This window comes from Myodes glareolus, chromosome 5 (assembly GCF_982192425.1).
Source record: "Myodes glareolus chromosome 5, mMyoGla1.1, whole genome shotgun sequence".
Lineage (NCBI taxonomy): Eukaryota > Metazoa > Chordata > Mammalia > Rodentia > Cricetidae > Myodes > Myodes glareolus.
In genome coordinates, this window is record NC_142030.1 from 87,363,751 (window position 1) to 87,435,673 (window position 71,923).

The 71,923-nt window shown below is 45.9% G+C and overlaps 3 long non-coding RNA genes and 1 pseudogene across 7 annotated transcripts; 1 reads left to right on the plus strand and 3 right to left on the minus strand.

The window, feature by feature from the left end:
- Nucleotides 1-3,293: 3,293 nt before the first annotated feature.
- Nucleotides 3,294-3,799, minus strand: LOC148122132 (acyl-CoA-binding protein pseudogene; annotated as a pseudogene).
- A 7,379-nt stretch (nt 3,800-11,178) lies between these two features.
- Nucleotides 11,179-15,477, plus strand: LOC125398324 (uncharacterized). Its single transcript, XR_007231354.3, has 2 exons — nt 11,179-11,445; nt 15,273-15,477. It is a non-coding gene; the product is annotated as an uncharacterized LOC125398324 (long non-coding RNA).
- A 17,004-nt stretch (nt 15,478-32,481) lies between these two features.
- Nucleotides 32,482-43,996, minus strand: LOC125398231 (uncharacterized). 3 transcript variants are annotated; one of them, XR_007231339.3, is made up of 6 exons: nt 43,833-43,996; nt 37,846-39,235; nt 36,972-37,361; nt 36,142-36,261; nt 33,656-33,711; nt 32,482-33,048 (listed from the first exon to the last, which is right to left on the minus strand). It is a non-coding gene; the product is annotated as an uncharacterized LOC125398231 (long non-coding RNA). The 3 variants fall into 3 exon arrangements; XR_007231337.3 differs by lacking the exon at nt 43,833-43,996 and adding an exon at nt 39,270-39,534 and having other exon boundaries at nt 37,846-37,977; XR_007231338.3 differs by lacking the exon at nt 43,833-43,996 and adding an exon at nt 39,270-39,529 and having other exon boundaries at nt 36,972-37,148; nt 37,846-37,977.
- A 1,872-nt stretch (nt 43,997-45,868) lies between these two features.
- Nucleotides 45,869-49,888, minus strand: LOC125398230 (uncharacterized). Of its 3 annotated transcripts, none has more exons than XR_015001412.2 (3): nt 49,655-49,888; nt 48,873-49,076; nt 45,869-48,002 (listed from the first exon to the last, which is right to left on the minus strand). It is a non-coding gene; the product is annotated as an uncharacterized LOC125398230 (long non-coding RNA). The 3 variants fall into 3 exon arrangements; XR_015737925.1 differs by having other exon boundaries at nt 48,873-49,073; nt 49,655-49,884; XR_015001413.2 differs by lacking the exon at nt 49,655-49,888 and adding an exon at nt 49,187-49,436 and having other exon boundaries at nt 48,873-49,073.
- Nucleotides 49,889-71,923: the final 22,035 nt, after the last annotated feature.

The window sequence follows — 71,923 nt, forward strand, 5'->3', positions numbered from 1 at the left end:
AAGGCGTTTTAGACACACACACACACACACACACACACACACACACACCACACCCGCTTCAGACCTCAGAAACCTTCTGAGGGCTGGGCTGGGGTTCATCTGGTGGAGTGCCTGCCTAGTACTGAGGAGCTCCACCCCACCCCAGCACCCTTGGGATCCCCAGCACTGCATAAATCCGGAGCAGTGGTCCAGGTCTATAATCCCTGCACTTGAGTGATGCTGGCCAGAGATCAGAAGTTCAAGGTCATCCTCCAAAAAACGGGTCAGCCTGAACTACGTGAGACCCTGTCTCAAAACAAGAGACACCTGTGAAAGTTGCCTTAGCCCAGGACACACTCATTTTCACGCGGAACCCTTTCTAAAACGTGTATTGACACGCTGTGGGGATGATAGCTAGGACTATACTTTGGGAAGCAGTGATCCGGCCATCTAACAGGTGGAGGAATTACAGTCATGCCTGGCAGATGGGACCACACATTGAGATGAGGAAGGGGGGGGGGCACTCCTGGGACCCGAGCACTCCGGAGGCAGAGGAGGGAAGATCAGGAGTTTGGGCAGCCTGGGCTCCATGGGATCATGCCTTAAACAATTAACCCCGTAATAACAAAATGCAGTATAAATGAAATTTTCAAGAAGTTGACGGGCAAGGCTGTCCTAGAATTGACTATGTACCCCAGTCTGGTCTCGGACCCAGGGACAATTGAGCTTCCTCAGCCTTCCCAGTGTTAGGATAGCAGGTCTGTCCCACACCTGACAAGGCAGGTCACCTGAATTGCTATTTGTGAATCTTATAAATTCTGTGGGGGATGGGGAGGGAGCTGAGTGGGAGGAGGGTTTCTTTGGCTTTTTTTTTTTTTTTTTTTTTTTTTGCATTAAGTAACCACACACAGGGCCAACCTGTAAGAACCCAAAAATAACCTTCTCCTTCATGGAAAAACTAAACCCAAATGCATTCCACTCTGACTGAGTCAGTTTCTCCTTTCCCCTCACACACCTGGAGCTTTTAGAATGGTCCTCCGAGGTGGTCAGGAGAAAAGGCCACCCACCCCGGTCCAGACCTATCAGGCCCTTCTGTGTCACACTGCGTGTGCGTACACACACACACACACACACCCTAGGGGCTCTCACACTGGAGCTGTTACCCACTAAACGCATTTTATAAAGGAGCCCAGTGCCGAGCACCAGGACTCATCGGAGGAGCCCTGGTGAAGGAACAGCATTGCACCTGAGCCACAGACTCACATTAAAACAGCTTCTATCCTGTGAGGCCTGATGGATGCTGAGAAAGGAGGATTGCCAAGTTTGAGGCCAGCCTGGGGATGAAGCCTCATCTCAGATTTTATAATCGGAATAAAAATGCACTGGGAGTATAGTTCAGTGGTAGGACACTTGTCTAGTATATCTGAGGCCCTAGGTTCAATCCTCAGTGCTTTGATTGATAAATAAATAATCATCATCAAACAATTGCCTTTGACTCTCTGCTGCCGCGCGGCTCCCTGTGGCTCACTTTCTCTCCTGCCCCCACCCTGCAAGGTCCGAGGCTCCGAAAACAACAGGAATAACAACCGGGGGATTAGGATTCTATTTGTCCCCTGTTGCTCACGACATTTCATGGAAGACTAGACAAAAACCACATTTCCATAAATACTAATTGATTGGCGGCAGATTGATCCACTGAGGTCCTTCTAACGGTACTTATTAATCCGCGAGAAGCTGAACTCAGATGCAAATTCCTGGCTCTGGGTTTTGCTGGGAGGTTATTTTACATTTGAAGGGAGCCTCACAGTTGAACCGGACTGTGAAAAATGAACCCAAACCGGCTGGCAAACAGTTTTCAAATTCTCTTCTACCCACGACATTTGCATCCTTTCTGCTGACATTTGTCAACTGTCACTGGGCCCCTCTATCCGTCATCTTCTCCCACGCAGGACAGCCTGCCGCGGTGAGGGTTCATCTATTTGCTCCTTGTTCCCTAAGAACAGAATTTTTATGGCGACTTTCCAAAGAAAAGGAAGCCACGGGCGGAACGAACCCCATCAAACCCCACAACTACTTGTCCTGTTGAGATTTGACCTTGGACTCGGTTAAACTTAAACAAAAACTTAATTCCATCTCTAAGAATTACGGGCACTGCAAAGCATATGCCCGTAAGCAAATAAGTTAATTCTGAGAAATGTCGTTGTCATCGGCCATATGAAGACCCAGAACCTTCTGCCTAAAATGCTGACATTTGAACTAGCTAGTTTGGCTTACAGAAAAAAAGAAATGCCCAATGTATAAACGCTTAAGAATTCATAGCAGACATCCACCTCCAGGGTTCTCGTGAGCTCACGGAAATGGAAAGTGATACTTAATTGTCAAAATTAAAAATTCTCAGAGGCACAAGTGCAAGACAGCTTCCTCTTTTTCTGTTCTGCTCAGTCTCTGGGGAGCAAAGGAGCTTTTGGGGCTGTTGGTTCCAAGAAACGGTTTGACTGTTGTGAATAAGAAAGTTGCTCAAATCATTCCCTACAGACACTGTTTAAGCTAGCTGCTCCGTAGTAAAGCGCTAAGCGCTGCTCTGGAGATTCCATTCGATTTTCCAGTCTGTGAGGACTTGGATTCAGCCAGCTGAGTGCTTTTTCTCTCGCTAACAAAAACATACTAAATACTGCCTCTCTGCTGTTTAATCTCACTTCACTCTTCCACAGAGATTTTGGGGGGCAGTTTGATTAGACACTTTGTCCACAGTCTATCCGCGACACAGCTAGGTTGCTAATGGGATCCTAACATGATACCTCAAATTTATCTGAGGTCAGGGAAAGCGGGGCGGGGTAGGAGTTGATGAGGGAGTTGAAGGCTGGTGTCTATGCTGCCACCTGTTGGCCATATGAGGAACTACACAGAGAGGGAAGAAAGCATTCTATCTGTATTCATAAACTATTTATATTCTGGCCCATAAATGCTTCTTAGACTAGGAAAGGGAGCTCACAGACCATTTAGAGGATACTGCAAAATCTTGAAACCCGTCTTCAGAAAAATAAAATAACGCGCACTCTATATATTTTTAATAAAGTCTTTTTAAAGATTTATTTAATTTAGTTTATGCCCATGAGTGTTTTGCTCACATGAATGTCTGCGCACCACATGCATCCCTAGTGCTCTCAGAGGTCAGAAGAGGGTGGTGGATCCCCTAGAACAGGAGTTAGGAACGGTGGTCAGGCGATATGTGGGTCCTGGAATTTCGACTCGGGGCTACTACGAGAACAAGGTATTCTTAACCACTGAGCTGCCTCTCTAACCCCCACAATATATTTTTTTTAAAGTAACAAATGTACTTTTAATTGATTTCAGGTAAAAACTACACAGGGAGGAGGATCAGCGATTAATTCTGGCCCTAATTTATCAGAGCCATATCATCTACATTAGAAAAAAACAAGGCATTATGTCCTCACAGGTCACACGTGTGGCTGGCCACCAAATCTGGTCTTCTATATTCCGTATTTCTTCTTTAGCTCTTCCACTTTTTCCACGTAGGCTTTCATGGCGCTTTCCTTGGAAGTTTCTTTCAGCTTATTCCAGGAATCCCACTTGGCCTTGCCTTTGAGGTCCAAAAGCCCGGGCCGATCTGTATTTACATCACCCACGGTGGCTTGTTTGAAGTGGCTGTAGATGAAGAGCATCTCTTCATCACTTGGCTGAGTCTTGAGGCGCTTCACCTCCTCGGCAGCTTTGTCGAATTCAGCCTGAGACATGCTGGCGAGGTGAACTGGATGGCGAAAGCGCGGGAGCAAGTGTAAGCAGGCAGCCTTCAAGTTCCCCCCACAATATATTTTTGTAGACAAATTTGAACAGCTCAAAGACCATCCATATACCTAAGCAAAGCAACCTCATTTTTGGTGCTGTGGCAAAAAAAAAAAAAAGAACAGAAAGTACAAATAGAAGAAATTGGACATTCTGGAACAACAATTTGAATGCAAGATTATTCTGGAAATTTTTTCCTTTTTTACCTTTATATATATATATATATATATATATATATATATATATATATATATATATATATATACATATATATATATATATATATATATATATAGTATTAGCTACAGACAGACAAACTTTTAACCTTGTCCCACGGCCACAAACAGTTTCTTTTCTGGGGTAACTGAGTGGGAATGCCTCTGTGGGCCTTCTGGGTGGTGTGCCATGGAAAACAAGATGCTTTGGACATTCCCCGCTGGAATCCGGACCACACAGGAGCAAGTGCATAAGGACCAGTCATGTGTACCTCCTGTGTTTCTGTGACTTTACCCAGGGAAGCTTCCACAGAGCCATTGCCTGCCTCTAGCATTGTTTTCCTGGATGCTGGGGATGGAACCCAGGGCCTTCCTTGTAAGTGCTAGGCAAGCATTGCACCGCCAGCCATACCTCCAGCCTCCAAGATGTTTCGAATGTACTCCGATGATCTCCAAATTTGGAGACTTCCCTACTCCATCCCCAAAATGAAGTTATTTCCCCCACGTCCTGTCTAGGAAGAAAGACCTACTCAGAGTCCTTAGAGCATCTGAAACTGCCCAAAATAACCCTCTGGGGTCCTCCTTCATGGAGAGAGTGACAGGCATGGAGGGAGGATCGCCTGGTCTGGTCCAACCCGCACACCTGTCCTTTCGGCTGTCAGCATGACCAAGATATTAAGCTAGCAACACCCGCGACCCTACACACATCTCACGTCTTCCTTTATGAAATTAGTACTCTGTAGGGCTGGAGAGACGGCTCCACAGTTAAGAGCTCCGCCTGTTCTTCCAGAGGACCCTGGCTCAGTTCCCAGCGGCCATGGTGGGTGGTTCACAACCACCTCTAATTCAGTTCCACAGGATCTAAGCCCTTTTCTGCCTCCATAGTCACCAAGCACACACACATGGTACACAGACACATATTTGCAAACCCTTACATACAGAAAAAGTAAGAGCAAATCTTTAATAAATCAGATAGCACTCTCCCTGGAGTCCCCTAAGATCCAATCATACTTCAGAAAGAAGATGCAGTAATAGTAGCCGGTCTCTCAGTCAAGATAAGTGCTTCTTTTTCTTTATTTAGTTGGGTTTTTATCTTTACTCTTGCTGTCATGACTCGCATTCATAATAGCATGGTATTCCATCACCATACAATAGTTCAACATGGAAAAGACGTCTCATTAAAAATAATAATGGGTCGGATGGTGGTGGTGGTGCACACCTTTAATACTCAGGAGGTAGATCTCTGTGAGTTCGAGGCCAGCATGGGCTACAGAGCTAGTACCAGGACAGGTTCCAAAGCTACACAGAGAAACCCTATCTCGAAAAAAAAGAAAAGAAAAGAAAAGAAAAGAAGAAAGAATGATAATGGACTTCCTGAATAGGATTTCCATCACCCAGGTAATAATAAAAAGAAATGGCAAAGGGGATTACATAAAATTAAAATGTTTATGCATCTCAATGGAAACAATTACCAGAGTAAGGAGACAAGCTATAAAATAGAAAAAAAAATATTGCCAGCTATTTACTGGCCAAGGGATTGATATCCAGAATATGTAAAGAAAAGTAAACCTACAAAAGTTTTCAGTCAATAAATGGGCAAATTGTGTAAAGTTAGTGGTACAGGTGTGTAGTCAACTACTCAGCCCACAAAGACTGAATGGTCTCATGGCCGAGGCCTACCGGGGCTGCAGAACCGGTTCCAACCAGCCAGGACTACAGAGCAAGACCCTATCTAAAAAGGAAAACAGAAAATTGAGATTCTACCTCAAGAAAGCAAATCACAACAAACAGCAGCCAGGAAAGAGGGGCACATACACAGTTGTGGTGGGTATATAACTCGGCAGGGCCGTTATGGACATCAATATGGGCATTCCGTGAAAAAGGAAGAAAAATGGAACACTCCACAATCCAGGGAACCTATACAAGTGTATGAGGACATCTAAGTCACACAGACAGAGGTGGCTGACACTGTGTTTTGGAAACAGTATTCATAATAGCTTAGCTACACAATTACCCAGGCGCCCATCCCAAAGGAACAGATAAAAGCGGCAAGGCACATACACAGTGGCACTTTAGTCAGCCACAGAGGGTGACATTGTATCATTTGCAGGAAAACGGATGGGACCAGAGATCACGATGATAGCTGAAAGAAAGCGAATTCCCAATATGTTCCACCTGTTTTCCTTCATAGGTAAAAATCTAGGAAGTCTATAAAAATCATGTAGCTTTTCAAGATTTTTTTAAAAATCCTGCATTGAAATTCTATCTCACTTCAGTATGTGTGTTTACATTCACACACATGCACATACATGAGAGTAGGGTTGGGGAAAGAGCAGAACCAGGAATAGATGGTAGGGTTAAGAATGTGAGATTAACCGGACGATGGTGGCGCACACACCTTTGATCCCAGAGCTTGACAGAGGCAGGCAGATCTCCATGAGTCTGAGGCCAGCCTGGTCTACAGAGTGAGTTCCAGGACAGTCAGATCTACACAGACAAAAGCTGTCTCGAAAAGCCAAAAACAATAAATAACAAATAAATTAATTAATTAAAATAATGGGTAATGGAGATGGAATATAATCAAAGAAGATGATACACATATAAAAATGTCACAATGCAGATCATTAATTTGTACAGTGAGCTATTTATACTAGTTTTAGAAAGAGGAATATGAATGCCATCCTTTTGAGAGGATCAGAGATTCCCTTGTACCCTGCGAGGGTCCCTACCAGCTAACGATACCTGCATACTCCTGACACATAGATGAAGCAGCGAACTCTGCAGCGTCCCCCCCCACACACACACACTTCTGGGTTGCTTCAGGAGGTTTTACGTTTTATTAATGTAATAAAATGTAGCTTTCACAGTTATCTACAGTATGTAATTACGAATGCATATTATTAATATTGTCAGCGTGATGCTTGAGTTTGCTTTTCCATTAATAGAAACTCTACGTTTTATGCATTAATTATACAAAGAATTAATGATGGCTTACACGAGTCCGTCTACGTGGCGACCATGTTGAAACAATTACACTGCCGGCCGAGCGCTCCTCTCTTTAGTAAAGGCGGTGTTCCGAACGATGGCTTTTAAGTGCGCCGCTCCTAGACAGAAAGGGATTGTGGACGAGGAGCAAAGGAGCGCCCTCCTGTGAAAGCCAGTTTCACGAGAGGACAGTGGGCACTGAGCAAGCCGACTTCTAACTCTTCTTACCCTTCAATTCTTGTAAAAAGTCCAGGTAAAGAGACTTGCATTTTGTCTTTATCCTTTGCAACATTAAAACTGCAATGCGCCAACTCCAAACTCAACGTGTCCAGGGCAGACCCACCCTGCTCTTACCCAGCCTCTCCATCACCGCAGACAGCACCTTCATTAGACTCCAAAAGCTCAAGGACTGTGGAGCAGCTGCCTGTCTTTAATTCATCCCTGCCTTGTCAATGTTGCCTCCCAATCATCTCTTGAATGTTTGCACACCGCCACCAGTCGAGTCACAGCCATACTCTGCCTTGAGCTTTACCATATATTTTACCTGAGCCCTGAAGTGGCCCCAAGGGGCGCTCCCCACATCCACCTCAGACCCATTTCAAATCCAGCCTCTCACTGTAGCAAGAGGGAACAAACAGTGGCCTCTCTCTGCTGCAAACTCTTCAGTCCTTTCTGCTGGTCTCAAGAGAAACCTGACTCCCCTTCCGCAGCCCACAAGGGTCTGCCTGTGTGGCTTGGCCTCCTCTGGCATTAGGCTTCGGCTGACCTCAGTGACCTCTGAATGCCCCAGCACCTAGTTCCCTGTCCCAGGAACTTGGAAGAACTGGGTCAGCTCAAATTTGGTGGGGAACTTGAACTTTCAGATCCGACTCAACATTTTCTCAAGGACCCTTGCTAGGTCAAATTCCTTATTATTCTTACAGCACCTGCTACCTCTGTCTTACACTGCAAGGTTATGCTTATGTTAGCATTTCACTAATACCTACTTCCCTCAACTATCTGTGAATTGGGTGAAGACACCATCTCTTTCTAATTCCTACTCTGGCAGAGTAATTGCAAATAAATACATTGCTTGACTGGTTGGGTGGGTAGGTGGCTTGGTGATAGGTGGTTTGCTGGTTGCCTCCTAAGTTAGTTAGTTGGTTTGCTGGATGGCTTATTGGTTAATTGGTTGTTGAGTGAGTGAATTAAGAAATGGATGACTCACAAACAGAACTTTGTGCCAGGTTTTATAAGAATCAGGGAGGCCAGGCTTGGAGACTCAAGCCTTTAATCCTAGCACTCTGGAGGCAGAGGCAGGTGGATTTCTGAGTTCAAGGCCAGCTTGATCTATAGAGCAAGTTCCAGAACAGTCAGGCCTATACAGAGAAACTCTGTATTGGAAAAAGAAAAAGCCACAAGGACTGGAGAGATGGCTCAGAGGTTAAGAGGTTAAGACTGCTCTTCTGGAGGTCCTGAGTTCAATTCCCAGCAACCACATGGTGGCTCACAACCATCTGTAATGAGATCTGGTGCCCTCTTCTGGCCTGTAAGCATGGAGGCTGAACACTGTGTACATAATAAATAAATAAATAAATTTTAAAAAATAGCCACACACACAAAAAAAAGAATCATAGATTCTGACACCAGACTGACTGAGTTTTTGGTTTTGATCTGTTGTTGTTGTTGTTGTTGTTGTTTAGGGGGGTGAGACAGGCACTCTGTCTTTATATAGCCCTAATTGTCCTAGAACTTGCTATATAGACCAAGCTGACCTCAAACTCAGAGAGCCACCTGCTAGAACCAAAGGCATGTGCCCCCACGCTAGGCTGAGACTTGCTGATTTTGAATCTGGTTCTCCTTGAACGACCACAGACACATTTTATAACGGTCTTGTACTTAAGTTTCTTTAGCTGTTCGATAAAGGTCATCATACTAGTATCTTACAGTGGCTCTTTAGTTACCTTTAAGTGAGCTGATGTGTATAAAGTCACACTGGACAGTGCCTGGAACATGCTAACCACATGTATGTGCCACTGTGATATCATTTCACAGGACAGTCCAACTACACCACTGCTCTGGTTAGCCATCATCATTGATGCCATCTGTACATATTTTTGCTTTTGCAGAACAAACAATAAGAGACTACTGAAAGACATTTTTTAAATATTTGTTTATTATTTTTTAGACTATGTGTGTTCCTGTCTGTCTGTCTGCCTGTGGCTGTGAATGCGGGTCCTCTGGAAGCCAGAGTGTCTGATCCCCTGGAGCCGAGTTTTTAAGTGGTGGTGAGCCACCCACCATAGATGCTGGGAACTGAACTCGGGTCTTTTGTAAGAGCCGGATACACTCTTAAATGCTGAGCTCTGGTTCAGCATGTGCCAGGTCCTGGGCTTGATCCCTAGTAAATGATAAATAAACAAATAAAATTGGCACTAAAGTTCTGGTTCTGGGTTCTTCAAGCCTATGACTAGAGCAACTCAAATGACAGTAAGGATCTTCTAGAAACTCCTTCCACCAGGGTGGACTGGTCCTCACCAGAGTCATCAGACCCGAACGGAAGTTGGCATTCTTGTTTCAGAATGGCGGGGAGAGAAAAGGAGGTCGCCAGGCCAGCTGGCAGCTGCCACACCCCAGCCACTCGGTCAAGCCTCTCCCGTGGGTTGTTTGGCTGAACAAGCGCACCCTCTGCCTTGGCCCATATTACAGATTGGACTTTGGCACTGAGGAGGGTCACGTCTGCTGAAGGTGCCACCGCCATAGCCAACAAGTCCCACACAGAAGCCCCAGGGTGACAGAGTGTCGTCTACCCCTCTCTGTTTCATTGAGAACTAGTTCCTAAATCTCTGTCCCTACTAGAATCCTTGCTCCTTTTCTGCCCACGTCTTTCCCTGTTATCTTCTAGAACAGTGGAATTTATCTCCCTTCTCAGTTTTATTGTCTTCTCCTACTCTTCCACAGTGACCTCCTTTCCCAGCTTGTCTTTGGGCCGCGGACATGTTTATTGGACACGCTGCCCCACTCTCTGACCCTCCCGCTACATGTGCTCAGGACCCTCTAGCGTCTGACATTTGACTAAAACATGCATGTAAATTTGGTCTGGATCACTGACAACTATATAGTGACCCGACAGCCTTCTGTATTCAGGAGCCAAGCTGCCATCAAGGGTGACAAATGACACCCACCTAATGACCACAGTAATTCACTGTCCTGTTTAAAGATACTATTTAGCAAAGTCAAGGTTAAAACCACATAGCGAACAGATGAAGGGCCCTTTTACAGGGCCCCACGCCTTGGCATACACGTCAACTACTGGGAAGTAGCTAGCGCTCATGTATAGATCTCCAGTTTTTAAATTTTCTTCCTTGAAACAGCTGCAAAATCTTTAAGTGGAGGTTGTTTGAAGCCTTACAAACTCTTTTCCTTAAAGCCTTCAGTTAAGGTCTGATGAGGTGGTATGTGCCTCTTTTTTGGGCACTTGGAAGGTAGAGGCAGAGAGATCAGGAGTTCAGTTGCCAACCCCAACTACAAAGCCAGGCTGGGCTGCACAGTGAGATTCTGCCTATAAATCAATAAAGGAGCTGAAGAGATGGCTGAGCAGCTGAGAGCACTTGCCGCTGTTACAGGGGACCTGAGTTCAGTTCCCAGCGCTCTCACTGGGCAGCTCACAACCCTGTGTAACTCAAGTTCCCTGGAACTCCACGCCTTCTGACCTCTGAGGGCATCTACACTCACGTGCACACACTCCCACACTGACACAGACACACGAATAAAAATAAGAACATTAATCTTTTAAAGTAAGTAAGGGGTGTAGTTCAGAGGTAAAGCAATTCTCTGGGCTCAAAACAAGTACCATAAAAATAATACCAAAAAAGAAAAAAAAAACAATAAAAATCAAAACACACACACAAGATTGCTGTTTTCATGACTAAAAACAGTAAGGGTCTGTCATGGAGCCTGGCCCATCTTAGTCTTAGGAAGGGAATGTCAGTAGAGACATCCATCTGAGGGGCTGTAGCTGATGGAGCCCATGTCCAGCCTCCCCTTGAGGGGACACAGTGAGGAAGGTAGGAGTCACCCTGCAATCTGTGGGAAAGAGGGTGAACCGAGAAGCACACAGCACGGTGCACAGCTGCTCAGACGGCCTCTGTGAACCCTCTGCATAGGAAACGAAGAGGAGGGAGGCGCAGAACCTTCAAGAAAGCCACAAGCTCGAATTCGGTGGCCCAGGATGTTTGCAGCTGCCTGAGGTGGGGTGGCGGTAGGGGAGTGGTACCTACTCAGTCAGCCAGCCAGCCAGCCACACCACTCAGCCCTCGTGATCTCATCTGATTAATATGTAACCAAAGAAGCGAAAGACCTTCCACAATCTGCATGTCTCGGCAATTCTGAAATTCCTTTTAGGTTGGAAGCGATCGCCAGCAAGGCTTCCTCCACTCTGACATATTTATTCTTCCTCTTCAGAGTCAAACCCTTCCAGAAGGTGAGTTAAAAAATACAGCAAAAGCAGCCTGCTTGTCTGCAGTATTTACATGGTTTACATAGCCTGGAAATATGTGGCTTATTAATGACTGATTTCCCAGCCTCTTCAATAAGCGCTTTTATTAGCATGACACTCCTTAACTTACAAGTGTCAAGCCATTGTGCCCCGTGCGTGTCTCCTTTATGATATTTAATATAAAGATAGAGCAGTATTTATGTCCCTCACAATCAGAGAACGGATTGTTTTAAGGTTATACAGCCTAGATGCGATAAAGAAAGAAGGAAGCTTACAAAATGATAAATATTTTCATTAAAAACTTTAAAACTAAAAGTTCAAAGATATGTTCTCCTCTCTTATTTCTTGTCAAAACATGACTTAAGACCCAAAACTAATCTACTTTCAATTTTATTCCATATTTCACTGCTGCCACAGAGCTCAGCAGAGAGCATTGCAATGCGATCATTTTTTATTTTGTTGATGTTACCGACAGCTTTATTTCACAAAGCAATCTTATACTATGTCTGGCAGTAGCGGGGCATAGAGGTCAAATAGTCTATCCTTACAGGTAGAGAGCTTATTAAATGGCGTGTCTATTAAACCCGATGGACAACATAAAGAAACATTTCAGCAAAATACTTTTAACATAGTTCAATGAAGATACGGCTCAAAGGGGCAGTAAATAATTTAAACGGAGACCAATGGGAAACTCGTTCCATTTTTTTTTTAACAGCATCTTCAAATTATGTTTCAGAGTGGGTAGAACAGAAAGAGAGAAAGAAACAAAAGCTACAGAGACCAGTACAAGTTCTAGCATTCTTGCAGGATGGATACTTTCCCTAGAGGGTGTTGAGGGCATGCAGTGCCTCAGCCCAAAGCTAAGCACAGCCTCATCAGCAATTCTCCACCACAATGTTCATTTAGAATAGTCCAGCCAGCAGGCATGGTAACACAGCCTCTGAGCCCAGGACGAAGCATCTGGAGCTCAAGGCCAGCCTGCACTACACTAGGCCCTGTCTCTATATAAGTAAATGAACACAATCTAATCATAAATAGTACATAATCGTGGATGAAGATAATTTGCTTGGGGGGGGGGGTCTCATGTCGCCCTGGATGGCCTGGAACTTGCCATGTAGACAAGGCTGGACTTGAACTCACAGACAACCCCTTGCCTCTGCAAGATTTAAAGGTATGCACTGCCACACATGGCAATAACATGTTTGTTTTGTTTTCTGTTTTTTTGAAACAGGGTTTCTCTGTGTAGCCCTAGCTGTCCTAGAACTTGCTTTGTACATCAGGCTGGCCTCAAATTCACAGAGATCTGCCTGCCTCTGCCTCCCAAGTACTGGAATCAGAGGCAGGCACCACCACTGCCTGAGAGGCGGTAACATTTTTTAAAGGCTCTTCCTGGTGCTTGTTTTTAGAGAATATTCAGTTTTAAATTACTTTGATAGATCATAACCCAGCACTTGGGATGCAAGGCAGAAGGAACTTCGTAAATTTGAGGCTAGCCTGGTCTACATATCAAGCTCCAGAACAACCAGAACTACATAGAGAGCCCGTATCTCAATCTATGTCTATATATATGTATATCTATATAGATCTAGATATATATATAGAGAGAGATATAGATTTAGATAGAGATAGATGATAGGTAGATAGATGATACATACATACATACATAGTATATATGTTTCTAGATCAAGACAAAGCTTTACTTCTAAGAAAAGTGACTGACTGGAGTCTTTATGGACAAAATGTATTCACTTATTGAGTAGACTGGTATGAAAACATAAGTGTGGGGTTGATGCAGCTCAGACATAAAGTGCTTGTTCACAGTTCACGGGCTGGAGAGATGGCTCAGTGGTTAAGAGCATTGCCTGCTCTTCCAAAGGTCCTGAGTTCAATTCCCAGCAACCACATGGTGGCTCACAACCATCTGTAATGAGGTCTGGTGCCCTCTTCTGGTCTGCAGACATACACACAGAATATTGTATACATAATAAATAAATAAATATTTTTAAAAAAAAGTGCTTGTTCACAGTTCTCAAGGCCCTGAGGCCCCATCCGCACCACTACAGAGGACAAAGAAACGTCAGTGCAGTTACAAAGGATTCTAAAAGAATGGATTCATATTCTTTTTAATCACATGTAGGTGTGTGTGTCTGCATGTAGATAGATGCACATGAGTACAAGTGGGAGGAATCGGGACTCCTGGAGCTGGAGTTACAGACAGCTGTGGGTCATGTGACATGAGTGCTGGAACCCAAGTTTGGGTCCACTTGGATGACAGCAAGTGCCCTTAGCCACTGAGTCACCTCTCCAGTCAGAGTGGGATTTTATTTTAGATTTCCCTGGTAAGTCCATATATATATATACCCGTTATTTTAATCATTATTTAGTATTTTGTCCTCTGTATGCTAAAAAGGGAAGGAAGGAAGGAAGGAAGGAAGGAAGGAAGGAAGGAAGGAAGGAAGGAAGGAAGGAAGGAAGGAAAGAGAGAAAGAGGGAAGAAAGAAAGAAAGAAAGAAAGAAAGAAAGAAAGAAAGAAAGAAAGAAAAAGAGGGAGCGAGGGAGGAAGGAAGGAAGCAAGCAAGCAAGCAAGCAAGTAAGAGAAACAGATTCTATAAGATAAAATGGCAGCCCTGTCATCACAAGCAGGCTGTGAGTTCCCACCAAGACGGCGACCAGAACCTGCACTATCAGTAAAGTTGAGCATGAACACCACATGAAATTAGATGCCCAGTCTCTCACCAGGAAATCGGCCCCCTGGTCTCTTGCCAAGAATATAAACTGCTTGCTGTAGGGTTATCGGTAGATTTGCCTGGTGGGATAATTAATAAGGCTCAGGAACATAAAGCCGGAGCTGTTACTGTTGCCAGTCGCTCCCCTCCCAGCACCGCTGCAGCCCCTGTCCTTGCTTCAGCACACGGTAAATCATCTACCTAAATGTATTTGCACCCAATCATTTTTTAAAGTCACAATCTTTGTAGTGTCAACTTGTCAAGGGTCAAAGGGAAGAACAGGCAAGATTCCCAAATCAATCTGCTTGTAGAAACTGTCTCGTTTCATTTCAAATTACCTGCTGTGGTGGACGCCAGGTACGGACAAACTGCCTTCCTCCATAAACCATGACAGCCCGGGTCGAACTTCTGCGATCATTCATAAGGGCCCAGTCATGTCGCTTCTGTCATTAACTACTCTTAAACGGCTCTGCAGGGGTAAATGATCTTGCAGGGCAGCCACAGATATAAATACTGTTTGGACAGTTTAATGTCAAGAGACAACTCCTCTGGGATTAAAACTGTGTAACCCAATAAGACGACTGCCCATACGAGGATTAAGGTGCCTTGGTGTTATGATGGGAGTCATATCTTTACATATGTTTTGTGCAAGTGAGCCCATAGCAAGCTGAGCGCCGTCCGTCCACATTATGCAACGACATAACACTTTTAACACGCAGCGTCTCAGCCTTCCAGAAAGTGTTCTTGCGCCGCTGACGCGTTGTCCTTGTGAGGCCGACCAGAAAATGAAAGAATATGATGATGTGAGCCTTGCAGAACTCAACGGACTATTAAAGGGCTAGAGCTGTCCATGAAATCAGGGCAGTCAGATACAACTTGGGCTCCGATAGCCAGCAGATCAGACAGGACTGAGATCATTAGTCCATCGCCATCTTGGCTTGGCCGCGGTGGTAAAACGCTGGAATACCTAAATCAACAACTGCTATTTATTGAACACTTGGTATATGTTGAACATTGTATGAAGGATTGGATGCATGTGACCTTGCCAAAATTCATATCCTAATGAGGAATCTTTTTAAATCTCAGATTAAAGGTAACAAGGCTGTGAATCAGAACCGACAATCATTTGCCTCAAAAAACGGGAACAAGTTTTGTTTGCGACTGGAGAAGAAGCCGACATTGATGCTATGCCGCCTCCGTCACCATCTGCCCCCTGGAAGGAATTTTACTTGCTTGACATATGAAGTATCGCACAGTATAAATACAACGGCTCTGCCTTCTTTAACATGCATGCTATGTACAAAATCCTTTCCGAATCACTAAAAGGAAAGCGTTGCTTAGTTACTGGGAGCCGCACCGAGTTAAATCAAGTGGATGAAGAATCCCTCTCTGGGAACATGAGGACTTTCCAGAGGGTACGTGGGCATGGAACTTTTAAGGAAATCAATTTCAAAATACTCAGAGTCCATATGTTTTCTTTCCTAAAATTAATCATCCTGAGAAAATATGCTAATCTACACTTTCTACCCCAAATCACAACAGATGTTCCCAAACCTACTTCAGATGAAACACCCCCTCCAACCCCAACCCTTACCCCACCCTGAGGGTGAGAGCCTTCACTTACCCAAATTTCTGCACCAGGCCATCCCCAAAAGAGATCTGCCAATCAAAAGTCTGCTATGCTTAAAACTCATCTATCAAAGGCAATAGATCTGTAGTGTTCTGATCAGTTTCTGATGATCCCTCAGTGCGGAAGGAAGTCGCTGGCTGTTAGAGCCCCCTGTTAGTCCAGGATCTCACGTAGCTAGCTGCACAGCAGCAAACGTCTGAGGACAACCAGAACAGGACCTGCTGCCTTACCATAAAGGTCTACAGGGGGAAGAGAATGGAAATACAGTTCCAAAGGGAAAAATATAGGAGAGCTTTGAGTCTTTTTTTAACTTATTTTATTTTGTGTGCACTGGTGTTTGGCCTGAATCTATGTCTATGTGAGGGCATCAGAGCCCCTGGAGCTGGAGTTACAGTCTTGAACTGTCATGTGGGTGCTGGGAATTGAACCCAAGTCCTCTGGAAGAGCAACCAATGTTCATGGCTGCTGAGTCATCTCTCCAGCTCCCAAGGTTTAATATTTTTAAATGGGTGTTGGTGAATTAAAAAAAAAAGATCACTGTGAAATCATATTCCTCTGCATCCATCTCAACTACATTTCTCATCTACAGCAGTGTGGACATTTGGGACCATAGTTTGCTGTCTTGTCATTGGATGTCAGCAGCACCCTTGGTCTGTGCACACATGTAAAAACACACATACACATATATACATGTGTGCATGTACATAAGGGTGTTTCTGTGCATGTTAGAGAATTTTTTAAATTTATTTGAGGGGGCTAGAGAGATGGCTCAGCGGTTAAGAGCATTGCCTATTCTTCCAAAGGTCCGGAGTTCAATTCCCAGCAACTACATGGTGGCTCACAACCATCTGTAATGAGGTCTGTTGCCCTCTTCTGACCAGCAGGCATACACACAGACAGGATATTGTATACATAATAAATAAATAAATAAATAAATAAATAAATAAATAAATAAATATTTTAAAAAAATAAATAAATTTATTTGATTTTTATTGTATATGTATGAGCGTTGTGTCTGATTGTATGTGTGTAAACCGTGTATGTACAGAGCCCATGGCGGCCAGATGAAGCCAGTAGACTTCCTGGAACTGGAGTTACAGATGGTTGTAAGATGCCATATTGGCGTTCAACCTGAAGGTCAGAAAAGCAAAACAGCCAGCCACTGGCTCTTACCTCTACCTCAGTCCGAAATGGCGATCCCACCTCCAGGAATCTCAAAATGAGACTGTGTGGGGGAGCTGTCTCCTCCCAGTTTATATTCCTCTCTAGTGCTGGGATTAAAGGTGTGTACCACTACCGCCTGGTTTCTATGGCAAACTGGTGTGGCTACTGGCATTAAACGTGTGTGTCACCACTGCCTGGTCTGTAAAACTGACCAGTGGGACTCTTTTACAGTCTGATCTCCAGGCAAGCTTTATTTATTAAAATACAAATGAAATAACACACATTAGCATGTGAGTGCAGGGAACTGAATTCAGATCCTCTGCTAGAGGAGCGGCTAAGTACACTGGCTCTTCTCCCAGAAGACTCAAGTTCAGTTCCCAGCATCCATGTGGCAGCTCGCAACCAGGGGATCTAGCGCCCTGTAGATCATGGCCTCTACATGCACTGGTGTACATACCTGAAAGCAAAACTCATACACACAAAAATTTTAAAATACACCTGGTGGTGGTGGTGCATACCTATAATCCAGCACTCGGGAGGCAGAAGCAGGTGAATTTCTGTGAGTTTGAGGCCAGCCTGGTCTACAGGGTGAGTTCCAGGACAGGCTCCAAAGCTACACAGAGAAAGTCTGTCTAGAAAAACAAAACAAAAAGTCCACACCTCCTAATAGTGCCACTTCCTTGGGACCTATGGAGGCCATTTTCATTGAAACCACTACAATGTTGATGTCTCTCTCCTTGTGTTTTGCCAGTGCGCAAGTAAGGAAACAGGTTTGCTGGCTTCCTGTAAAATCTAGATAACAGTACGTGGTCAGGGCAGGGGTTTGGGCGACAGCCAGCCCCTAGGTCCTGGGAACACTCAGCCATCTCCCGGCTCTCTGAACCCACGTCTTCTGCTGGTGGTGGAATCTTCCCAGTTGACCACCACCAGTGACTGATTTCATCTTCTCTCCTTTCCCCTCCCATTCCAGGTGCCAAGCCCCCAGCCTAAAGCCAGTAATTAGCTCATTCACCCACAAAAGCAAACAAAAAGTATCTCACAACATCTTCCTATTTACCTGAGTGTGGTCCAGGCACCTTAGGCAACATCAAAGTGGCGACTGTAGAGATATTAACAGCCTAGAGGGGTGGGGTGGAACAGCATTCACTTAATACATGAGGTGCTTGCTGGGTTCCATCCCAAGCATTGTTTAGGAAAAAACCTAATCAGGGTAGTGTTTTATCTGCAGTGACTTTCAAAACAGAAGGAGCATACCTCAGGTGGGCTTGACTTAATGTGGCCCTGTGGCAGGAGGACAGATGGCACTGTGTCTCCCCAAGCATAGCCGGCTTCCCTGGCTGACTTTCTCATTGTGTTGCTTTTGAAGGACAGGACGCTTGGGGCCAGGAGCAAGAGCTTCAGGAAAATGTACTTATCCCAAACTGGCTGGATCTAAGATGGCCACCAGAACAACACCCAGACAAGGTTTTACTGCCTTATAATCCATCACCTGACTAAATGGCACACCCTCCAGCACCATGACAGTTGCCGGTTGCCATGGCAATGGTCGTAAGGGACTATAAAGGGAACAAGAAGAGGCTGCACCAAAACTCCCAGAAAAGAGATGCATGTCACCACAAGCTCTTCACTGTTTTCTGCAGTCCTTCCTCTTGACACCGTATCCCTCCCAAGCCCAAAAGTTAAGACATGGATTTGCAAGTTTGCCTCTCATTGCTTCTGTTCTTGGTCAATAAGAAGGTCATCCATTTCACTACTTACTGCCTGCTCAGTCTTAGGATCGCTTTCACCGTTTAAAAAGGGAGAAGGGCCAGTCTGGAGACAAAAACACGATAACAAATCAGGCTGAGGGGATTTGAGGGCATCCTGGGCTACAAAGGGAAGTACAGGTGAAGGCCAGTCTGGGCGACAAAGAAGACCTTGTTAATAACAAACGAAGGTCAATCTGATAGCAACTGACGTGGGATGCTTTCTGTATGCGGTGAATATGTGGTGCTTTTATTGGTTGAGGAATAAAGCTGCTTTGGCCTATGACAGGGCAGAATAGAGCTAGGTGGGAAAGCCAAACTGAATGGAGGGAGAAAGAAAGCAGAGTCGAGGGAGGCACCAGCAGCCACTGGAGAAGCAAGATGTGAGGTAACAAGCCACGAGCCTTGTGGTAAAATATAAAATAATAGAAATGGGTTAATTTAAAAGTAAGAGCTAGTTAGTACTAAGCCTGAGCCATCAGTCAAACTTTTATAATTAATAAAAGCCTCTGAGTATTATTTGGGAACTGGCAGGTGGGAGAGAAACCTCCAATTGCAAGCAACTAGAAATCAGTAACCCTGTTAGGAGGAACAAGCCTGACTCTGGGCTGGGTGTGGTAGCCTACTCCAGTATACCAGCCCTTACAAAGTAGAGGTAACAGAGGATCGGGGGCCAGCATCCCAGATCAGTAGATGTAAGATCAACCCAGGCTACATGAGACCCTGTCACAAAAAATAAGAACAACAGAAGATGCAGGGTCTCATATAGCCTGGGTTGATCTTAAATAGGTGGAATGCTTGTCTAGTAGTATATATACAAAGTAGTGGGTTCAATCCCCAGCACATAAATGGGGTGTGGTGGTTCATGCCTGTGATCTCAGCAATGGGGAAGCAAGAGGCAGGAGGATCAGAAGAAGTTCAAGGTCATCTTCAACTATACAGTGAGTCACAGGACAGCTTGAGAAACATGAAATATATAATATACATTTATTTTATATATATAATATAATACTATATATGTGTGTGTAGAATGTTTCTCTCACATGTGCAATCTTAAAAAAGAAAAAGGACAGAGGGACAATTTAGAAACGGGGAGATAAATATGATCAAAGTACATCGTATGCAGTATGAAACCATCTTAATGAATGAAATGTGGCCTAGAATCATGGCCTATGCCTGCAATTCCAGCACTTAGGAAGTTCGAGGTCAACCTGAGCTATGACAGAGAGACCTGCAAAAATAAATAAACAATCATATATAAAATCTGATAATGAGGCCCACTAATATATATAATTAATACTTTCATGATTTCTTTTGTTGCTTTGGCTGTCTGAGATGGGGTCTTATGATGGTGCCCAGGTTGCCCAAAACCCTTTGATCGTCCCTGACTGCCTCTATGACACAGAATTAGAATTTGTCATAGTGGGCTTTACCCCATCCTTTGCAGACCGCTCCCCTTCCCAGGCCCCTCCTCCCTGTCCTATGAGGAAGCTCTGCTTATCCAGCACTTAAGTCACCTGGGCCCCCGCTTGCCTCAGCCCAACCACTGTGGCCAGAAAAGAGTGTGTGGTTACTGGCTTGCCTCAGCCCACAGGAGTCTGCTTCACTTGAACTGCTGCAGACAGGAAGGCCAGCTCCCACAACTGCACCTTCCAGTATTTGCACATCTGTGCAATCCTTGCCTTGAGAAGGAACTTACCCTGTGGCTAGCTCCACACCAGTAAATTGAAATGAGGTGACCAGGTGTGAAACTCCGCGTCTCAAGGCTGCCGAGTTTGCCAGCTGGTGGCACCCCCGTTCTTACTGGCTTGACAAAGTAGGGAGCCATGTTACAGCAGGGAACTGAGTGGCCTCCAAGTGGAGGAAGTGGGGCCAGCCACCAGACCATAGCCAAGAAAAGGAGGCAACTTGAGAAGAACTGAGTTCTGCCAATAGCACCATTAGTTGGGAAGTATTTATTTCCCCAGCAAACCTCCGACAAAGGCCACCGGCAACTGCGAGCTGCACCCACCCAAACTCTTACCCTCAGAAATCGTGAGGTGTTAGCACAAATGACACCACCGTGCTCAAGATTGTACTGTCCCCAGAGGCACCTGCCAACACAAGGGCAGAACGCAAAAGCAAGTGTTCACCACCGTCCCTATTCCAGATGGCATGTCTGACATCTCTAGCCTGGGGTTTCCCTGAACCGCATAGAGAGCAAATTGTTTGCATACAGATTTGGGGGAAATTAGTCCCCTTAAGTACCAAAAGCACATGCTTGAAGCTCAGAGTGCAGAGCTAAACCACTGGTTAGCCATAGAGGCCAGGCCGTGGTGGGCGCTTTTAATCCCAGCACGCAGGAGACAGAGGCAGGTAGAGCTCTGTGAGTTTAAGGCCACTCTGAGTTACTCGAGAACTATCCAGTCTAAAAGAGAAACAGAGTCAGGCAGTGGGGACCCACACCTTTAATCCCAGGATTTGGGAGTAAACGGGCCTTTAAACCCCCGCTCTAGGGAGTGTGGAGACAGGAGTGATGTGGCTGGGCAGAAAGAGGAATATAAGGTGGGCGGAGACAGGCGCTCAGATGCAGTCTGAGGCAGCAGCCTTGAGGAGGCCGTCTGAAGAAAGAATTGCCCTTTGGGTCTGAGGGTTCAGTAGAGGTTAAAGGTCTCTCTAGTAGCTGGCTGCTCTGCTTCTCTGATCTCTCAGCTTTCATCCCCTAATATCTGACTCTGGGATTTTATTAAGAATAATTAGAATTTGGGCTATATTCAGTGACCACCCAAAACTGAAAACTAACTATAAGCAGTATTTTATGGTCCAATAGAGCAGATTTTAGAGGAAAATAGCCAAATTTAGAAGAAAATAGATTTAAAAGTAACTAAATACATACAACGTTTTAGCCTGATGTGTTGGAGCATGTCTTTTTTAATCCCAGCACCCAGGAAGCAGAGACCTGCTTGGTCAACATAGCCCATTCTAGGACAGCCAAGGCTGGGATTAACCACATGTGATAGCACAGACTTGCAATCCCAGTCCTGGGGAGGCTAAGGCAGGAGGAATAAGAGTTTAAGACTAGCCTGGACTATAAAGTGAGACCACAAAATAAATATTAGGTAAAGTCAATATTAGGCAACAAATCAATGTTCTCAAATTTTACATACAAAAAGTCACAAACTGAAACCACCTGTAATATAGATCTATCGTCTTACTGAGACAGGTTTTATTGCATAAGGAAGACTGGCCCTAACTCACTGTGTAACCCTGGGCTTTTAAAGTAAAAACTGTGCTGGGCAGTGGTGGCACATGTCTTTAATCCCAGCACTCCAGAGGCAGAGACAGGCGGATCTCTGTGAGTTCGAGGCCAGCCTGGTCTACAGAGTGAGTTCCAGGACAGCTAAGGACACACAGAGAAACCCTGCCTCGAAAAACCAAAACAAAATAAAACACATACACAACAAAAGAAAAGAAAGAAAAAACGAAAGAAAGAAGAGAGAGAAAGAAAAGAGAAAAGGTCTAACCCAGTGATCCTAACCTACACTCAAAAATGACTCCCTGGAAAATAAATCCCTTTCAAATATTCAAAATCTATGATGCTTACAGAATCCAGGCATGGTGCCTCACATCTTATAGTCCCAGAACTCAGGAAGCTAAGGTAGGAGGATGCTAAGTTCAAAACCAACCTGGTAGCTACAAAGGATCTGGGGGCGAATGTGCATCTTTAAAAAGAAGTATTGAAAGTGTTCTAGGCAGAAAGATAGGCAGAGCCTATCTGTCACTGTGACTCCAGCTACTGAATTTCATTCTAGAATTTCTGGGAAGCTTTGCAGTCTCAAGGAGACGACAAGATAAGATGTGTACTGAGTTGGGAACAGAAGAGATGTCTAGGAAAAAAGGCGTCCAGAATCCGTCTAGAAGCTGGTGGGAGGTAAACACGTACATGTTAGATCTGCAAAGTGGTTTTTGCTTTTTTTCTTTTTTTTTCTTTTTTTGTTTGTTTTTTATTACTTTATAAATGCAAAGTGGTTTTAAATTTGTATTTTCTTTTTGAAAAAGTCATCTTATTACATTTATTTATTTACTTTATCGGGGAGCACACGCGTGGAGGTCAGAGGACAACTTTTCATTGAACTCCTCTACCGTCAGGCTTGGTGGCAAGAGCCTCTACCTCCTGAACCAACCCTGAAAACGCTCAAATACCTGAGAACACTGCCAGGAAGCTGATCGCTGTAGATCAGCATCCCCCTCCGTCCGCCCGACTCACACCTCAGGATAAACAGTCCTCTTTCCCCAGCCAGGCCTTTGAGCCTTCCCACAGCTCTCCTGCAGCGAGGAGCCAGAGCCGGCACTCCGGCCCCTGGCGCTTTCGTTCCTATCTTCTTCTGTCTTGGCTCTTCCCCTTTGTTGATAAGCTCCAATGTTCTTGAGTGCGGCCTGGTTTTTGTTTTGTTTTTTCTTGTTGGCCTTACAGAGCGAAGTTAAACCAGCTTGGGCTTGGCAACCTGCCCCTTCCCTACCAGATTTTCTTCTTCTTTGCTGCTCCATCTCACAAAAGGGCATCTCAGACTCAGTATCTCACCGCCCACTCTGCAGAATCGACAGCACGCAGTCTGCCCTCGGCCCTCCAGGAGCCTGTCCTCTCGGAAGTCTTCCTTTCTATGGTTGGATGTGCACGCAACCCGCCCACAGCAGGCTCAGAGCAGCAGCAGGCAGGAGGGGAGGCAACTCAGTGGGATGGGCGCTGGCCCTGCTTTCAGAAAGCTTCGGGTTCCATCCATCCTTAGCAGGCCCCTAAGACCAGTGCTTGGGAGGTGAAGGAAGGAAAACCCAAGATCAAAGTCATCTTTGCAACTAGGGAGTTTGAGGCCATAATCATGAGCCAGAAGAAGCGGACAGGAGAGGACGGAGTCACAGTATCACACAGGCAGTCTTGTCTCCGCCTTGCTTTGTTTTCTGTTTTCTCTTTGTTTGCTTGTTTTGTTTTGTTTTTGTTTTGTTTTGTTTTGTTTTTTGAGACAGGGCTCGAACTCACAGAGATCCTCCTGCCTCTAGAGTGCCAGGATTGAAGGTGTACGTCACCACCTCCAGACTTTCTTTCTGCTTTTTAATTTAAAACTTTTTTTTTGAGAATTTCATACGAAAATACTATATTTACTGTTAGGAATATTTCTTAGGACAAGCTTCTCCACCAAGGTAAATAATTCCAACCAGATCAAATTAGATCAAATAAAAGATGCCCATGTTTAATGCAGTGATTCCGGATGGCACCAGGAAAGCATGGTGAGTGGAGGAGAGGGAAGGGGAGATCACCTAAAACCCGGAGACCACGTGTTCATGGGGGGGGGCAGCCTAAATAGCCTGTGGGAGTGGTCCTGACCCTCCCTGGGGAGGGGTCACTGCTTGGCGGGCTCTTCCGGAGGTGGAGTCCAGACTAAGGCAACACCCAGGGGAGGGGGATTGAAATGGATCCCAGGGGCTAGGGTCACTTCCAACCAAACATCCCAGACTCCTTGGATATAAGGGTGTCAGGGGGCTGGGGTCCCACTTTACCTCTCCTCCTCCTTTGTGTTCGCTTGCTGTTTTCTCCCTAACTGGGGATTCTCGTGTTATTAATGTTTTCTTTGCTCTTTCTGTACTGGGGATGAAAGCAGATCTTGTGCACGCTAGACAAGCCCCGTGCCACAGAGCTACACCCCCGCCTCAGAAGGCTAGCCTTTCATCTCTAATGCATCATAGAACTCGCTAGAACCTCCCTATCTATAACGTAGAGCCTCCTACACACACTCGAGCGTGGTAAATCCACGCACCTCTACACGCACCCCGCCAGGAAACTAGAAACATCTCACATCTTATCTGTGAGAAATACGGAGAATTCTTACACCACAAATTCAAAAGGCAGAGAAAAACACATAATTTTGGGTTTCCTATAAGTTCCTGGGTCAAGAACAACATCTAAGGCTGCTATTTTAAAACCAAATTAAAGATTTTTTTATGACAGGAAACTGCTCTAACAATAACACTTTATTTCCTGCAAACGACAAATAAATTCCATGCATTCCCACGCTTACTTTGCTCTGGAGCCCAGGGCCACAGGCTCAGAGACCAGAGCCTCCTGTGTCATTGAGAAGAAAGTTTTGTTATCGTTCTCAACGTTTTGAACCACTGAAGGAAGGATTTGACAAACTAAAATACATGAAACCTTAGTCATTGAGGAAGGCTGATTACGATGTCAGTGGACATGGATTTTTACTGAGATACCATCTTGTTGAGCAACCAGACCCTCAATAAAAACTCCAGTATGATCTTGTCCTATCAATCTCTGAATCTTTCCTGACAGAGTTTTCAGGCTGTGGACTTGTGGTGCTGACTGCCGTTCCTCTTTAGGGCACAAGCGGCAGAGACAAAAGGCCGTGCTCACGCAAGTGTTTGGGATTTGCTCACTAAAACAAAGAGGAAACGCAAGGCCTCAAGCACATTCCCAAACTGAGGTCCTAGGAACATTCCTCCTCAGGGGTGCTTGCTAACAGGGGCAGGAGGCTGGGCCAGGCTGTGCACCACACAGAACAGCCCTCAGGAATCCCTAAGGCCAGACTCTTACCTGGCTTTCACTCAGCAGTCCCCCAACATACCTGCCACTCCTTTTTGTTCTAGTATTGTGATTAACATTCCACCTGTACCTCAGGCCTTGCTAGTCCGGTCAGTTCTGCTCAATTCACAGCCCCAGGTATTGTGGGTAATTATCCTTTGATTACATCAGGAGTAGTCAGAAGTCAAGAAGGCCTTTTGTTTTGATCCAGAAGATTGGGCCTCAGGCGTGCTCAGCTTTCCCTCGTTGCCGACCTACACCGCTAGCCCCAATTTTGCCTCTCATCCAGTTTCTGACCTGGTAGAATTTATATCCCTCGGAGGAAAAATCTCAGTCTACACTGGGCCTGTCTCTCCCAGTTTCCCAGGCAGAAGGAGTGAGTCAGCCTTGCTCTCCACCCACACCTTTCCCGGACTTTACTGGAGATGCTGATTCCCTGGCCTGGCACCTGACCAACAGGACTAGGATTCCGTGCCTTGGAGTCGCAGTCTAGGTTCAGAATCCCGTGTCCTCTGCTTGACAGACCTTGGGGCAGATTGTCTCACCTCTCTGAGCTTCAGGCTTTTCATCTGTGAGGCAGAATAAAAGGTACCTACCTTTGAAAGACAGGCTTTCCAAGAGCAGAATCAAGGGGCCCTGGAGGGGACGCCCTCGGGATGCTCTCCCGGCCACACGCTAAGCCCCAACCGAGGCCATTTCTCATGCCTCTGGCCCCCATCCTTAGTTAATACAGCTTTAGCAGCTAGGACAGAGGAAATGGAAACCTTGGGTGGAAGAGGAAGAAGGCGCCTGCGGATGTATTTTACAAAGTGAAGTCAGACGGGAAGACGCAAAGATCAAAGCTCCTGAGTGTACAAAAGAAGAGATGCATGCAGTCTGGGGACCCAAGCTCCCCTCCAGAGTCTCCATGTCTGTCCTAAGCACCCAACGATGTGGGTTCTCCACTCAGGAGGTGTGTGGTCTCTTACAGCCACGGAAGGTTGGGAGCTGATGCCACCGAACTCGCTTCCCTAGCCACGGAGACAAATGGAGTTAAACATTTTGTTTTAAAAGGTATATGCTCAGCAAGTATGTGTTGCATAAATAGAGATGTGAATGAAGATTTCATTCACCATGAATAATTGAGATGAAAAAGGCACTGGGGACTAAATATTCAAGCGATTTCCGCTCACCCTGAGAGATAGGATAGGTCTAAGGTCCAGTCCATATGGTCGGCTATGGCTAACCAGCTCTGTAGAATGAAAACAACCATACACAATATGTCAATGATTGGGCACTGTTACGGCCCAGTAAAACTGTATATATACACACATATGCAGAAATATATACTATATATACATGTATAATATAATATATATACAGAGAGATTCCAAGTTTGAATGATTTTTATATGTCATGATATGGGTTTTTCTAACCATTTAAAAATATAAGAACCTAATTATATATTTTTCTTTCTTTCTTTTCTTCCTTCCTTTCTTATCCAAGAAACAGCTGGGCCTGGGGGTTTGCACTTGTAAGCCCAGCACCTAGGAAGTTGAAGCAGGATTGGTGTAAATTCCAGGCCAGCTTGGGCTGTAATGTGAGACCCTGTGACAAACCAATGAAAAGTATAAAATGTATACTTAGCTCACAACCTTTATAAGAATAGGTGGTAGTCACCTCTGACCCCTGAGCCAAACCCTACTTAGGAAATGGCAGGAGGTATGCCCAGGAGGAAATGTCACTTGAGTGTCTGCTGTGTGCTGGGAACCACACTAGCAGGCTGATGCCACAGCCAGGAAGAGACTCCTGCAGGCCCTGCCCTTAGGAAGCTAGAGTTCTAAACAGGAGAACTGATCACAAATAAGATAGCTGGAGACTGACTGCTTGGAAAGAGAAAATGAACAGGAAAGTGACAGGCTCAGAGAGGCCTCGTCAGAGGCCAGAGTTCTGCTCTCTTCCCTGTGACCCCAGCCACATCTGACCCACTAGATACCCTGTGGGTACAATCTCCACTCACAGCTTGTGACAGCAGAAGCCAAGGCACAAACCTTGGTTCTGTCTCCGAGCCTCGGTCGTGGGGTAGCTAGGGAGGAGACAAAGTAAATAAGAGTCAGGAGTCCAGGTCTTTTACTCTGCTCGACCACTCAGAGCCTCAGGCTCACAGATGGGAAGCAAGGACAATGATCAGGGCTGTGGAGAATGTCACAAAGGGGCTGCGGTGCTCACCCAGGTGTCTAGCACACAGTTTGATGGACAACGAGGTGGCTTCTTCCTTTTCTTCCTTTTCCTCCTCCTTCCTCTTATTTTTGTTTTATTTTTGAGACAAGGGTCTCACTAGGAGTCCTGGCTGGCCTAGAACACACTAAATAGACCAGATGGCTCTCAAATCCACAGAGATCCACCTGCCTCTGCTTCCCAAGTAAAGACACAAGGCACCACTCCAGGATCGCCAGCCTCCTTTTCTTCTGACAGGGTCTCACTATGCTGCCCAGGCCACCTCCAAATTCCTAAAAGTCTTCCTGCCTTAGCTTCGCAAGTGCTGAGATTATCAATTCCCCCTGTGACACACAGGTTTGGTGGGTGAGTGGAAACAATCCTGCTTGCCTGTCCTTAACCTGCAGTATGTCAGCATGAACAAAAGCAACAGGTTAGGACTGTTCCCCATTCTGCCTGCCCAGTGGTCCCCTTCCATGTTCAATCACTAGGGTAGCTAATCTGAATTCTGTAACATGAGTTTTGCTGGAGGGAAGCTGAGGCTACAGTCCACTTGACCCCCAAGCAAAACAAAACAGCCACCACTGAGCCCTGAGGTCCACAGCTCTGCCTTCTAACCTTGAGATAAGATTTTCATTTGAAAATGAAAAGCAGAACAAAGTATCTTAGATTTCAGTGTCCTTATGCTCTTGTTTACAGTAGGATACAGTGTGGGAGTGGCTGGAGAGATAGCTGTCCTTGTGAGCACTTGTTCCTGCAGAGGACCTGGTTTCAGATTCCAGCACCAGCGTCAAGCAGCTCCAACCACCTACAACTCCAGCTCCAGGGATACCCTCTTTGATTGAATGCACCCAGCATACGTTCATACTTCCATGCACATATCATAAAAATAATTTTTGAGGCCAGGTAGTGGTGGCATGGTGTAGGACAATTCTATATTCTGTCAGTTATGTTTTAAATAAATGCTGATTGGCCATTAGCCAGGCAGGAAGTATAGGTGGGACAACCAGACAGGAAGTAGAAGCGGAGCAAGAATAGGAGAATTCTGGAAAGAAGGAAGCTCCCTCCCCAGTCCTGCCCAGACCACGAAGAAGCAAGATATAAACTACCCTGCTAAAAAAGGTATCGAGCCATGGGTTGATATAAGTTCTAAGAGTTAGCAAGAAGCCTGAGCTAATGGGCCAATCAGTGTATAGACCTCTGTGTGATTTTCTTTGGGACCTTGCCAGCTGTGGGAACAGGGCTGGACAGAAACCCCAATAAGCCTCGTGTTATAGTGGCACATGCCATCAATCCCAGGATTTAGAAGGCAAAGGCAGACAGATCTTTGTGAGTTTGAGGCCAGTCTGGTCTGCAAATCAAGTCCCAGGATAGTCAGAGCTGTTATGCAGACTAACCCTGTCTTGAAAAACCAAAATAAATGATTTTTAAAAAATCATATGCATAATTTTATGAAGTGGGATTCCCCTCTGTGTGCTGTGAATATACCATTGGCTAATAAAGAAACTTGCTTGGCCTATGATAGGGTAGAATAGAGGTAGGTGGAGAAATCTAAACTGAATGCTGGGAGAAAGAAGGGCCGAGTCAGAGAGAAGCCATGTAGCCCTGCTGGAGACAGATGCCGGAACTTTACCCAGTAAGCCACAGCCTCATGGCAATATACAGATTAATGGAGATGGGTTAAATTAATATGTAAGAGCTAGCTAATAAGAAACTAGAGCTATTAGGACAAGCAGTGATTTAATTAATATAGTTTCTATGTGGTTATTTTGGGAGTCTGGGCAGCTGGGTAACGAACAAGCTGCCTCTTACTGCAATTTTAGCTTAAAATCTAAAAGCCAGAACCTAGGGGCTGGGAGTATAGTTCAGTAGTAGAGTACTTGCCTAGTATAGAAAAGGCTCTGGCCTCTATCCTTAGCCCTGCAAATACACGAAGAAACAAATGCCGATATTCCATTATATATTAATAATCAGAATTGTAAGCTCTTAGTTACACAAAGGGAGAAAATAATCAAGGCAGGGCAGATTTACAGAGGCCTTCAGAGAAAGCAGTATTTAGTTTTTCAAAAGTAACCACATGAAATATGCAGAATTGCGAGGGAGAAAACAAACCGAATGAATATAAATGTTGTTGACATTGAGTTTTGTTTTTGTTTTTAGCGGTAGGAATCAAATGCAATGCCCTGTGTAAGCCTGACAAGCATTCTGCCACTGAGCTCTACCTCAGCCCTGGATCTGGGTAGAACTTTGGAATGAATGCTCTTTAACTATATGATGAAGACCGTGCTTTACTTGTGAGTAGGAAGTGTAGGGAAAGAGAAACGTTTGTTACACTAAAGATAAGATATGCATTTGACAAATGACTTAAGATGAGAACTTCACAGTGATCTAAGAAAGAACACACAAAATAGGGAATATTGATAGCAGATGAAAGAGTTTGTACTGGAAAATGACTGAGCATCTCCGTAAATGTCAGCCTAACCTGCTAGCAAAAGCTACATTCAAATCACCGCAGGAATCTCCAGGAATATTTACACAATGGAGTACTACACAGCAGAAAAAAATAACGACATCTTGAATTTTGCAGGCAAATGAATGGAGCTAGAAAACATCATTTTGAGTGAGGTAACCTAGACCCAGAAAGACAAATATCATATGTACTCACTCATAAAGGGCTTTTTAGCAAAGGAAACCAGCCTACAAATCACAAGGTTGTGTTGCATTTGCTTAACTATGTAAAGATGTGTTACTGTTTTACCTTGCCTGCCTAAGGCACTTGACTGGTTTAATAAAAAGTTGAATGGCCAATAGCAAGGGAGGAGGTATAGGTGGGTCTTACAAGCAGGGGTAGTAACTAGGAGGAAGTATTTAGGTTTGGAAAGGAAAAAAGAAAAAGAGATGCCAGGGAGATGCCAGGGGACAGCCAGATAGACATGGACGAAGCAGGAAAATAAGAATACAGAATGAAAGAAAGGTAAAAAGCCCCAAGGCAAAGGCAGATGAATAGAAACGGATTAAATTAAATTAAAAGACATAGTGGGACAAGCCTAAGTTAAGACCTAGCATTCATAATTCATATAAGTCTCCATTCCTTTATTGGGAGCTGGTTGGCAGCTCAAAGAAATTTCCAACTACATGAACACACACACACACACACACACACACACACACACAAAGTTGGAGGAGTAGTAGAGCCATGGATACAATCTAGTTGGTAGAGTATCTTATCTAGCACATAGTCCTGCACCTGATCCTCAGTATGATACAGACATGAAGGCACAGATGTGGAATTTTAATACTAGGAGCAGAAGAAGGGAAATCACAAATTCAAGATTCTCTTCAAATGTATAACCTATTTGAGTCCAGCCTGGTTACATGAGACCCCACCTCAAATAAACAATAAACAAAATATTAAATATTAGGGTTGAAGAAATGATCGTTACTAGGAAAAACTTTTTAAAATGGAGTATTAGCTTTACAGGTGAAACACTACTGGAAATCATCATCACCATTTTGAGACAGGATCTCACTACATAGCCTTGGCAGGCCTGGAATTCACTCTGTAGACCAGGTTGGCCTTGAATTTCTAGAAATCCTCCTGCCTCTGTCTCCCAAGTGCTGGGATTAATAGAGACAAGCCTCCACACCTAGCATGAAGTTAATTCTTCTTTGTTTTTTTTGCTTTTTTTGAGACAGGGTTTCTCTGTGTAGCCTTGGCTGTCCTAGAACTCACTCTGTAGACCAGGTTGGCCTCATACTCACAGAGATCCTCCTGTCTCTGCCTCCCAAATGCTGGGGTTAAAGGTGTGTGCCACCACCACCTGTTGAAGTTAATTCTCAAGACAGGTGTAATGGCCCACCTGGAACCCCAGTATTTGGGAAACCGAGGCAGGATGTCCGTGAGTCTGAAGCCAGGCTTTGTGACACGGTGAGATCCAACCTCCTTTTCGTAACTTTTAAAATTTAAACGCCAAACCCTTCCTATCATCTTTATTGAGGGATCGTTGTCCAGACAGATCAGCTGTTAGGTTTTGAGAAAAAAAAAAAAAAAACAAATGTAGACAACCATGAGAAAAGAATATAACACATTCTTAGTGATTTCATCTGCAAGAGTTTTCAATTCATTTGGGCTGTGACAGACAAGACAGCGACTGTGTGCCCTGGGCCTGGGAGAGACACTGTGACTCATTCAGCATGTGGCTGGGCAAGCATTGTAAGCCTGGAGCCATTTTAATCTGCAGGCTTACAGCTGGTGAGATAGCTGAAGCTCTGCCCTTCAAATCCCCAAGTCAGGGAGAGGGAAAAGCACAGAAGTAATGAACAGGATCTGATAACTCTTATGACAGAGTGGGGCATGCTGGCGGGAAGGAAAGGGAGCTAAGCCTGAAAGATAATAGCAGATGGTCAAGAGAAGTGGGTGGGCTGGTCACCGTGGTACATTCATTTAGTGCCATCACTCAACAGGCAGAGGAAGGCAGATCTCTGTGAGTTCAAGACCAGCCTGGCTTACAAATGGAGTTCCAGGAGAGCTAGCCAGGACCACACAGTGAGACCCCAAATTAAAGAGAGAGAGAAAAGTTGGTAGACGGCACCAGGGTAAAGGAGAAAGGAAGGATGGAGTCAAGTCCTTCCTAAGAGCAAGTTGAGGGCACCTGGGGAAGAGCAGAGAGTGACCACAGTCAGAATACACTCAGAGGCCCGACCAAGGAACTAACTTTATTACATTTTATTTATTTAGTGTTGGGGGGTGAGGGTGTGTGTGCATACATCCATGTCACATGACACATGTGGAAATCAGAGAACGGCCTGGAGGAATTAGTTCTCTCTTTCCACCATGCAAGACTCCCAAGACTCAAGCTCACCTGGTCATGCTTGGCCACAAGTGTCCTTATCTACCAAGCCATCTTCCTGATGCAAGAAACTCGAATTTTATCTTGGAAGCTGTTCTGGTTTCATTTCTGTTGCTATAATAAAACACCCTGGCAAAATCAGTTTAAAGAAGAAAGGGTTTATTTGGCTTACCATTCTGGGTTACAGTCCATCATTTTGGGGAAATCAAGTCAAGAATTCAAGCAGCCAGTCCCATCACATCCAAAATCAAGACCCAAGAGAATATATACACCCTTGCTTGCTTAAGCTCAGTTTCCTTCCCTCATTTACATACAGCTCAGGACCTAGGCTAAGGAATGGTGCTGCCCTCCTTCAGGATGGGTCTTCCCACTCGGTCAACAACCTGAGATAGCTTAGCAGGCAAGGGCATTTGTAAAAACTCTTGCAAAGACCTGGGTTTGATTCTCGCACCCACATAGTGGCTCACAATCACCTGCAACTCCAGTTCCAGGGGATCCAATGACCTCTTCTGACCTTTGTGGGGAATGAAAGACTGAGTCCCGAGTGGTATTTCCTGAAAGTAGAAAGCTAGGAAGGAAGGCCGGGCACGTGTGACACAGGCGTTTAATCCCAGCACTTGGGAAGAAGAGGCAGATAGATCCTTATGAGTTTGATTCCAGTCTGGTTTACACTACGAATCCAAGTCAGCCAGAGCTACACAGTAAGAACCTGTTTCAAAATAGAAATAATTTAATTTAGTGAAGCTGGATAGGAGGCTGGGGAGGTAAATGAAAGGTTGATTGCCAAGGCTAAGTAAGTCCTGAAGGAGTAGGTTTGGATAACAGACAACAGCTAAGTTTTCAAATACCAAGTTTGGATCTGTCTTAGGGTTTCCATTGCTGGGAAGAGACATCATGACCATTGCAACTCTTATAAAGAAAAGCATTTAATTGGGGCAGGCTTACATTTCAGAGGTTTAGTCTATTATTATCATTATGGGACATGGAAGCATGCAGACAGACATGGTGCAGGAGAAGGAGTTGAGAGTCCAGGCAGCAGAAGAAAAAACTGCCACACTGGGTGTGGCTTAAGTATATATTATCCTTCAAAGCCCACCTCCACAATGGCACACTTCCTCCAACAAGGCCACATATATTCCAACAGGCCATAACTTTTAATAATGCCACTCCCTATGGGCCAAACATTCAAACACATGAGTCTATGGGGGCCAATCCTATTCAAATCACCACAGGGTCATTCATGGAAACCTCACACAGAACTATATGCTGGGTAATGGGAGAGAAAGACAAATTAGAGTTAATAACCCTAGACTCACTCATCAAAATCTCCTGGGCTGTGCCTTTGAGACAGTAACATCTTGAGTATCCACATCTGTAAAACGAAGATGGAAATCATTATGTGACAAGCAGTCACATAATGTTACATCTAATTAACATTAAATGATATTTGATAACATGAAACATGGTATTGGGCACATGCACCTTGTGTGTAAGGCAGTGGTGGAGACAGGGTCTCTGATACAGGAGAATTGTCTATATTCTGTCAATCATGTTTTAAATAAGTGCTGATTGGCCAGGTAGAAAGTATAGGCAGGTCAACCAGGCAGGAAGTAGAGGTGATGCAATGAGAACAGGAGAATTCTGGGAAGGAGGAAGCCCATTCCTCCCAGTTCTGCCCAGATCACCAAAGAGGCAAGATGTGAGCTGCCCCTCTGAGAAAGTTACCGAGCCATGTGGCCAACATAGATAAGAATAATGGGTTAATATAAGCTGCAAGAGCTAATAAGTAGCCTGAGCTAAAGGGACAATCAGTTTTATAACTAATGGAGATCTCTGTGTGATTTTCTTTGGGGCTTGCCGGCTGTGGGGAACTGGGCAGGACATAAACCCCAACAAGCAGGCCCCCTCATGTTACAGGTCTTGCTATATAGTCCAAGCTAGCTGTGACCTCCTGGGTTGGCTTCCCAAGGGCATGCAGTTTTATTTTTGTTGAGCAAAAGCTCAGAAGAGGGTCGATTGGGGGAGCTCCTATACATAAGAAACAAGCCAAGGAGACCACAGGGCCTAATGTCAGGAAAATAATACAAAACACAAGTAATTCTGCAGCAAAAGCAGCTTCTGTCTCACTATTCTGTCTTCTAAATTTATATGCATTGACCCAATAACTTCACTTCCATAAGTCTATTCTGAGAAAATGAACCTTTTAACATTTTTAATAGTGAGGCTAGAGAGATGGCTCAGCGGTTAATAGTACTGGCTGCTCTTCCAGAGGACCCAGGTTCAATTCCCAGCACACACATGGCAGCTCACAAGTACCTATAACTCCAGTTCCTTCACACCAATGCACATAAAATAATTTATTTTTGGTTTTTTGAGACAGGGTTTCTCTGTGTAACAGTCATGGTCTTGAACTCACTGAGATCCACCTGCCTTTGCCTTCCAAGTGCTGAGATTAAAGGCATGTGCCATCATTGCCTGGCCATAAAACAAATTTAAATAAATTATTTTTAAAAAATTTTAATATTGCCAGGCGGTGGTAGCCCATGCCTTTAATCCCATCATTTGGGTAGAGGCAGAGGCAAGCAGCTCTCTGTGGGTTCGAGGCCAGCCTGGTCTACAAAGTGAGTTCTAGGACAGTCAGGGCTATTAGACAGAGAAACCCTGCCTTGAAGAACAAAAGCAAAATTTACTATTTATTTTAATTTTTTAAATTGTGTATATGTGGCAGTGGGGTACGGCTGTGAGCAGGGGTGCTCACGGAGGTCAAGGTTTTGGGTCCCCCTGGAGCTGAAGTTACAGGCAGTTGTGAGCCACTTGATAAGAGTTCTGGGAATCTACCTAGGGTCCTCTGTAAGAGCAGTATGTGCTCTTAACCAATGAGCCAGCTTGCCAACCCCAGAAAGAAGTTTCTAAAGGTTAAGAAAACTACTAAAATCGGGCATAGGGAAATTATAGCATTGCAGCGAACTCTTGTGATTTATTTAAAAGTGGGGTTGAAGGGGCAGAACTGGGAGACAGATATAAAGGTGTTGATCTCTGGCAGGTGTTTGTAGTCTCAGATGGTATGAAACCAAACCTGAAGGCTTCCGTTTAAAAGACAAATCATTAAATGGAATTGCAGAATGTTTGGGGGAGCAGGGTTCAAGATAGGGTTTCTCTGTGTAGCCCGAGCTGTCCTGGAACTCTATTTGTAGACCAAGCTGGCCTCGAACTCGTAGAGGTCTGCTTGCCTCTGTCTCCTGAATGTTGGGATTAAAGGCATGAGCTACCACCCCTGGCTGGATTGCAGAACACTTTTCTGGGAGAATTTTTTTAAAAAAGACTACTCACTCACTGAGTAGCCGGAGAGCCAGGCCCTGTCTCTGGAAGCGTGGTTTCTGATAATCCTTCTTCCTCAACTCTGTGTCCAGCGGAACTGGCCTCAGGTTCAGTGGCCTTTTCCTGTTTGCCGTGCCCCCTGCCCTGCCCTGACTTTTCTCTCTGCCTGAGAGGCTGCATTCCAGAGATCGATACTCAGCTAACTCCCCAGGCCTGTGCTAGGGACACTGGCAGACCAGCCAGACACCAGCTCCCCTGACCTGCTAGGATCTAATCTCCAATCTCTTTCTACTCAGTGGCTGCAGCTTTGTGTTTCCTTCAAGGATTACTGTTTCATTCCATGCCAAAAACACTCTGCCTGAGTCGGTCTGGTAACTCAACTGGGGGTGTGGATCCTAAGCAGGCTGAACTCTGCAAACGCCTGCCTATTATACTTCCAGAAGCACTTTTTTTCCCTTTCCTGGAGAAAAGGCAAATAACTTACCAGGGCCTCCAAACTCCCATGAGCTTGAAAAACCTAATTTGGCTTGGTCCTTTAGTCCCATCCTCCACAGTAACCTTGGGGTTAATCAACTCAGTGTCTCCTCCGTGACTAGAAAAGAGGCTTGCACAAAACCGGCATTAATTAGATTTAACTGAATCATCAACAATGCTTCCCCAAAAGAAATTCCTAAAAAGAAAAAAACAGAAAGAAAACTACTTCACTTGGGGCTCAGTGGAGCTCAGTTGGCAGTGTTCTTACACACACACACATACACTCACAGGCACACACACTCACAGACACTCACACACACTCTCACACACACATACACACACTCACAGATACACATACTCATAGACACACACATTTACAGATACTCACACACACACTCTCATACACTCTCTCTCTCTCTCTCTCTCACACACACACACACACATACACACACACACTCATAGACACTCACACACGCGCGCGCGCACACACACACACACACACACACACACATGCTAGTGTCTGGAGCAAGAGGATCAGTTCAGGGTCACACAGCTAGCTAGAGGTCAGCTTGTGCTGCAGGAGGTCCTGTCTCAAATACAAACAACGATAAAAACATGGCAGGTTGACAGACGCCTCTAATCCGATTATCATTCATGAGGCAGAGGCAGGTGGATTTTTGTGAGTTCGAGTCCAGTCTATAGAGAGTTCCAGACTAACCAGGGCTACAGAGTGAAACTTTGTCTCAAAAGAATGGGGGTGGGGGAAGAAGAGTGAGAGAAAAAAAGAAGAAAGAAAAAGAACTTTTCCTTTTTCATACAAACTGAGGATTGCGCAGTTACCCGAACAGGAGCAAAAGCGAAAGTGAAACGACCGCATTCTTCTCTGAGACCGCAAGGCCTGCACACAGCCGATCTGGGGTCACGATCAGGGATTCGGGTCTTCTGTGGTGCTTCCGAAGCCTCTGACTCACTGCGATCTTGGGTAATAATTCTCCCAGACTCCTTACACCTCATTTCCTATTTTCGCAACATGGAAAATACGTTTGTGCCTTCTCTGCCAAGTGTGGCGGTGTCGGGAAAGCAGAAGACACACGAATGCCTTTGGAATGCTTCACCAGGCCGCCTTCCCTGCAGTCTGTGGTTTCAAAGGCTTGCTCAGCAGCAGTGGTTATTTTGATGCCCAGCCTCCTTCCAGGTCCAAAATATTCTCGATTGTGTTCAAATTTAGCCCTGACGATAAGAGCATGTTGGGCTGGAATACACTCCAGGGACGTGCGGAGCAGCGCTTCTCAACGATTTGTAATTCCTACTCCCCTTGATAAGGATTAAAAATCTCACCCCTTGCTGAGGGAGGTGGCTCAGGCCTTTAGTCCTAGTATAGGGGTAGAGGCAGATGGATCTCTCTAGCCTGGTCTACTGAGCTAGTCCCAGGACAGCCAGGGCTACACAGTGAAACCCTGTCTTGGGAGTGAAAAAAACAAAAACAAAAAAAAACAAAAAAAACCACTTCCACACCTTTTATACATTTTATAGTATGAAAGGCAGAGTTAATGTTTTTCCTTTTCAAAGTATATGTTTTTATAATAAATACATTTGTTATTTACAACAAATAAGGGGTGGCCTGGGAGAAGGTTGAGCAGATAAAACTCCTGTAATATAATTTGGAAATATGCTTGACCCTTTCCTGGTGGCAGTTGTGGGTATCGTTACTAACCTCAAGGTTTGTCACCATTCATGAATGAAGTTTATATTGCGCTGCAGTTAGAGGTCCAAGAAAATATAACCTTTTCCCTCTTGTGTCCACAGGATCCCAGACATTCAACCAAAGACAACGGTCTGCAGAAACCTGGAGAGGGGCAGCTGGTTAGGGGGACTGGGTTCATTTGTCTTTATGTTCACAGGGAAAAACTTAAAAAACACTGTAGATGTTCCAGGGCATCTGTATGGGACTGGTCCAGGGCATCTGTATAGGACTGGTCCAGGGCCCCAAGGAAGCCAAGTCAACGGAAGTTCAAATCCCTTGTATAAAATGATGCAATATTTTACTCAAATCGGCACCCATCCTCCTATACACTTGAGGTCATATCTAGTTTACTTACAATACCTCATACAGTGTAAAGCTCCCCACATAGCTGTCTCCTATTATTTGTGTTATAAAGGTAAGGAGGAAAGTCTATACACGCTAAGTATGTGAGCCTGGCTATATTTTTAAAGCTTGTTGGCTGAATCTGAGTATGAAATATGCAGGTAAGAAAGGCCAACTATAGCCAGGCCGTGGTGGCGCACGCCTTTAATCCCAGTACTTAGGAGGCAGAGGCAGGCGGATCATTGTGAGTTCGAGGCCAGCCTGGTCTGCAGAATTGAGTTCCAGGACAGCCAGGACTACACAGAGAAACCCTGTCTCAAAAAGCTAAAGAAAAAAAGAAAAAAGAAAGACTTTCTTCTTTGGAGGGCTCACACCAAAACAGATCTAGCAAAACGGCTCATTGATGATGGTGGATCTTCAAACACATCTATTTAGAACCACATCCCTCCCTGGCTACATGAGAACATAGTTCCTCAAAGCTTTAGCATAAAAACGTAACCAGAAATACACACACTGGGGACACTCGGAGGAGAGAGTCCGTTTCCTAACAACTCCCTCGCCATGTGCAATGGGATCTTGAAGGGGGCGGCGTGCGTCTCTAAATACGTAAGAAATGTAAAAAGTTATCTTTCTACAGTCCTTGGCTTCCTACCGCAGCACTGACTAATGCAAGATGTTTCAGCCCAGCCATGGGGCTCTCTTCAGATTACCAAATACTTCCTTTCTTCTCTTTCCGTTGCTTCAGTTCTGGTCGATAGCATTTCATAAGTTTGTAAAAATAAAGACACAAATCGGAGCAAGCTGGAGAAAGAACCTTGCTCACTGCAGTTTTCCCAGGTCCTTCCAGGGCCAATTCCCTCCAGGGCACACTGGACCGTCTCTACCTGAACCCAGCAGTTGGGCGCATGCTCTGACCCATCTCCACTCCGCAGCCTCCGGAACGAGGCAGCTCCTCCGCCGTCCACTGTCTGCCCCACGTCAGATGTGAAGCGGACTGGCTCACGACTTCCAGCATCATCTTCAAGAATAAATGCCAGAAAAGAATAGTTTACCTTAAAAGCGCTTCCTCAGTCCTCCCCAAGCAATTCAGGAGCCACGTTCACACTTCACCAGCCAGTCAGACTCAAAAGAATGTTGAGCTAGTTGTTGGCCCACCCCCAGCCCATCCTGTCTGAGGCTGAAACATCTGCAACATTAAAAAAAATGAGCTATGTAGAAATAAGCAGTTTTGGAAACTGTGCGTCAGAAACTAGTGGCTTGTTGCCTGTATGAGACATTCCTGTCAAATTCCTACAGAACCACGGAGTAAAATCCCCAGCTGGCGGGAACAGAAGGCCAAAGTTCTGCGGGAAAGGAGGGGAAAAGGTGTCCCTGAACTTCCCCAAGGCGGAGCTTACAGGACACTTTGCACAGTGTGGAAATGGGCAGTTTTTCCTCCACCTTTGCTCCCTGCACCGGCTTTTTCACCTGTGAGCTGCAAACACATTCACACTATGGTAGGGGTAGCAACGACTCCCTTGAGACCACTTCCTGGAGATCCCAAACTACCTGCCCTTTTTCTTTCTGTTCTACTTGCTTAAGACAGTGGTCCCCAGTCAGGATCTTCCTGTCCTGTTCCTGAGATGGGTGGGTGGTTTGGTTTGGTTTGATTGGGATTTAATCCGGTACTCAGGACGAAGAGGCAAAGACAGGCAGGAGCATCTCTGGATTTAAGAGTATCCTAACCTACATAGTGAGTTACAGGCCAGCCAGGCCTATCTAGTGAGACCCTGTCTCTAATCTTTATATTGTTGGGGGCTGGAGGAATAGCTTAGTGAGGTGGATGTCTAGCACACATAAAGCCCTGAGTTAAGTCCCCAGTACCTCATAAACCAGGTAAGGTGGTGCACACCTGTATTCCCAGTACGTGAAGGTGGAGAGAGGAGGTTCAGAAATTCAAGGTCACCTTCAGGTACATAGTGAATTACAGGCCAGTTTGGCTACAGGAGACTTTGTCTCAAAAGACAGATGGACAGATAATCAGACAGATAGATAACAGTCAGCCATGTGGCACACACATGCAGTTCCAGCACTCAGAGGCAGGGGCAGGCTGATCTCCGAATTCAATGCCAGCCTGATCTATAGAGTAAATTCCAGGACAGGCAGGGCTACACAGAGAAATCCTGTCTTGAAGAAAAAACAAAACAAAACAAACAAGCCAGATGTACTCGTATGCACCAGGCATCACAGCGCTCCTAGGGAGAGATGACAGACTAGACAGAATTGTCCTGCTAGCCTGGAGTTCACACGGCAGAAACAAGCGGGACCCTGTGTCTCCCTATACGACGGAAAGAAAACCAGTTCCTGAAGTTGTCCTCTGACTTCCTCTCATATTGTGTCAAGTGTGTGTTCACACTCACAAACACACACACACACACCAATGATAAATTAAAAATTGAAATTTCACAAAAGGCATTTCATGGATAATCTTTCCATTAATATTGTCCACGGTTGGATGTGGCAGTACAAGCCATCTTGGCATTCACGAAGTAGAGACAGGATGATAGAGCGATACTTAACCATCAGCCTGAGCTATACGGCAAGATGCTAAAACCAAAACTCTAACAAAACTAAAACTACCAACTTCCAACATGAATTCAATTTTAAAATAAAATCTGGGTGCAGAGCTGTTTCCAGAAATTTCAGCACTTAGAAGGTTGAAGCAGGAGGCTCACCATGAGTTCAAGGCCACTCTGGGTTACCTAGTGAGTTCCAGGTTGCTCTAAGCTACAGAGTAAGACCCTAAGTCAAAAGACAAAAACAGGGGAATGGGGGCTGAGAGATGGTTTAAGAGCACTGGCTGCTCTTCCAGAGGACAAATCAAGTTCCCAACAACCACATGGTGACTCACAACCATCTGAGTTCCAGGGGATCTGACACCCTCTTCTGGCCCCCAAGGGCAACAGGCACACACATGGTTCACAGACATACACCTATACGCATAAAATTAAAGAATAAAAATTAAATTTAAAAGATGGCTTCGGGGCTAGAGAGATGGCTTAGTAATTAAACACTGACTGCTCTTGCAGAGGACATAGGTTCAATTCCCAGCACCCACATGGTGGGTGCAACCATCCATAACCCACATTCCAGGGGTTCAAACAGGCACAACTGTGGTGCGAGACATGCAAATGTGGGCAAAGCATTTATACACATATAAAATAAATAAATCTAAAAAAAATCCTGTAACCATAACCCTAAATATACAGAAAAATGTTTGGTTAGCAGTAAAATCCCCACTATTAGCATTTACGCAATTGATCAAAGTCTCAAAAACATATTACAAATTCTGAAAACTGCTGGGAGCACGACTCAGAGCTATCAAGCTCTCCCAGCATGTACAAAGCCCTGGGTTTCATCCTCGACACCAAAGTAAGCTCTCACACACTCACACATACACACATACATACATACATACATGTGTGTGTGTGTGTGTGTTTAGAGAGAGGCATGAAAGCTTATTGAGAGATGCTCATTTGTTTGTTTGTTTCTATGTAGCCCTGGCTCTCCCGGAACTCACTCACTATCTGGTCTATATACTAGGCTGGCTTTGAACTTAGAGAGGTCTGCCTACTTTCGCCTCCCAAATGAGAAATCTTTTTTAAGTTATTTTTATTTTTACTGTGTATTTGTGCATGTTGCGTCGGAGGGGTGCTTGTGCGATTTGGCATACATGTGGAAGATGGAGGTCAGAGAATAATCTCAAGAGTTAGTTCTTCCTTCCATCTCTATATGGGTTCTGGGGATTGAACACAGGTTACCAGGTCTGCACAGCAAATACCATCACAGACTGAGCCAGTCCCTAGCCTGAGAAACGCATTCTGTTCTTTCTTTCTCTCTTTCTCTCTTTCTTTCTCTCTCTCTTTCTTTCTTTCTTCCTATCTTTCTTTCTTTCTTTCTCTCCTTCCTTCCTTCCTTCCTTATTTCTCTCTCTCTGTCTCTCTTCCTTCCTTCCTTCCTTCCTTCCTTCCTTCCTTCCTTTGTGGGTTTTTTGAGACAGGGTTTCTCGAAACCTGGCTGTCGTAGGTTGAAACATAGCCGTGGCTGTCCTAAAGCTCTCTCTGCAGACCAGGTTAGCTTCCAACTCATGGAGATCCACAGCCTCTGCCTCCCAAGTGCTGGGATGAAAGGTGAGGTATGTGCCCCCACCACCTGCAAAATACATTCTTTAGTGAGCTAACATGAATTCAGTACATTTTTTAGTGCAAGTGGATGCATCTCTGGAGAGATTACTAGAATACCACTTGGTATAACTGTGTCAGAAATTTCACTTACAGACGTCAGCATTGAGGAGCCTGCCCCTAAAGAGCACAGAAAGGAAGGGAAGCATCATAACTACAGCAATGTCAGACGCACTTTCAATTCCTTCACAGGTCACAGCCTTCCCACGGCTCTGCAACACCATCTCTTCCAATGGAAAAAGACACGTTGAGCGCCCCTCATCTCCAGTCACCTTCTCATACTGGCATCAATATTTGGCGGATCTACTCTGACCTGTGGGGCCGAGGAGGGATTTTCCCACACCAAAACACAGCACCATAGACGGCAGAATGGCAAATGGCATGCCCTTCCTGTAGGGATGGATTTGTTCATGGTGGGGTGTGGAGATGGGGTTCATTTCAGAAAAGGATATCTATATAGACAACGGAGATCTGAAAATTGCTTCCCTTGCCAGAACTGAACTAAATCAAATTACGTCAGCCACTTGCTCCTCACTCCAGGTCTCCTCTACCCAACCTCTGACCTGCAGCCTAGGCACACTGAGCTGCCCCTCACCAAGTCTCAAGTTAACTCGGTTGACCACATCGTTCCCAGGTCAACATCCTATTCAAGCCTATCCAAGAAGTCACTGTCCTAGCTAACCGCCTGCCCTAAAGACACAGAGCCACTGTAACATACCATGCCTCCGCTGAGAATGGGTCAGAACCTCTCCAGGAAAAGAACCCACACGGAGTCCAGAGAAGCAGTGCCGCCCCCAAGAGACAGCGCAGTGGGGAAGTAAAATGGCGAATGATAAACTAGGAAGGACTGGGTTAAACACAGCTTCTCACTAAGTTTTGTTTGTTTGTTTTTTGTTGTTGTGTTTGTTTTGAGACTGTGTCTCACTCTGGAGCTCTGGTTGGCCTAAAACTCACTATGCAGACAAGTCTGGCCTCAGACTCACAGAGACCCACCTCTATCTCCTGCCCGAGAGCTTCAGCTAAAGGTGTGTGCCACCAGGGCTGCATTACAAAGTACTCCTGAGGTAATTTTGTTTTTGTTTTTGTTTTCGAGACAGGGTTTCTCTGTAGCTTTGGAGCCTGTCCTGGCTGGAACTAGCTCTGTAGACCAGGCTGGCCTCGAACTCACAGAGATCCACCTGCCTCTGCTTCCCGAGTGCTTGGATTAAAGGTGTGCGCCACCACCGCGCAGCCCTTCAGCGATAGTGTTTTCACGTGTTGAGGCTAATGCCTCATTTCTTTCTCCTTGACTGTGCATATGAACATATGATGTGTCTCCATGTGTGTGACATGCCTGGGTGTGTATGCGTATGAGGCTCATATGAGATGTGTGCATGTGTTCCCACAGATACACACCACAGTGGACGTGTCAACTCAGAAGTCAGGCTTCACCCTCCACCTTCTTCTCCCTTCTCTGAAGCTCCGTCTCTGCTGTTTGCAGCTGCACTGTGTACACCAGGCCAGGCAGCCAAGGACTTTCCAGAGATTCTTCTGTCTCCACTAAACACACGGATTACAAACCAAAGTGCCCCTCTGTGTGTCCATCCTCAGGACACGACACTACTACCTGCTGAGCTATGCCCCATCCCCTTAAGCACTTCCCACTGAGCCATCTCCCCAGCCCCCTCCACCACTGTATTTCTTAAAGCACCGTGTGTAAAGACTGAGATAATATACGCAATGTGAGCGGGCAGTAAACTAAAGACCTCAGTAAACCTTTCTTTCATGCAGCACACACTCGCTGACCAGCATTATGTGGCAGGCCTTGCAGAGGAGCTAGGCAGGAAATGCCAAAGCAAAGACATCAGTGAGTTGTAGGTAACATTGTTCTTTCAGCAGGAGAGGAGCTTCCAGTCAGGGAAATGCTCATTCAGCGTCACCTCCAGCCACGCCCTACTCTCCCCTCCTCAACTCCCTGGCCTCCTCTCTCTTCCCAGACTCCCCTAGCTCTGAATCTTTTCGTTCATTCTTTTAATCACCTTGATTCTTCCCCCACCATTTAGCAGCCTAGTCAAACCCCCAAAATGGCTGTCGGATGCCTTGCCTCCAGACGGTCTACCGACCCCTCCTCTTCTAGAACATGGCGCACTGGTGCCTCAGAGCTCAGTCCCTTGATGGCTCTTATCACTCAGCGAGGACTCCTTCTATCATCTCTTCTATCATTCTCGGGCTCTAATTATTTACGTGCTGGTGGTTTCCTACATGAGTCACCACCTCAGGCCTCCCGTCTCCACTCGCTGGTCTCCATGGATACTGTTACTGAGTGGATACAGGTGGGCCTGAACGCTGGGCGTTCTTCCCGAACCAAACGCTTAAAGCCAGAACTAGAGTCAGGCCTTGATTTCTCCTTTCCTCCCAGTTCCACCCCAGCCAAGGATAACACCTCCGAGTTCCGACTTCAGGCCCGGAAGCTGCCCTACGTTGTCAGGAGCCCTGGCAGAAGCCGGCACTTTTTTAGACTTCTACAGTGTCTCGTTTTCTTGTTTTCTTTTGGTGGTGGTGTTGGGGAAGGATGGTTGTTTCTGTTTAGTTTGTTTTAAATAGGGTCTCAGCGGCTGGAGAGATGGCTCAGCAGTCAAGAGCACTGGCTGCTCTTTCAGAGGACCTGGGTTCCATTCCCAGCACCCTTATGGTGGCTCACAACCGTCCATAACTCTAGTTCTAGGAGATCTGACATCCTTCTCTAGCCACACACAGACATATATGCAGGCAAATCATTCACACACATAAAACAACAATTAATAAACCTTTTTTAAAAAATTAAATAGGGTTTTACTCTGTAGCCTAGGGTGACCTGGAGTTCATTAACAATCCTCCTGCCTCCGCTTCTCAGGTTTAGGCATACTAGGGATGAGCCACTATGCCTGCCTTCTCACAGTAATCAGAGGAGAGAGAGAGAAAGAGAGAGAGAGAGAGAGAGAGAGAGAGAGAGAGAGAGAGAGAGAGAATGCATGTGGGGGTGGGGGCGCTGTGCATGGAGGCCAGAGGCCAGAGGAGGCCATCAGGTGACATTCTCCAGCACTCTTAGGAATCTCCAGCTGAACCTGAGGCTTGACACTTTGTAAGCTGGATGGCCAGCAAGCACCTGCCCACCCGCCACCCCCATTCACCCCCCTCTGTCCCCCAGCACTGGGATTACAGTACACACAGCTCTTCCCAGCTTTGTATGTGGGTATAGGGATTTGAACTCAGGACCCCATGTTATGAGACAAACACTCTTACCCACTGAGACAAGTCCGCACACCCAGTGCAGTCGTTTGACCTCTGTCGTGTTGTGTCCTCCCAGTGTGTTCAGAAGGGGGATGGATAGAATGGACTCACTCCTGCAGGCGGTCCTCTGAGTCCACAAGTATGCGGAGGCACAGCTGTGCATGCCCCCTCCCACATACACGTGGTTTTTTAAATATTTATTTATTGTATGTATGTAAGAGCTGCTTTGCTTGCATACATATCTTTGTACCTCATGCATGCCTGGGGTCCAATCACTTCTCACAGTAACTGAATGAAGAAAGAAATGAAAAGAACATGGCTGCTCCTAGGTATGGTGGAGGAGAAGGGTTATTGTGGGTAAAAGGGAAAGCGTGGGCAGAGGCAGGGACATAGGGACATGGAGGTGGGGAGGGGGGGAGTCGGGGGTAAACATGACCCTGAACCATGTGAGGAGAGAGGGGAGGGGAAGAAAGAGGAGAGAGAACCAGGTATCGCAGCCAAGAGAGCAAAAGGTAAAAAAATAAAAATAAAAAATAAAAAAGCAGGGGAGAATAGTACATGACAGGGAAGGTAACCACAATGGCAGGATTATAATATGAGGGCAGCCCTGACCTTGGGCTGGAGAGTTGGTGATGGGTGGTTATGCCAGCCATACCCTGCAAAATGTTAGAGACTAAGGGATTCTGGGAGAACCTGATGGCCAGGTCCACTTTGATAGGTTAAATAGACACCTCAGTTTATTTGTGCCATTGGACTGTCTGGACCTGGAGTTATGGCGGTCACCAGCCACATGTGGGTCCTGGGAGCTGAACTCAGGTGCCCTACAAGAACAAAAAATGTTCTTAACCACTGAGTCATCTCTCTAGCCCTTCATAAATGTTATTAAAGTTTTTAAAAAATACCAAATCCCTAAAATGGTGCTAAACAGTGGGGCAGGGGGACAGTTCCGGACAGAGCCCTTACTCAGCATGTGTAATTTCTGGCTTCAGGTCATAGCACAGGAAACCAGTCACCAACCAGCCCGACTCGCAACCTCTCGGGCCTCACCTTCTCTCCACCTCATTCACCCAGCTCAACACTTCTGCCCTTCCTAGGCTTTGCCAGAGGCAATGTCTTCTCTTCCTGGGGCTACGTCCCTCCATCACTTCCGAGGGCTGCTGTGGTCATGGTTCCTCCCCAGCTTTTGGCCCAGGCCGCAGAGCATCCCCAGTCCCCTGAACCTCCCCACTGCTCAGCCTCTGGGGAAGTGGAAACAGAAAACTCACTCTGCAGGCTGGAACTACAGCTCAGGTGTGCTGTGCCACCCTGCTGGGTAACTCTGATCCCCGTCCTGCCTCAGGAAAGTCCCTGTTCTCTCCTGAGCACACCTGGCCCCTTCCAGGTCTAGTCACAGGTAGAATAACAAATAGAAGTTAGTTTAGGGGGCTGGAGTTTGTCTTTAGTTTTCTTTCTTTTTTTTATTTTACATTTATATTAGTGAAGGGTGTGTGGGGTATTTTCATGGCAAGGTGTGGGCATCAGCAGATAGCAGAAATCAGTACTCTCTTCCCACTGTGTGGGTTCCAGGGACAGACCGTGGGAAGTCAGGCCGGGCAGTAGGTGCCTCTACCTGCTGAGCCATCTTACTGGCCCTGCCTTTGTGTTTTAAAAGCCCAACTCTCTGATATCCATCAATATAGCTAGGTAAAGACCATGATGGATGGCTAAGTCTTTTCATTTTCATATGTGTATTATTCACAGGGAACTTTTTGAAATCTTTCTGAGTCTCTCCATGCCAGACACACACACACACACGCATGCACGCACGCACGCAGCTTTTCTGCCCTCTCTTCCCACCCTACCCCACCTCTTTCCCCTTCATTGTTCACAGGGTAAGCAAGAACTTCAGTCAGTGACATTCTTCCTGCACTTAGCATGGTTTGCTGGTGACTAGTCTCTTTTATGAGTGTGGAGGCAGCCTCCAGAGCGCTTAGTCACAAGGTGCTCTTCCCCACTCAGATTCCCACTCTTCGCCAACTCCAAGCACTGTGGGAATGCTCAGCTGCTCGGAGATCCTGAAGAACAACAGTTCCTCCATGACAGGGCACAGTAAGGATGGAGCGAGACACAAAGCGCCCAGCAGTTGCTGGCACACAGGATGTAGACACCCATCATCCGTCACAGGCACTGGTTGGTCCAAGGACTGCAGTTCTCAGTAAGCAGCGCATGGAGAGATCAATTGTTCCCACGACTCCCAAAGCAGGCTGGATTCAGGAAGGGCTGCTGCTCTTCTAACTTGTGGAAGGCACAGTGTTGACTGAGCTCCCTGCCTTCCACCTGGGGGAGCCCCAAAGGGTTAGGGAGAAAATAAAACACTTCTATGTTATAAAAATAATACACTCGTTCTAAATACAAATTTCCCAGTCTTTCTTTCTTTGTTTCTTCTCGAGACACAGTTTCTCTGTGTAGCCCTGGACATCCTGGAACTCACTTTGGAGGTCAGACTGGCCTCAAACTCAAGAGAGCCGCCTGCCTCTACCTCCAAGTGCAAAAATTAAAGAAAGGAATGAGCCTCCCCTCCCAGCCAGATTGCTCAATTCGGCGCTCTTATCTATGCTCTCTACAGTCTCAACAATTCCTACAAACCTGATTCTAAGGAAACTGTAGCTTCCTGCTCTATCTCCCCACCCCACCCCCGCCCTGCCGCTGCCCAGTGCCCTGTACAGTAGTGATGTCTCCAGTCCATTCAACACTTCCTCCATTAATACAGCAGTAACAGCTCCAGTCCACTCAAGGACATGTTCAAAATAGAAAAACTGACTTCCTAAAACTTGAGCTGATTAATACCTGGTTTATCCTTGCATTTTTTTTCTTTCTTACTAGCTTTTTAAAACAAAACTGAGAATCTTAACTGAATCTTTTAAATAACAGTAGAGATTGTCTCACCTCCACACACCGCAAGCCGGTGCTTTGACATTCATATTTATTTTCATTTTCTAGGGATGTATGGGCGTTTGGCCGGCACGTTTGTTTGCGCAGCACATGCGTGCCGTATGCCAGCACAGGCCAGAAGACTTTGCCCAGTCCCCTGGAACTGGAGCTACAGCTGTGAGCCCCACAGTGTGGGTGCTGGGAATTGAACCCAGGTGCTCTTAAGTGCTGAACCATCTCCAGCCCCAGGAAGGAACACTGTTCACCAACACTCACCAGATATAGATATGCCCTGTCTCCTCTGAGTCTTCTCATCCATATTCAGATGCACCAGACCAGTCGCGGCCCGCACCGTGGTGCTCCGCGGGGCTCTTCCGGAGTGAAAGTTTCTGACCCTGAGAGGACTCTGACTCAGCACATCGAAATCGTAGGCTTCAGATTCAGGGGATGGGAGCCTTCCTCCCCTTTTTTCAAGATCTGCTGAGAAAACAACAAAATGAGATTTTTTTTTTTTTTAAAGTTTGGAAGGTCAAAGAATTTAAACATGTGACCCCGCTAAACTAGAGAAAGCTAGGACGAAGAAGGCTCACATAAACATCATTCTCTCGGATTGCTGCGCTTAATTCCGTATTAGCATTTAAATTGCCACAGTAGGACCTGGGAAAATACTGCAGGAAGCAAAAGGCAGGTGGGAAGGCTGGTGCGGGCTGCTCCTGTTCTCGCCCGTTTGGAGTCCTTTATCCCCTAGCAGACCTCGGAGAAAGCACTGAGAACGCTCTCTCTCTCTCTCTCTCTCTCTCTCTCTCTCTCTCTCTCTCTCTCTCTCTCTCTCTCTCTCTCTCTCTCTCTCTCTCTCTCTCTCTCTCTCTCTCTTAATCAAAAACGCTGAGAAGTTTCTCCGTGTGGCGCGCCTGCTCCTTGAGTGGTCTGTGGACCTGGACTCCCAACCTTGCTGACTCTGAAAGCCGCGGGGGCACAGCTCGGAAGGGTACATTTATCATTCCGAATTCTGATTCAGGAGTTTCGGGACAGCGACCAGTAATCCGTAAAATACTCACCAGGTGATTCCGGCACACACTGTGGGCTTGGGATTTGACTAGCGGTGAACCAGCCCAGCGGTGAAGTGCTTGGGCAAAGTCGGAGGTTAATATTTCGGCGAGGCCTTGAACACCAAAGCACGTGCCAATAATATTTTCCGCTGGCTAAACTCTTAGACTCCCCCATGAGGGCTGGTGGAATGAATCGGTGGGTAAAGGTGCTTGCTGCCAAGCCTGAAAAAAGGCGGTTTAGTCCCTGGGCACCTACATGGTGGGAAAAGAGCACCGACTCCGATAAATTGTCCTCTAACCTTCAGGTATTGTGCCCCCCCCCCCCCACATACATCAACAAAATAGGCAAATATAAAAATGGAAGCTTTTTTTTTTTTTTTTTTTTTTTGAGACAGGGTCTCACTATGTAGCCTTGTGGCCGGCCTAGAACTCACTACATAGACCAGGCTGGTTCCTAACTCATACACCTGCCTCTGCCTCCCAACTGCTGGAATTAAAAGCATGTGCCACCATGTCCAGCTCAAAAACTTTTTTCTTTGAAGAGAAACTGGAGATGTGAGATGCAGTGACTCCCACCTTTAATCCAGCACACAGGAAACAGAGTCAGTCTGAGCTGCAGGCCAGCTTGGTCTACATAGTAAGTTCCAGGCCAACCAGGGCATATAGCTGAGTCCCTACCTAAAGGAAATAAATAAATAAAAATTAAAAATCCAGGTTAGGGGAGTCTGGAGAAATGTGATCGGTTCCTAGCAGTACCCTCGTCTGACTGCTAACAACCGCCTCTAAGCTCACAGACAGTGTAGTCACGGGCACAAACCCATGCACAGACACAAACATATACACATAAATGAAAATACGTATTTAAAGACAAAAAAAATCCCCAATGGAATCCTAACTTTAAGGTTATTGTAGAATAGGACCTTGCTTTCCCAGTTCCTGTTTTTAGCTATGAGTCACACATATTTTGTGCCTGTGACAAAGACTCTTCGCCAGGCCTGTGTTTGCTGACTTCCCTCCTTTAGTTCACTCCCGTAATCTTCTCAGCCACCAAGCCCTGCAAGAAGCTACTATTATCCCATGAGAGATAAGGACACAGAGGCTGGGGGAAACGCTCCAGGAAGTAAAACAAAACAAGGGGGTCTCCTGCTATATACTGATTCCTGGTAGCAGTACTGACCCAGCATGCGTGAGGCCCTGGTTGAGATCCTCAGCCCTAAATAAGCCAGGTGTGGTGACATATACCTGCTATCCCAGCACCAGGGAGACAGAAGAGTCAAGACTTCAAGATCATCCCCATTGCCAGTTTTAGGCCACCTGAAATACATAAGACCTTGTCTCAATAAAAAAGAATAAATTAATAGCTGGGCAGTGGTGACGCACGCCTTTAATCCCAGCACTTGGGAAGCAGAGACGGATCTCAATGAGTTCAAGATCAGCCTGGTCTACAAAGCGGGTTCCAGGACAGCTAGAGCTAGGGCAGTTACAAAGAGAAACCCTGCCTCAAATAGATAGATAGATAGGTAGGTAGATAGATAGATAGATAAGAAAGAAACCCAAACCTACTAACAACAGAAAAATCTTCACCATCTTCATACGTTCAACAAATAACTGAGCACACTGGACAGCATGCCAAGTGTAGACAGATGGCTCTGGACCTTAGAAGGCTTTACTGGATGCCTCACGGGCCAAGGAGAGGCAAGGACATTTTCTTGGATCTGTTCCCTTTAGCTATCTCATCATCTCCAGGAGGATGCTCTTGGGTAAATGTTCACATCTCCTCCTCAGATTCAGATATATGTTCTCTTGAATGATGGCTCAGAACGATAAGGGGAACCCGGACAGGGAGTAGCAATCTGGTATGCTCTCTGAACGCTGCTGCAGAGGCCGAATGTGGAAGGACCAGAGAGAGTCCACTAAGCAGAAAGAAAGCACATTGTGGGACCCTGCCAGCGTGTGGAGGGTCTTCTAACAAGAGACTGGCAAGGCTTGGGTGTAGCTGGGCATGTGGGGCAGTGGATGAAGGTAGGGGCCAGGAGCAGACCCAGCCGGGTACGGTTCACTACACAAGGGCATAAAGACGCAAAAGGGGGACCAAGAATGGCAGTCCTGAAGAGACAAGACTAATGCCAGACTAAGGCCTGCTACCTGGGAGCTTTGGAGGCCGCTGGGTTGCCTGGCAGTTAGGTGAGCCTCTAACTTCTCTAAAACCTCACCTTGTTTATTTGCTATGGAAGGAATCTGCCTCCTGAGTCACTGTGTAAACAAAATGTGGTCAGGCTCCTGGGTACAAGATTCTCTGGAACAGGCAGTGACGACAACATGGTGGCCGAGGAGCTGCAGGCTGAGAGCGAACCAGAAGAGAATGTAGACTGGCTCCCAGGTTTCTAAGCAGGTAGGTGAAGGCCCACTTCACCAGTCCAGCCTGAGGCACCGGAAGAGGAGCTGACTTGGAAGAAGTGGCATGAGTTCGTTTTCACAGAGTTGTACAAAATTTCTAACTCCCGAAGATAGTTAGAAATGCAGACGAGAAGAGGTCAGACGTACACATTTAGGACTTAACCACGATCCCATCTGAACCTTGGGGTGGGGGGTGGGGGGCAGTGGAACACCAATCCACAGGGCACACGCAGAGGAAGCAGAATGGTGATTGCTTTGTCCAGAATGAAAAGTTCTATCTCAAGGCTGTCAGGAACAGAGAGAGCCACTGAACAGTGAGTTGCATGCCAGGCACGACCTTGGGGCCTGAATCCAGAACACAAAGGCCATCTATAGAAAGTTCTCGTTGTCATCGGGGAAAGAATCAGCCGGTGGACCTCACATGCTGAGCACTGGGAAGCACCTATGAGAGAAGGGGGCAGAGAGAAGAAATGCTGAATACCTGGGGGCCGGTACCCACACTATCCCTGGGGGTCAGGCAGCGTTTGAGCTGACATCTGAGATTAGGGGACCATTAACTGAGGGCTTATGACATGCAAGGCTCCCATAAGCCTTTCAAGTGTGTTCCTAGTTAATCCTAACCACCCAGTGAGGTAGGGATTGTCATTATCCCCACCTTAGAAATACCAGGACCGATCTAGAGCTGCTGAGCTCCTTGCCCAACAGCTAGCCAGGCTGGGGAAAGCGCCTTTGGCCCGAGCAGGCCAGGTGCAGACAGAACCCAAGCTCACACACTGCCCTGCGAGCAATAAATGTTTAAAACAAGTTCACCCTGGAACACTATCTGGACATATTAGCAGTGCTGGGTAGGATTACTTCCAGGGTCGTGGCTTCATAGAGAATTGAGCAAAACGCGGAGTTACAAATACCAGCTTCATTATCTTTCCTTCAGGGACCTGGGGACAATGAGCGCCATCTGTGACACTCTGGGTTTCTTGTTTTTTTGATTTTTTTTTTTTAATCTGTAAGACAGGTCTAATACACTACCCAAAGACGATCCTGGGGAGAAAAAGATATCACCCCACGTGCCACAGTCTCTGGCACACAGCAATACCTTCAGAGGTTGGTCTGTCTGGGGACAGTCTCCATCACAGATAATATATCATGACTTCAGAAAATGCTAGGCTCAGCAGGGTAGTGGTGGCAGCTGCCCTGCATGCCTTTAATCCCAGCACTCAGGAAGCAGATTTCTCAGTTTGAGGCCAGCATGGTCCACCGAGTTCCACGGCAGCCAGGGCTACACAGAGAAACCCTGTCTCGGGAAAAACAAAACTCTAATGTCCGTCTGAACAGCTCAGTGGTAGAGCACTGTCATAACGTGTGTTTGGCTCTGGGTTTGATCTATCCCCTGCATGAAAATAGCAACCTGAACCTCCAGGTAAGCAGAGCCTAGACTATGAGGGCCATGCCAGCTGGCAGTCTACAAACTGGGATCCTGAGAGGAAAACCCCTAGTCATCTTACAGTCCGAAGGCAATTCGTCTTATCTGGGAGAATTTGCTCAGAGACTCCACAGGCCAGGCCAGCCGTGTTTATTCACTGACACTCACTTCCTCCTCCTACAGCAGCCCGGCAGACAGGACAGGCCGCTCCTGGCTTCTACCTTTCTGGCCTTGACCTTCCTTGGCTAGACAACTGAAGTGCTGTCCTTCAAGAGGCAGAAACAAAACAGAGAGATAAAAGCTAGCCGGCTAGCAGCAAGGCAAGATCCCTAGGTGCTGTGTGGCAAATGCTGTGGATCTGTGGGACCCCCTCCCCTCGATTATGAAGAGGGGCTGCCTCACCTCACGCACCAGATAACATCGGCCCTAGGAGTACAGCCGAGCTTGCCTCTGGCTCCCACAGCCTCCACCTCTCTCCCTGCTGACCACCCAGCCACAAGGGCTGCTCTGTTCTTCAGCACACTGAGGCCATTCCGCGGGAGGCGTCTGCACTTGCTCAGGCTCAGAAACACTTCTGGTGTGAATGAGCCTCACACTGCTGCTCGCGGGAGGAAAAGAATCTTTGAAAGCCTTCCTTGAACCCGGTCCTTTATGTTCCCACCTGGACTGGCTCACATCCTCTGCCACCAACACGCCCAGACCCCACTTCACATAACTGAGATATTTCACTTTGGCATACTTAAAACTGTGGAAAACTGTCTTGTTCAGATTTTTGGGTTTTTTTTGTTGTTGTTGTTTTGTTTTTGTTTTTTTACAGGTGTCTTTTTTACCCATCTCCTCCTGCAATTAAAAGATGTACGTTCCTGGGATTGGAGAGAAGGCTCGGTGGTTAAGAACACTGGCTGCTCTTCCAAAAGACCCATGTTTAAATCCCAGCACCCACATGGCTCACAACTGTCTGTAGCTCCAGTTCCAGGGCTTCTGACAGACTCACACAGACATACATGCAGGCAAATACAAATGATCATAACTTTTTAAAAAAAAATTTTAAAAAAACCCTGTAAGCTCCAATAACTGTAAACTACAGGAAAAGATGTTGTCTTTCCTGTTTGCCCTTACATTCCCAGCACCTGGCTGGAAGTAAAGGGCTCAATAAATATTTATTGAATCAATAAAGGAATGTAGAAGAACATGATCAAATTGCAGAGGCAAAAAGTGAGACGTGAGTTTGGGAAAACAGTGGCCCACTCATTCTGGTCCAGCTGGGCATGGATAGATGAGGTGAAACAGGATGCCTACGAAGGACCTGGCACACTGTGGACCACGGAGAAAGTAAGAGTCATTGGGTACAGCTGGGCCTACAATGTATTGGCCCAGTTACTGAACAAGGCACAATGGGCAATCCAAAAAAGCCCAAGAAAAGTCATTCGCTATTCCAGCACCGATGAAAACTAAGCTGTCCGATGGAGCATGCCAAGCTATTTAGAGAGCTGGTTCCAAACAGTTAAAAAGCCAAGGATGTCGGCTGGTAATGGTGGTGCTCACCTTTAATCCCAGCACTCAGGTCTTTGGGAGTTTGAGGCCAGCCTGGTCTACAGAGCAAGTTCCACTACCTAGAGAGACCCTGCCTCAAAAACGAACAAATGACATCTTTTAAAAGTTAAATGTGCATGTTCAGGATGAACAGCTCTGCACCTAAAGAGCCACAGGAATGACTGGCTGTAGCAGTCACATGTGCACCTATAACACAAGCATCGCCCACAGCAGTAAGATTTAAGTAACCACATGTCTACTGATGAGTGGCCTGATTAGTAAAATGTATTATACCATGAACCAAATAGCAACGGCCTATGTGGACATGTGCATATGCGCATATAGAAACAGGATAAATGTTAACAATGTTAAAAGGAAGCTAAGAACCAGGTGTAGCAGTGCATACCTGTAAGTTAGCACTTGGGCCGTAGACACAGGGGATGTGTTCAGAAGTTCAAGGCCAACCTGGACCACATGAAGCCCAGTCTTATATAGAGAGAGAGCTATTACAAAGTAATAGGTATATATGAAATCATTCCTATATATACTCAAACCCATTTGACAACTTATTGACCATGAATGTGTATGTATATATATATGTGTGTGCATATATATATATATATGATATTTACAAGGACACATCAAAATCAAATTGTACATGGGCTCTGAGAAGCGGGTACAGCTGATTATATCATTGAAAGAGCTGAAAAACAAAGTTCTTTTTCAGAAATGTTTTCTGTATCCACGACACAGTAATAATGAGCAAGAAAATCACAATTCAAAAAAGACTGGGGGACTGTGAGACAGATCATTGAATCATTCCTGATGGCCTGACAGATTATTGATCAGTCCTGATGGCCTGAGTTTGAGCCAGGGACCTACAAGATGGAAGGAAGGAACCACCTTCCATATGTTGTCCTCTGAGTCTCCATTTCCATACCATGGTGTATATATATGTGTGTGCGTGTGTGTGTGTGTGTGTGTGTGTGTGTGTGTGTGCGCGCGCGTGCGCGCGTGCACTGCTATTGAAAATATCTTGGGAAACTGAAGAGAGAAATAGTTAATCTCAAGTACTTTCTTTTCTCTCTCTCTCTCTCTCTCTCTCGGTTTGGGTTTTTGTTTGGTTGGTTGGTTGTTTTGTTTTGTTTCATTTTCTGAGACTGGGTTTCTCTGTGTAACCCTGGCTGTCCTGGAACCTACTCTGTAGACCAGGCTGGCCTCCCTGCCTCTGCCTCCTAAGTGCCAGAACTAAAGACATACATCACCATGCCTAACTCAATCAATATTTTTATTTTTTATTTTATTCTTGTATGTGTGTGAGTACTTTGCCTGCAAGCATATATGTGTACCACATGTACACAGGGCCCACTGAGATGACGAGAAGGCACTGGATGCCCTGGAACTGGAGTAACAGACGGTTGCAAGCTGCCATGTGGGTGCTGGGAATTGAACCTGGGACCTCTGGAAGAGCAGCAAATGTTCTTAACTGCTAAGCCCCGCCAATCAATTGATGTTTAGCTTTCCTTAGAGACTTTACTTATTCATCAATGTATGCATTTGTTTGTCTTAGTTATTTTATTTCATTTTATGTGCATGGGTTTTTTGATTGCATGTATACATGTGCACCTCATGCATGCCTGGTGCCCAAGGAGGACAGAAGAGGCACTGAAGTTACAGAAGGTCAGGGGCCACCATGTGGGTGCTAGAAATTGAACTAGGGTCCTCTGGAAGAGCAGCCAGTGCTCTCAACCACCGAGTGATATATAGCACCAGCCCCAAATTTATTTATTTTAAAGACACGATTTTACCGCGGAATCCAGGCTGGCCTCCAGTCTCCCAAATTCTAGGATTCCAAGAGTACACCACCACCCGCTAAAGTCCTGGAGTGTTCATCTTGTCCCTTGGGCTTATTTACGACAAATGGAAAAGTCCAAGCCCAGTGTAGATACAGATGTCAGTCTCCCTCTAGAAAAGTCGGGTTGTCACTGCGTATGTGCCACGTGCCTGGTACAGATTTTAATACAGACTTCCAAAGCACCTGGAGGTCTGATATCTGATCTCCAATTAACCACGCTATACTAAGACGCTCAGTATCTAGCACAAACCAGTAGCCCAAACCCAAATTTACACAGCTCAAAGTAAACTTTCAAACAGAAACCTCTACTTTGAGATCAGCACTCCCATTCCTACGTAAGGTTTATCACCTTCCCATTATCAAAAATGTCGTTTATTCTTAGTACAATACACCCCTTGAATTGTCCTGGGATTTACATGTTTGCACAGCACTTTCCTATCCGTTTATAATGTGTTCTGCAGCTCTTGAAAAGTCCACAGTCTCAGCTCTTCTCTGGAGAGAAACACGGGAGTCTGGGTGCCTGGGTCAGGGTGACTCAGGCAGAGTCAATATTGGAGCTCTGAACCCTGGGCCCTGGAGTCCAGGTTCTCAGGCCTTCTGGCTCTGGCTAATCCCACAGCGCTTCTCTCTGAAAGGGCTGTGATTCTTGGAGGTTCTGAGGACCGAATGTCGGTCTGCAAAATGCTTTCCCATTCAAAATAGCAGTCAGAAATAAACAGCCTGCAAGTTGGCAGTTAAGAATATCTGACTTTAAAGGTCTTATTCTCCATCTGTCCCTTCTGCAAACGCATAGCTAAATTGTGTTGGTACAACCGAACAATTTCTATAATTAATGTAACTTGGTTAATGATTTTTTTTTTTAAAAGAGCCTGTAGGAGAGTCTAAAGCCTTCGCTTTTTTGTGTGTTTGTTCAAGTTAGTGTTATCTTGGACACCTGAGCCTCTGACAGCCACAGGCTGGCCTATGGGTACTGACCTCGGAAAGCCAACAGTTAGGACTGTGTATATAAGGATTTAAGAGATTATTTTACCAGAATACAGTTACTGTGTAGTCATTGGCATGAATGGCATGTCTTCCCATTAACAAACTGAAGAACTTACAAGCGCCTAAAATTAAATGGAGGCTTATAAAAAATTAATAAATAGGTCAAAACAGTCAGGTTACTGATAAAATTGGGTATCTTTAGTTAAAAAAAAAACACTAAGATTTCTGAGAATGTCTTTGATGTAGTCTTTAAAACACATTTACAGCTGGGATGTGGTGCACACCTTTATCTCCGTGAGTGAGAGGCCACTCTAGTCTATATGCCGAGTTCCAGGACAGTCATAATTACACAGTGAAACACTGTCTCAGCAACAACAAAACAACCAAAAAAAAAAATCCACATTCATATTTATTTTATTATCCAACATTTCTTATTCTAATTTTTTCTTTTAATTAAAACTAAAGACCCAGGTTAGGGGGCCCATACCTGTAATACACTCAGGAGGATCAAGAGTTCAAAGCTACTCTTGGCTATATAGCAAGTTTCAAGTGAGACCTTGTTTCAAAACAAATAAGCAAATAAAAAAATAAATAAAAAATAAATGTAGAAAGAGCTAAACAACTTTGAGCCACAAAGATGGCTCAAAGCAAAACCAAGCTGAAGCTAACCTGGCAGATAAAAACCCAATACAGTATTCTTTTTCCGGGCTGCCTTCCTTCATGCCTTATTTTATTCCCCTACAAAATTAAACTTGTTGGTAGCTGGGTAGCCCTTGTGACGTACACTGGAAAGGCTAAAACTGGAGGATCCCTGAGAGTTTACGGCTAGCCTGGGCTATCTAACTAGACCCAACCTCAAACAACCACAAAAAAGAATAATGTTTTACACAGCAGCTAATGTGGCCCACGAAAATGACAAAAGCTACCATTATTACCAGGTCCTTTTATTATTTATTTATTTTGAGACAGGGTCTTTCTTCGTGGCTCTGGCTGTCCTAGAACTCACTGATCTCCCATCCTGCTTCCACTTCCAGAGCACTGTGATTACAGGCAAGTGTCACTGTGCCTGGTTGACTGGTTTTTGCAGTTCTTGGGATTGAACCCAGGACTTCATGCATGCTACAGAGGCAAGCTACCTACTCAGCTCCATCTCCAATCCCAGCAGGTACTTTCTTATCTACTTATTCAATTCATTTTTAGACAACATCTCATGCACCCCAAACTGGCCTCAAACTTGCTTTTCGGCCAAGGATGACCTTGAACTTCTGATCCCCACTTCTGCACAGGAGGTATAAAACCTTTTTTAGGCACTAGGCTTTGCCAACCTGAGCCTTGGACCCTAAAAGGCCTTTTCTTGAGCAAACAAGCAAAATTAAGACTGTGCACAAAGGAAAGCTATAAAAATGTTTTATTTTCTACATTTATTTATAGGTTTTAACCTCCAATGTATTCACTAATTAAAACACTGTAAATCTTTTCCTAGCACTAAGATAGCCATTAGCTGACAAAGCACCGAAACATGAGTCAGCCAGAGCAGACAGAAGCCCATCTTCATCCCGTCCATTTCTCGTGCCAAGGTCGGTATCACGTAATTCTTGAAATTTTCACTATGAATGAATAGCCGTTTTGTAAGGATTATCTATTCAGGCAGAAAAGATGGGGGGAGGGGATGAACACAAGAAACAATTCCCTATTCAACTGGCACCGAGGACGTTCCCGAGTATGAGATGCCTTGTTTGCATTTTGTTTTTGTTTCTCTTACCTACCTCAGGCCTGGGATCCAAGCAGAGAAATACATCTTGTGAGATTTTTCTAGAGTCCCGGTGCTGATGATGGAAACCCCCGATGCTGGACCCAGCTTTACTTTACAGCCTGGCCGACAGAAGCCAGGAGCTGTCTGTTTGCATTTCAACACCCTTCTTTTGTTTTCCGTCCCTCAAAAGGCTCCACCAGTCCAAACAGCAGGTACAGCGGTTGGGTCAATCGAATGACCCTAGAATACTCCGGAGAGAAATTGGCAAACAGTGTGGCTATTTTTCTAAAATGCGGCCAACCACTCACTTCCTCTGCTAAACCTCACCAAGCTCAAGTGGGACCCATCCTGTTAAAAATTTACCTCAGGTTGTTCTTCCTTCTCTCTGTGCCTCAGCCAGGGTAGAGATGGGGGGGGCAGTTCTAAGTCCTGGAATCTCTCTGGGGTAAGTACCATTACTCTAATGAGATGTTCACAGGAATTTACAGGTCTCCCAGCACCTCTGTGATTTCACAGAAGCTGCTCACGAAGCAAGAGAAAGGTGTGTCGAAGAGAGAAGAGACCTGGGGAGGCTGGGTAAAGGCCCAGTTATGTAGCCATCTCTGGGCTAGTGGCTAAGTCCCATCTTAACCACTCCGAGGACTGCAGTCGGATTCCAGGACGTGCCCCAGAGGATGGCTTCCCAAGAGACTTAAATAAAAGTCTGCACAGCTAATTTCTCCTGTTCAGATGGAAGGTCAGCATTGGGGAGAACAGCCTGTGAGGATGGGCCCCAGAGACACAGATCAGAGATTCCAGAGGCCGCGAGTTTGTTTCCTCAAGTTCTTAGGTACACAGCTGTGCTGTGCCAGGCCTGGAGACCGAGGTAGCCCCTAGGACTCCCAATCCTAAATTCTTAGGTTCTTGGTTCCCAGACTTGTTGCACAGGCTCTGCGGTGAGAGAGTGTCACAGGGAATTCTAATCCTTAGTGGCCTAGTTAGGCTTACTATAGATGTGATGAAACACTGTGACCAAAAACAACTCGGGGAGGAAGGGGTTAATTTGGCTTAAACATCACACTGTTGTCCTTCCTTGAAGAAAGTCAGGACAGAAACTCAAGCAGGGCAGGAACTGGTACAGATGTCAGGGAGGGATGCTGTTTACTGGCTTGCTCCTCATGGCTTACTCAGCCTGCTTTTTTTTTTTTTTTTTTTTTTTTTTTACACAGAACCCAGGATCACCTGCCCGGGGTGGCCCCACCCACAGTGGGCTGGGCCCTTCCCATTAATCACTAATTAAGAAAATGCTCTACAGTTTTGCCTACAGCCTGATCTTTTGGAGTCATTTTGTCAATAAGGGCTCCCTCCTCTCTGATGACTCTAGCCTGTGTCAAGTTGGCATGAAATTAGCCGGCACACTTGGCAAGTCAGCCTATAAGGAAGATGTGGTCAAAGAGCTCCCTGGCCGTCACCGGTGGATGGCTCTGACCACCTGAAGTGTCTCTCCTTCCAACTTGTGCAGTGAACAACTTGGAATGTTCTAGACAGGTTGGAGACACCAGCCTGTAGATCTTTTACCCCAGTTGGACGTCTGCTTCCTCTCACTTTCCTACGTTTCATTTAGACTCCACGGTGGTCTGTTGCTGTGATACCCTCTGCCAATCCTTAAACTCCCCCACTTCATATTTTCTACAGCTCTGTCTAGACAGCAACTCCAGCCCTGGAGTCATCCAGCCATCTCTTCTCCCCTTCCTTGCTTGCCTTCAGTCAGGCCCTGCCTAGCATGGTGGGCAGGGTCATGGTCACTTGGCCATCACACCAACAACTGTGTCGTGTTTCTCTTTAATTCTTGTTTGTTTGTTTATTTGTTTATTGTTTTAAAGACAGGGTTTCTCTGTGACAGCTCTGGCTTTGTAGACCCAGGCTGGCCTTGAACTCACAGAGAGATAGGCTTGCCTTAGGACCCAGCTTGGTACACACCTGCCACAGGCCCTATAGACCAACAGGAAGGTAAACCTGAGTCTCAGTTTACCCTAAGACAACACCTGATTTCCAGAAAGACCACAAACTGAGACCACCCACACTCCACCCAGAAACAGACCACCCAAAGGAAATTCCTAACGTTCCAACCATTGTAGATAGGATCACCTGCCAGCACACACCCATCGCTTTTCACCAAGACACCCCTAAACAAAGTCAGCCAATCAGGAATTCTGAACCTCAAAAACCCCTCTGCTATTATAAAAACCCCCACCCTAACTGTGCTCAGGGCTCTCTGATATAGCCAATACATTGGGCACATGGAGAATCCGAGTCCACATACTTGTGTAAGAATAAAGGTTCTTTGCTTTTACAGACGGGACTCATCTCCTTGTTGGTTTTGGGGGGCTTTGCAGATCTTGGTATAACAGTCTCTGCCTCCCAAGTACTGGGATTAAAGGCATGCGCCACCATCACCCACTTCTCTTGAACTCTTTGCAGTGGCTATTTCAAACCTTCTCCCCACCGCCAAATCTCTAAGACACCCACCTCTGCTTCAGCTCCTGATGCTTAGGAGACATCTCCATCACCACAACTGTCTTCCCTCCTGGCCTTTGCTCTGAGATCAACTCTCCCATCTGGGTTCTGCCTCCCCACCTTGACTGTCACCCTCACAACACATTGTCACCTTTCATCACACAGTACATTAATTCCATGAGAAATTCTCCTAATTCTACCTTCAGACTATCTGCCAAACCTAGCAACTTCCCCTCAGCAAAGGAGATACAGTCACCTCTAGGCCTTGGTCTCTGCTTTGAACAGTGCCCCTCCCGGGTTATCCTTGGCAATGACCTTCTGCAAAGGTCACATCTCGGGCTTCTCCTCTGCTCAGAACCCTCACGTGACTTTCTACTTAGCAGAGGAGAAGCTGAGTCTCTCTCTCCCCATCCCCCAGACTTGACTGCACTGTTGCATGAGAACTTTCGGTCATGGTAGAAAATGACGTGTGCCCATCTTCCCAGCCGGCAGCTGACCACCGGAAGTGTGCTCATGTGTCTACGGAAGGGAATGCTTCTCTTGTGTGTTGAGACAGTCTCATGAACCCCACGCAAGCCTCCAATTCTCTCCATAGCCAAAGCTGACCTTGAACTTCTTTAGCTTTTGTTTGTCTTCTTTTGTTTTGTTTTTGTGATGTGGTTTCTCTGCAGATCTCTGGCTGGTCTCGAGCTCACAGAAATCTGCCACATTCTGGGCCCAGGAGTTTCTTATCCTCCGTGTAGCGGGATCACCACACTCGGGTTTATACAGTCCTAAGGGTCAAATCCTGGGCTTTGTGGATGCTGGACGAGTACTCCACCAACTGAGCAACATACCCAGCCCGATTCTTCGCTTTTCAGCTGACTGACATTAACCGAGTTACCATGCTACAAAGCCCAGCTCCATGTGGTTAACTCCCGTCTCCCTACACCCGCTTGCCTAAGCCTACATTACCCTGCACAAACTACAGCATCGCCTGGCATGCTTTCCTCATGGCTCAAAAATCCAAGCTGGGGCTGGAGATGTGGTAGAGTTCTTGCCTAGCGCGCATGCGGCCCTAAGTCCACTCCAGTGGCAGATGAATTAATGAAGGAGTGGCAAAGACATTTTTCATCTTCATCTACAAGGCTTTATGTAACCCGGAGACTCCACCCATCTCTGACGTCAGTCCCTACTCCACTCTCTTCCACGGGCACTCCTGTTTAGCGACAACACCGCCCTGCTTGGTGGAGTGCAGCACTCGGCACTCATTCCGGCGCCTTGGGCCATTGCTTCAGCTCTTCTCTCTCCTCGGAACATTCTCTGCCCAGTGTTGACAGGGACTGATCAGTGCTCCCTTACTTCCTCCAGGCCGACCCCACCCTACCCAAACTGAAAACTGTCAAAGCGAGCACCTTCCTACCCTCATCCCATCCATGGGCTCTGCCTAGTCACTTGTCTCTCTCCCGGATAGTGTATCTTTGTTTGCATACCGTCTGTCTCCTGGGCAAGCGTAGAATTTACAAAAATACTAACACCCAAGATAGCCTCCCGCACAGAACAGGCATATAAGAACAACAAGAAAGCTTTAGTTAATGGACGGAAGCATAGCTTCCTGATGTAATGACTTCTAACGAGTCTCCACTTGGGCCTGGGACCGAGCGTGTTTCTGCAGCTGCTCCCTGGGATGAAGGCGAGAGCGGGTTCCCTAAAGGCAGTGCCCTCGCTTGCACAAGGGCAGCACCACCTCAGCTCTGTTAGCTCCTGCCAGCGCTGGCTGCATCCTTCTCACTCGTGCAAACAGAATCAATTACTCAGGCTCAACGGCAGGCGCGCTCTTCACCTTGCTCCTCATGGTGGGGTCCTCACAGCCAGCAGGCGGCTTTCTAAGGGCAGCCGTGAAGAGGCACTAAGTGACCACACAGCTTCCCCATTCGCCTTTTCTTTCTCATCTGTGCATCCCAGTCCCTTTTTACAACATTGCCATTAAGGTTTCAAAATGCCGTGCTAGATACTCAGGCCAGCATTTGGAAATTACGCCCCTGAGAGTGCCACTATCTAGTCTAAACTTTTTACAGTCGGCGAATAAAATGTGCTAAGTTAACTTCCTCCTAACCTGCTAGACAAAATACAGGCTACTTTCCCCCTTTCTCGTATTTTACATGTTAATGAGGAGCAGTCAGTTCAAGCCATGGGGAGTAAAAATAATTTGCGTCATTAGTTCTAATTATGTACCCCGTGAAAGCTTCTGCTGGAAATGTCAAAACACACACATCCGTTATTTTCAAATCCTGTTGCTTTCTGTTGGTAGCTCACAGAGGCACCACCGGGTAGAGAAATGACATCTTTGGCTCCAAAAACAAACAAACAAATGCGCAATCGTAGTCACCAGCAGAAGTGTAGAGCCGTGAGGACTCCTGTGCCTTTTTGCTTGTCGGCTACAGGTGACAGGTAAAGCTATTTGCTGCACAGAACAGACACTGACACAGATGGCAAAGATCAAGGCTCCCTGAGTCCCCTGCAGACAATGTGGCCTCACCCACACCCCGGTGATCATCCTTCAACAGCGAGCTGTGTGAGTGTGTGTGTGTGCATGTGTGTGTGTGTGTGTGTGTGTGTGTGAAAGAGAGAGAGACAGAGACAGAAACAGAATGAATCTCCATTGATATGTCTGTCATGACACCATTCACTTATGAATTGCAAATTACATTTCAAAATGACTTCTCTCAAAATACCCAGACACCTGACCACAGACGGCCAGCCTAATGCTAAAATAGGCACCTTGATCAGCTCAGCCTATGACTTCAGCCACGCAGCTGCATCTGACCATGCAATAGATATCTTTGCCAAAAGAAGTATGATCAACTCTGGGAGCTGGTCACACACTTGGGATTGGTCCAAACTTTGCAGGAGTGATGGCTCTGTTGTTTGGAGCGTCTCAGGGCCAGGACACTTTTCTCAATGATCTGGCTCTATATAATGAAAGCAAATAGGAGAGAATCAGACATGCCCAGAACTTCTCCCTGCCTAATATGGGAATAGCAACTAACCGTCAAGATGTTAGCATCGGCTCACAGCTGATGACTCACCTTTAAAGTCGTACAAAAGAAAATGAGGCCAAAGCATTTACAAGACAATTTGTAATGTGTATCAGGAGTCATAAAGATGTTTCCTCCTGTCCCCTTGACAGAGTCACCTTACTGAAACCCAAAATATAATGCAAATGAAAATGTGTTTGATATAAAATCTGAGTCAATCCAAGTACTCAATAATAAGAAAAATGGAAATTATGGTGATTTCCTAAAGAAATGTTACACAGTCATTACAAATTAATTAGGAAACTGTCACCATATAGAAAAACACCAAGGATGATGTTAGATGCAGAATATAAATTATATAGTCAAATGCATTTTACCATTGCAATCATGTTCAAATATATCTGTATGAAACAACAGGGGTGTGAGTCTTTCCTATACTTCTATAGCTTTTTAAAATGTCAATCTATCATTTTAATTTTGTCTTTGTTTTTGTTTTTCGAGACAGGGTTTTTCTGTGTAGCTTTCGAGCCTGTCTTGGAACTCCCTCTGTAGACCAGGCTGGCCTTGAACTCACAGAGATCCTCCTGCCTCTGCCTCCTAAGTGCTGGGATTAAAGGCATGCATCACCACTGCCTGGTTTCATTTTAATATTTTTTAAAAGAATAAGAAACTAGGAAGGTAGCAATCCCGAAAGCTGGGCACACAGTAGTCCTAGTTCTCTGAAGGCTGTGCTGGGAGGCCCAGGAGTCTGGATTACAGACAAACACCATGTCTCAGAAACAAACCAGAGAGAGTGAGCAAGATAGAGACAGAAAGAGAGAAAGAGAGAGAGAGGTTATATACAATGCTTCATATCCCCCTCTATTTAAAGTGTTTAATGAGTGTGGGGACCTTGTGAGGCCTTTGACAGTTAGCAGAATGAGTACTTAGCTTTTCCTCTGTCCTCATGACTTCCCAGGATGCAGTGGGCAGGTAGGGTGCACTGCACTTCCTGCACCCGCTCCTGTTTCTCTGGATGGCACACCAGTTTCCTGGACTAGACGTTGGGCCCTCTGCTAAATAAAGGTAGGAAATCACACCAGTGTGAGATCTTTGTTTTGATGTTTGCTTCTCCAAAAAGATTTACACACACATGCACATACACACGCGTGCGTGTGCACACACACACATGCACACACACACACAAACATGCACACACAAATATGCACACACGCACACAGAGTATGCTGTGGGTCCTGGGCTCCACTCTCCACAGGGAGATGAAGATAACGAGGTGGCAGTTACTGGATTTGACCCTGGCTTTCAGTTCTGCCTCCACATATTCCTTGTGTTTTTGTGTCACAGAAGCGTAAATAGGGAAAAGAATGAACGTCTACTACAGATTTGCTTCACTGTCCACGGACCAAAACATTGGTAAGAGCTGAGAGGTGGGCTAAGGAGATGGCCCAGCAGCTGCAGTGCTTGCTATAGGAGAGACATCCAGAGTTTGACAGCAGAAAAAGAGAATGAGTCCCATAAAGTCTTCTGACTTCCCCTTGCATGTAACGGTATGCACATAGGAGTTCATATGACTATCACATCCGTGACACAGTACGCACACATGTGCTCATGTGATTATCACACGCATGACACGGCACGCACATATGTGCTTGTGTGACCACATGCATGGCATGGTATGCACACGTGTGCTGATGCGACTATCACATGTGTGTCATAGCATGCACACAGGGTGCTCATGTGACTATCACATGCATGATATGGTATGCACACAGGTGCTCATGTGATTATCACAAGCATGTCATAGCATGCACGCAGGTGCCCATGTGACTATCACATGTATGTCATAGCATGCACGCAGGTGCTCATGTGACTATCACATGCATGACATGATATGCACACAGGTGCTCATGTGACTATCACATGCATGATATGGTATGCACACAGGTGCTCATGTGATTATCAAAAGCATGTCACAGTATGCACACAGGTGCTCACATACAAACACACAACAATAATATATTTTTTTAAAAGAATTCAGGTGTGTAGGTCAGCACAGCCCTGGATGAGTGAATTCTTAGCCAACTCCTTGATCACTTCCACATGTCATTAAGTAATAAGAAATGAAAAAAACCCTACTGCTTTCATTATTAATATATATAAACTATACTGTTTAAAATGCATGTCGATAATTATTTGAAGAGAAAAAATTAATTTTACAGGATAAAAAAATCTCTCAAGCTCTTTCCCAGTCATCATACCAATGTTCCTTAAAAATTGCAGAGCCCTTGGGTCAAGGAGACAGTCAAGTTGGCTTTCAGCAGAGAATGTGCTGCTCTGCGCGAAAATGGCCACTTAAGCAAGAATGTGGAAATGATTTATCTCCCCGTGGTAGAGTCACAACTGCACATCCGTCAGGAGCCGTGCTCCTCAACACAGCAAAGCACTCAGGGGCCAGAGAGCTGGGGACCTAACACACTAGAATTACCTTAATAAAAGTTAAATTACCCACATCCCAAAGAATGAAAAGCCGCTGACAACAATAATGTTTAAATTAAGCACAGCAGAACATAAAGCACTTCTGTGTCCACCGCATAAACGGTGTCTTCCAGAGGTGGTGGCAGGAAGCAGCGGGATGAGCCGTGTGTTAGGGCTGAGGCAGGAGGAGAGAGAAAGGAGCCGTGGGCCTGATCAGAGGCCGCTGTTTAGCTTTATCACGGTAGTGTTCCCAGAAAGGCTCTTGGATGAATGGATGGATGGATGGATGGATGGATGGATGGATGGATGGATGGATGGATGCACAAATAAAGTATCAACATTCACCAATGACAGCGCAGTTTTTGGGTGAAATTAAAGAGCCATGCAAACTTACCTTATCAGAGAAGTGGGGATGTTTACCACATATTGCATTTAGGTAATGGTAGTCTAGTTCAGGACTCCATACTTAGGATGTGGCTAAGACCATCCTAAAAGATCATGTCTGAAAAGTCACCCCACCCTATTATTTGAATCCCTCCCTCTCTTCCTTTGTAGCGCTTATCACCGTCCAGTCTCCTTGTTGGTCGCCTTCCGTCTGGCTACTCTCACCAGAATGTCCTTTCCAGGAGGGCAGGAACCTAGACCGCCTGTTTCCTCTCTGACCCCAGCACCTGACACGGTGCCTGCTACCTAGAAGAGATCCAGAGTCTTGAAAATGAATGAATGAAGTTGGGCGGTGATGCACACTTTTAATCCCAGCACTGGGGAGGCAGAGGAAGATGGCTCTCCATCCTGGTCTACAGAGTGAGTTCCAGGATAACCAGGGCTACACAGAGGAACCCTGTCTCAAGACAAACAAACAAACAAACAAACAGAAAACAAAAACTGAAAGAAACAAAATGAACAAATGATTGAACAAACAGGAAGCCCAATGACAGTGTTCATAGGTATTTTTGACTTCAGGACAGCGAAAACATCTCCAGCTGCCACTCCGTTACATGCAGTACAGGATGGGGTGTTTGGTTATTGTTCTTTTGAGTCTGGATTTCCTTCTGTAGTCCAGCCTAGCCTAGAACTACGCGGCTCAGGAAAATTTAAACTTAGAGCAATTCTCCTGCCGCATTCCCGCCACTTGCTGTGAGTCCGGCTGTGAGACACCATAGCCGGCTCTGGGTAATTTATGTGTTTTTACTTTGTTGTTCTTGTTTGAGGTACTGAGGCAAGCAGTCTTCCTCTGGCTGGGCTCCATCCCCAGCCCCTCAGAATTCTGTTTTTAAATAAGATTTGATGAAAGGCTTTCTAAGTAATTGACATATTACTCATGGATGAGTGATCCAAGGTCTCGCATTCCACATAGTTAAGTCCTTGACAGTTCAAAGATCAAACTGCTGTCAATCTAAGGGAAGTCCTCTTTTTCTTAAAATGCGTCTTTAAAATTCAGATGCTAAATGTCAGTAATAGTAATGTATGACTATAGCAGCACTCGAAAAGCTGAGGCAGGAGGATTGCTGCAAATTTCAGTCTGGCCTGGGCAACAGTGTGAGACTCTGTCTAAAAAAAAAAAACTAAAAGAAAGAAAGAAAAAGAAAAAAAGAAAAGACCCCCCCCCCACTACAACACAAAACGAAGAAAACCAGTAGTAAAAATTAACATGGAAGCAGCAGGCTTCCACCGACCATCTGAAGTCACTGTTCAGTAGTCCCTGAGAGTCCCACAGGGGTCTCAAGTGTCACTGCAGGGTTATACAAAGTCTTATTTGTACAGTGCAATCGAGGCTATTACTCTTTTATTTTGCCTTAACCTAGCAGCTATAAAGGTTCTTGTATCTGACTATAGCTGGGATCTAAGGGAAAGCGTCTACTTCGCAGGGTCTTTCCCTTCAGCAGGGCCCGTAGCGAGTTCTCTGTAGGCCTCTCTACTGTGCCGGCTTCAGTCCAGGCTTAATTATGACAGTGTTCTTCACTCCTGAATTACTGCTTGACTTTGCAAGCCGGGCGGGCTCTTTAGATGTGCTGCATCTACAGAATGAATCTACTTCGGCTAATCTTGGGGATGAAAGATGCTGTTGAGTAATGGCGGTCACGGCCAAGCCTGATGACCTGAGTTCAATCCTCAGGACACGCAGAGTAGAAGAAAGCCAAAGCCTGCGAACTGGCCTCTCATCTCCACACGCTCTCTCTCCCTGCCTCCACCCCCTCCCTCCGTTCCTCCCTCCCTCCTTCTCTCTCTCTCTGTCTCTCTGTCTCTCTGTCTCTCTGTCTCTCTCTCTCTCACACACACACATTTATATATATTTATATATATATAAATAAGTAAATAGTGGCGTGTGGTGTCACATGTCTTTAATCCTAGCACTCAGGAGGCAGAGGCAGGTAGATCTCCGAGTTCGAGGCCAGCCTGGTGTACACATTAAGTCCCAGGACAGTCAGGACTACCTTGCCTCAATCCCTGCCCCGCCCCCACCCCACGATTCCCCCAGGAAAGAAAGGAACAGATTTAAAGTTGCCTGGTATCAACTCTGAGAGGAGAGCATCGCCTGTTTCGTCCACCAGGAACTCAGACAACCCGGCAGCCCATTTGCTGAGGGAATCTGTTCAATGAGGGCTGAGAAGGACGTTTGTACGGGCAGAATCCTGAGCAGGTCACTTCCTTTCCACTCAGGGAATCTCAATTTACAGGTGCGTGTGTGTTTAGCAAGTCTCTCAGTCAGATTCCCAGACTGAGGTAACTGAGGAGCACTGAGTAGGAGCCCTGTGAGGGAAAGTGTTTCTTCTTAGGCCTCTCCACTACCACATCTAAAATGGCTGACCCTAGCAGAGCCTGGCGGTGCTCAGTTCTGGCACTGAGGGGCAAAGGCAGTGGATTTCTGTGCATGAGATGAGCACAGTCTACATCGTGAGTTCCAGGACAGTCAGGGCTATGTAGACAAACTCTGTCTCACTCCAGCACACACGACCACCTCAGTACACATCCGCCCTGTTTGCTGGTTTGTATTTTTTCTATTCTTAAAAAAAAAAAACAAAACAAAATTTACATCAAGCATAGCAAATAAGTTTACTAGAAAGAAACAAACCATGGCAGGAATCACAGAAAACTCTTATGCAAAGAAACCAATCCAAACGACTTTGAGCAAGAACAGCAGCACACGACAAACTTTACTACACTGGCTCTAGGGGCCAACTGGGACTGCGGACACTACAGCTATCCAGGGGCCACCATGGAACCCGAACTACAAGGGACAGAGGACAAGGCTGCTCAGGGAGAAAAGGGGCTTGGCCAATTGCCCTGCTGTCTGCCGTTGCCCTTACGAATGACCAGACATTGCTGTGGATTCTGTTCATCCATCTTGATGAAAAGAAAGCTCTTTTCAGGTGTTCTTTTTTCAAAAAAGTGTAAGAATTTCAGCAAATTTTGCCATTTTCTCAATTCTATGAAGAGCTCTATTTCACTCCGTCCTCTGTCATCCTCCCATCCCATCTCCCCGACCCCCATCACTTTGAAACAGGCTCTGAGCTGCCCTGACTTGTCTTGAACTTACTCTGAAGCCCAGGTAGATCTTGGACTTGTGATGGTGATCCTACCTTAGCCTCCTGGGCAGCTGGGATGACAAGCATTGTTTTCTGTGCACACCGTTTTTAAGCGTGGCCCTTTGTCAACTAATGAATGTTAAATACCGTATCAAAAGCCAACAAATGTTGAGGCCAGCCTGGCTACTTAGTGAGTTTCAAAGAAGAAAAGGAGAAAGAGAGTCATGGTGAGAGGGGGTGGGGGAAAGAGGGAGGGAAGGAGGGGGAGTAGGGAGTGAAAGAGAGGGAGAGGGAGAGAGAGAGGGAGTGAGAGAGGGGAGGGAGGGAGGGAGAGAGAGAGAAAATGAACCAGGGCTGTTATACAGAGAAATTGTCTTGAAAAAAAGAAGAAGAAAGAAAGAAAGAAAGGAAGGAAGGAAGGAAGGAAGGAAGGAAGGAAGGAAGGAAGGAAGGAAGAAAAACTGGTGTCAATGGTGTAAACGGGAAGGCTTGATTTAGCTGTCCTTCCCATCTCCCTCTAGAAAGGACAAGGTAAATGGCAGTGAGGGAGGGGTGGCTATTATCCCAGCTCCTCGGGATGTGAGATGGGAAAATTACAAATTCAAGGCCAGCCTGGGCTACGTAGCGAGTTTAAGACCAACCAGGACAACTCGATGAAAACTACTTTGAATATAAATGAAGAATGAGCTGGGGGGTGGGGTACAAGCGAATGGTAGAGTACCTGCCTAGCTGGTGCAGAGTTCTGGGCTCCGATTCCAACACACACACACACACACACACACACACACACACACACACGCACACACACGCACGTGCGCGCA